The 72089-nt window shown below is 37.2% G+C and overlaps 4 protein-coding genes and 1 long non-coding RNA gene across 8 annotated transcripts; 1 reads left to right on the forward strand and 4 right to left on the reverse strand.

The window, feature by feature from the left end:
- The first annotated feature begins 13756 nt into the window (after positions 1 to 13756).
- On the forward strand, positions 13757 to 14305 carry LOC113294564. Its single transcript, XM_026542956.1, has one exon. It carries the CDS (start codon positions 13757 to 13759, stop codon positions 14303 to 14305), a length of 549 nt encoding a protein of 182 aa, XP_026398741.1.
- An 8229-nt stretch (positions 14306 to 22534) lies between these two features.
- Positions 22535 to 23229, reverse strand: LOC113297085 (photosystem I reaction center subunit V, chloroplastic-like). The gene has a single exon (XM_026545486.1). The coding sequence runs from the start codon at positions 23114 to 23116 to the stop codon at positions 22649 to 22651; it is 468 nt and encodes a 155-aa protein (XP_026401271.1). The 5' UTR covers positions 23117 to 23229; the 3' UTR covers positions 22535 to 22648.
- An 838-nt stretch (positions 23230 to 24067) lies between these two features.
- LOC113297086 (uncharacterized WD repeat-containing protein C2A9.03-like) lies at positions 24068 to 29263 on the reverse strand. The gene is made up of 10 exons (XM_026545487.1): positions 28943 to 29263; positions 28475 to 28624; positions 28215 to 28382; positions 28033 to 28119; positions 26239 to 26373; positions 26027 to 26137; positions 25861 to 25952; positions 25676 to 25781; positions 25318 to 25404; positions 24068 to 25159 (listed from the first exon to the last, which is right to left on the reverse strand). The coding sequence occupies exons 2-10, from the start codon at positions 28607 to 28609 to the stop codon at positions 24746 to 24748; spliced, it is 1335 nt and encodes a 444-aa protein (XP_026401272.1). The 5' UTR covers positions 28610 to 28624; positions 28943 to 29263; the 3' UTR covers positions 24068 to 24745.
- An 8670-nt stretch (positions 29264 to 37933) lies between these two features.
- LOC113294565 lies at positions 37934 to 39968 on the reverse strand. The gene is made up of 3 exons (XM_026542958.1): positions 39568 to 39968; positions 38279 to 39295; positions 37934 to 38165 (listed from the first exon to the last, which is right to left on the reverse strand). The coding sequence occupies exons 1-3, from the start codon at positions 39966 to 39968 to the stop codon at positions 37934 to 37936; spliced, it is 1650 nt and encodes a 549-aa protein (XP_026398743.1).
- Positions 39969 to 41548: 1580 nt separating this feature from the next.
- LOC113297087 lies at positions 41549 to 43980 on the reverse strand. Of its 4 annotated transcripts, none has more exons than XR_003333270.1 (5): positions 43859 to 43980; positions 43661 to 43721; positions 43307 to 43376; positions 42495 to 42530; positions 41549 to 41881 (listed from the first exon to the last, which is right to left on the reverse strand). It is a non-coding gene; the product is annotated as an uncharacterized LOC113297087 (long non-coding RNA). The 4 variants fall into 4 exon arrangements; XR_003333269.1 differs by having other exon boundaries at positions 42495 to 42567; XR_003333268.1 differs by having other exon boundaries at positions 43540 to 43721.
- Between the last annotated feature and the right edge of the window lie 28109 nt (positions 43981 to 72089).

Genomic DNA, 72089 nt, shown 5'->3' on the forward strand with positions numbered 1-72089 from the left:
GGAGGCAGTCAATGGTAACTACTGGAAAGTGGCCTGCGAGAATCAATTACTTATTTTATATTTTATTATTAGGTTGAATAATCAGTCATCATGGACTCGTAAGTTCATTAGAATACATTATAATAAATCAGGAGATAAACTAACTAGGCATGCAAGAGTTTTCAAGATTTCAAAAGTTTGAATTTTTCATCCACTAACCTTAATGATCGGATAATTTGTTGTTGCCTGCCATGGCACAAATTCTCGATTCAAAGTAATTTACGTAAATATTTTCTTTTGTTGTAGTGACATGTGTCTGACCACTACCTACATGTGTCATAGTGCATGCACATGCCACCCCCTTCATGCTTAACACCTGTTGTCTTTTCTCTTCTTATTATTACACATGTAATGGGAATAGCTACCATCTCTTACTTTCCTACATGTATTTAATGAGAAGCACAATGAATGGGAAAGATATCTGATTCTCTTCCTTTTTTGACTCCTTTATGTTTTACTCTTTTGTCTCCCCCATGCAACAAACTTAAATACGTAATCAGCACTTTGTTCTTTGTTTCCACTTGAGCATTAATCCTTCACAAACAAAAGTTGTTGGTTATACCATTAATATCAAGAAGGAATTTCGAAAAGAAAGTACTCCTCAAGCTTTCTTTCTATACTTTTCTTAAAATGAAATACTCATAATAGTAATTATTTTGATTTTGCATGCATCTCCTTCTTATTTTGATGTAAATGCATGTTTATATCTCCCTTCTTTATTTAGAGACTTTATTCTTTATTTAAAGATTTTAAATAGGGTTTTAAAATATGTGTCCTTGTTTGCAAAAAAAGAAGAGAAAAACGTATTTCTTTTATATGCATGCATGCTTGTCCTCTTAAAAGAGACATATTTGATTATTTGCCTTAAAGTAATGAATGTTTATACTTTTTACCATAATTAATTTATTCATATGATAAACAAAAGTATCCCTGATTTTCTTTGAATTTATACCATATAAAGATGTACCCATATTATAATATATTGTCTTTACCTTTTGAGAAACATGATGCATGTATGTTGGAATTTTTTTATGCAAAAAAAATAAAATAAAAAAGAGATAATATTAAGATTTAAGTTGCACTACTTTTTAACAAGTAGTGTACTACAAATTTTTAACACTAGATATTTAGTATGGGTATATATGCATGTTTATTTGTACACCATGATTATTATTAAATATTTATACAAAGTTTATACCATGATTATTTTATCTTTTTCAAATCATGATATTATCCTGATTGCAACTAAAGTCATATACTACTATATATATTTATTTTATTTTTCACACTTGTTGTTTGTATATCTTTTTGATTGTCATATACTTGCAAATGGATAAGAACTTGAATCTTTATGAAATATGTGCATATTAAATATATGCTTGTAATCTATTTTTTTTTTTATAAAACACCCCCATTTTCGGTTGATCGTTTTGTTAACCATAAAGAAATTTGGTTAATTGGTCATTTTTTGTTGACGGGTTATGACCATAAATTGGACTATGACATATCCGTATTACCTATATAACCATAAAGAAACTTGGTTTATATATGGCCATAAAGATATTTGGTCATAAGAAATGGTATCGAAATTTGTCATATTTATGGACTCAAAAGGATTTGAGCACCATATTAATGTCCTTTACTTTGTCTATGTAGATGGACCCAATTCGACCGGAATTTGAACTTTTGGACTCAGCAAGACTTGAGTACCACCGTTGGGTCGCTGATGTGGAAACTACCTTCGTTGCAAAGGATTTCACCTCCACTATCAAGCCATCTGCCGACGCTACTCCGGAAACTGAGAAAGACAAAGCTAATGTGATGAGTGCTAAAAAGTGCATATTTCTATATATTTTTCTTGGCATTTAACTCATCTTTTGTGCATTAATTCTACATTTTATCCCATATTCTGTGTTCTCGTTGTTTTCAAGAATAAATACTTTTCTTAATTAATTTTGCATTTTTAGGTACTAAATAAAGTCTGGTTATCTCACGGAGCGAAAAGAGCAAAGAAACGGCAAAGACTCTCGCTAGGAGGAAGGGAAGAATGATGTTTGCAAGAGCCGGATCAACGAGAAGTGGGCTTGAAGAGGAAGAATTGTTCTTAAAGAAGTGGGCTTGGCATACCCAAGGCCCAAAACCCTCACCCAAACCCATTTTCTATAACCAAAACCGCCTCCATTTTCAGCCGTCAGATCGAAGCATTTCAGCATCCTACGGTCGCTCCATCATCGCACATCAAACTCTGAAGCCTCCGCTTTACATCGCAGCGCCCATCTCCATCTTGGGTCGTCCGTTTTGCTACATCCCTTCATCCGACGTTCGCTCCACGCTTACCTCCGTATCGCCGTTGGATCCACCTACCATCTTCCCATCCATCGCTCCTTGTCGCAGATCATCAAACCCCGCTGCACCTGACCAACACCTAAACATCAAATATCTTCACCTTCAGCCAAACACTTCCTTTCCCCAAAACTATCGTTCTCCCCGACCATTGCAGAGCTCTGCAACTCCATCTCTTCACCCATCACCCTCTGCGCCTCCATCTCCATACCCTGTCCATCACCAAAAACCCCATAAACCCATTCCCTAGTTGCCTCTCTTTCTCGTTCTTAGCACCCACACACCCTAGGTGCTACAATCAAGAGAGAGATGAAACTAGGGTTTCATCACAGTTGAAGAGGAGACCCAAATCGAGGAGTTGATCGAGCAGACAATAGCAGAAGAGAGATGGGTTCGACAGAGGAGACAAATTCAGGGCATGGGTAAGTTGAGTAACCCAAAAAAATTGTCTACTGCTACTTTTTGTGTAACCCTAATTTTTCTTTTGGGTATAAATTGAAGAACTGTAACAACTTTGAGTCATCTCTGGGCTAGCCAGTGAACAATATTTGCAATCTATTTTCATTTTCCAAATTCCATTTTAGCTACAGTTGATTGTGTGCAACCTGTGTTCATGTTGTATTTTAATTTAGCTTATTTGATGAATGCTGTTGTTATACACATGTTTAGCATGAGCTAAACTGCATTAGGCTGAGGCTCAGTTGAAGCCTTATGCACTGTCAAATGACAAGTTGCTAGGATAGTTAACTCCATGCCCTGTTTTGCTTGAGCAATGGGAAGAGATTGATGCTCATAGTGCCTGTGATTGATTGTTCTGTCAAAAGACAGTCAATGCTAGGGGTAAACTAGTGAGCAAATTAGTTTTCCTCCCATTCTATATGTATGCATAGGATATTCAACTCAACCTAGAAATATGTTGTTTGATTAGGACACAAGGTGGATCCTAAGCCTTGGCTTAACCACAAATCCTTTACAGTCACTTAAATTCAGTTCTGTTTTGCTTCCTGTTCAGTTTATCTCCTTGCCTGTTTTGCCTGTTTTTCTTGCATTTTGAAGCTGTTGTGCACTGAAATCAGTGCACAAACTCCCCATGCCCTTGGCTTACAGCCTTGGTTCCCTGCTATTGTTACTTTATATCCTCTGCCATTTAATCTTTGATGTGCTGCCATTGTGTGTTAACTGCTTTGCTTTGTTAACTGTTTTAGTTCTTTGCATCTGCCACTGTTACCTCATTGCTATTCACTGCCTTCATCCATCACTGCTCACTGCCATAGTGCCTTGTCTCCATTGCTAGCTTAGGAAAACTTCTTGTATGCTCCTACTCCCTGTGGACTAACCCCTACTCATCCCTATACTATAAAACTTGACCTTGTATACTTGCAAGTTTTGTGTGCAACCCCATTTCCACACTAAGTTTTTGGCGCCGCTGCCGGGGAGCTGGCTGCCATATTTTTGAAGTTTTCATTGATGTTCTGTGGCCTTGTTGTGCTTGAAGCTGTTGTGGCCTTGCTGTGCTTGAAGTTGTCTGAGATCATTGCAATCTTGTTCACTTGCAGGTGCTGTTGGAGCTGGTGCTAGGAGAATCTGCCTGACCCTGGTGCAGCTTCTGTTGCTGGAGCTGTGCTGTATTTTTGTTGTTGCTGTTGCTGTACTGAGTTGCTGCTGCTGTTGCTGGAGCTGGTGAACCAAGCCTGTTGCTGCCAAGCCAAAGCAACTGGGCTGCCAACTGAAGCTGCTGGGCTCTGCCTTCTACTGGTGGGCTTGTACTTCTCTGAACTGGGCTTCACCAACTCCAACTGAGGTGGGCTTCGTTGCTGTTGCTGCTGCTGGGCTCTGTTCCACCTGTTGTTGCTGGGCTTGAGCGTGAGCTGCTTAGGACGATCCTAAAGCCCAACTGGGCTGTGCAACTAAAAGGGGATCAAAAGCCTATTTTTGGGCTTCCCTCCAAAAATCAAGTAAGCCTAACCCATGAGTTAACCCACTTGGGCCTCATTAAATTCAAATTCGGGCTTGTAATTAATTTAATTATTTATTTGGGATTGTAATAATTTTTATTTTCCTTTTTTTCTTTTTTTTTTTTATTTGGGATTGTAATTATTTTTTGTCTTTATTTTTCTTTTATTTTTTTTTTTTCTTTTTCATTTTCTTTTATGGGCTTGTCTTAATTATTATTATTGTTTTTATTTTCTTTTATGGGTTGTGCTAATTTATGCTAGGTTTAGTTCAAAAATTTTCCAAAGCCCAACTTTAAACCAAAAAACCAAAATCCCTTGTTAGTCCAACACCATTCAAAACCAAATCTTAGTAACCCTTGTGGGCCAAATTGTTTCCGATTGCTCTGTCTGACCAACATGTTAGTTGAGGTACCTACAAGGACATGATTGTGACCTATAGAGACCAAACAAACAGACTTGTTAGAATTAATCAAGAAGAACCTATCGAAATTCTGAGTTCTGAGGTAGACACCCAGATCAACCGAAACAATGGGAGAACCCCGTACCCTCAAGGATTATATGTACCCAACTAGAGCCAGTCAACCTTCTTGTATTGTGCTACCCGAGGCTAATGGCCATTATGAGCTGAAATCAAGCACAATACAGATGCTTCCTATTTTTAGAGGTATTGAGAATGAAAACCCGTACCACCACGTGAGAGAATTCGAGGAAATTTGTGGAACTCTGCGTTTCACTCAAATGTCCGACGAAACCCTAAAGTTAAGGCTCTTTCCTTTCTCCCTGAAAGATAAGGCAAAGGCCTGGCTTTATGCTTTACAGCCTCAATCCATCATGACATGGGATGACCTCATAAAGGAGTTTTTCAAAAAGTTTTTCCCAAATCACAAGACTGCGACAATTCGTCAAAGTCTAAATAGCTTTGTACAATTAGAGGGTGAGACCTTAGCTAGATACCTGGAGAGATTCAATGAATTATTGCTCCAATGTCCCCATCATGGTTTTGAAAAATGGAGACTTGTGCAAATTTTGTATGAAGGTCTAGATGTGTCCACCCGAACAACGGTTGAGTCAATGTGTAATGGTCTATTCGTAGACAAAACTGCTGATGCGTCTTGGGACTTCTTGATTGAAGTAGCTGAAAAGACGCAACAGTGGGAATCCATCCGTGAACCCAGAAAGACTACATCAGAAGCTAAGGCTTTTAGGATTGATTTCGAGGGAAGAGCAAACATGGCATCAATAGTTAGGAGATTAGAAGAGTTAGAACTACATAAAAATTCAAAACCTTCCACCACTACTCTCCGAGAACATGTCGCTTCATCTGTATGTGCCGCTTGTAACGATCCCAACCATCAATTCCAAAATTGCCCTGATTTGCTTGCAGTCCAGGAATCTAGGCTTGAACAGGCACATGCCATGTTTCAAAAACAAGAGCATAACCCCTATTCACAGACCTACAATCCAGGATGGAGAAACCACCCAAACTTTTCATGGTCCAAAGGACCCACTCAGGGAGGACCATATCAACCCAATCAGAGCTATCAAAACAATCAGGGATCTCAGAACAATCAAGGTTATCAATATCCAAGGAACCCTCAACAACAATCAAACTCTCAACAACAATCATATCCTCAACACAATACCGACAAGAGATTATCCACCCTAGAGGAGATGGTCCAGAGTCTGGTGCAAGGTCAGAAAAATCTTGATCAAAAGATGAGTCAAATGTGCGATTCCATGAGCGAGAGAGAAAAGGGTACACTTCCTAGCCAACCCCAACAAAATCCAAAGAGGATATTTCAAGCAGGCACATCATCTTGCAATGAAACCTCACCCGATCAAGTCCATGCCATTACCACCCTCCGAAGTGGTAAGTCATCGAGAACAACGTGGGCGAACCTAATGAATCTGATACAAATTCCACGCTGTCTCCACAACCCCAGAAAACCAAGAATCTGAGCAAGTTGGAAAGCTGACAATTCTACTGCTGTGAATGTCCCTTTGCCAACTCATTCTCCTGTTGCCCCATTTCCTCAAAGATTGATCTATCAACAGAAAAGTACCCATTATAATGAGATGTTAGATCTGTTCAAGAGAGTCAATATCAACATTCCTTTTCTTGAGCAATAGCAAATCCCTGCATATGCCAAATTCCTCAAAGACTTGTGTACTCAAAAGCGCAAGCTTAATGTGCACAAACGTGCTTTCTTAGCTGAACAGGTGAGTTCCATCATTTGAACAAAACTCCACCCAAGTTTAGGGATCCAGGATGTCCAACAATTTCTTGCACTATAGGAGAACACACGGTCGATAAAGCATTATTAGACCTAGGTGCAAGTGTTAACCTTCTGCCATATTCTGTTTATGAGCAGTTAGGTCTTGGGGAGTTGAAACCAACATCTATCACTCTCTCACAAATGGCAGACCGATCTGTCAAGATTCCTCGTGGAGTGGTCGAAGACGTTTTGATCAAGGTTGACAAATTCTATTTTCCCGTAGACTTCATTGTCTTAGACACTCAACCTGTACAAAACCCAGACTGTCACATTCCTGTCATCTTAGGACGTCCTTTCTTGGCTACGTCCAACGCGATCATTAATTGTCGTAATGGAGTGTTGAAACTGTCTTTTGGCAACATGACGGTAGAATTGAATGTGTTCGATATTAGTCAACAACCTGTGAATCTTGATGATGATGATGTGCATGAAGTTAATATGATTGAAGGATTAATACAAGATTCGTTGACTAACATTCTATCCGTCGACCCCTTTCAAGCATGTATGGAGAACTTTAACTCTGATTCCTATGATGATGCATACTGTAGTGACGTCCTATCTCTGCTCGAATCTGTACCTCAAATGGACGTCACTGAAAGAAATATGAAGTGGAACCACCCTTACTCTCTGATTCCAAGCTTTTCCATCCATTGTTGAGCCACCCAAGCTTGAATTGAAAACATTGCCTAGTACGTTGAAGTACGCATTCCTAGGTTCTTCTGATACTTTACCTGTCATTATTTCATCATGTTTAGACACGGAACAGGAAAGTAAGCTTTTAGAAGTACTTAAGGAACACAAAGAGGCCTTAGGATGGACCATCTCAGACCTCAAAGGAATAAGCCCCACCATTTGCATGCACCACATTAACTCGAAGAGAATGCCAAACCATCTAGGGAAATGCAAAGGAGACTTAATCCTAACATGAGAGATGTAGTCAAAGGAGAAATCCTGAAACTACTTGATGCGGGTATCATATACCCAATACCGATAGCAAATGGGTTAGTCCCATTCAAGTTGTGCCTAAGAAGTCAGGCATTACTGTAGTTCAGAACGACAAGAATGAGTTAGTCCCTTCACGTACAACCACAGGATGGCGAGTATGTATCGACTACAGAAAGTTGAACACAGTAACTAGGAAGGATCACTTCCCGCTCCCTTTCATAGACCAAATGCTAGAACGTGTGTCTGGACACAGTCACTACTGTTTTCTAGATGGCTTTTCCGGTTATAACCAAATTCACATTGCACCAGAAGATCAGGAAAAAACTACGTTCACGTGTCCCTTTGGGACATTTGCTTATAGACGCATGCCCTTTGGGTTGTGTAATGCACCTGCTACTTTTCAGCGATGCATGATGAGCATTTTTTCTGACATGATAGATAGTTTTCTCGAGATCTTCATGGATGATTTCTCCGTGTTCGGTTCTTCGTTTGATAAATGTTTAAGACATCTTACCCTTGTGCTGTCCAGATGTAAGAAAAGGAACCTTGTTCTAAATTGGGAAAAGTGCCATTTTATGGTGAATTCAGGAATAGTTCTAGGACACATCATCTCGGAAAAAGGCATTGAAGTAGATAAAGCTAAAGTAGACCTCATCCGACATTTACCAAAACCCCGCTCTGTGTGAGGGAAATTCGATCATTTTTAGGTCATGCTGGTTTTTACCGGCGATTCATCAAAGACTTTAGCAAAATCTCAAGACCTCTGTGTAGTCTACTCGCCAAAGATGTTACCTTCAATTTCGATGATGCTTGTGTGAAAGCTTGGGAGGAATTAAAAACTCTTCTCACGCCGCTCCTATAGTCCGACCACCCAACTGGGAACTACCGTTTGAACTCATGTGTGATGCCTCTGATTATGCTGTTGGTGCTGTTTTAGGACAGCGTGTTGATAGACTACCATACGTGATATACTACGCTAGCAAAACCCTTAATGATACTCAACTCAATTACACAACTACCGAGAAGGAATTGCTTGCTGTCGTTTTCGCATTAGACAAGTTTAGATCTTATCTCATAGGATCTAAGATCATCATATACACTGACCATGCGGCTTTGAAGTATCTTCTTTCCAAGAAGGATGCTAAAGCTCGCCTTATTCGATGGATACTCTTATTACAGGAATTCGATCTCGAAATCCGTGATAAGAAAGGTTGTGAGAATGTGGTTGCTGATCATTTGTCTAGATTAACCATTGAGTCTATTGATGAGTCCATGCTAATTAGAGAATCATTCCTGATGAACAACTGATGTCTGTGTCAACCTTCCTTGGTTTGCCGACATCGTTAACTACCTTGCTGCAGGTAGGATGCCCTCACGTTGGTCGAGACAAGACCGCTATAAGTTCTTGGCTGAAGTTAAACATTTCCTTTGGGATGACCCATATTTGTTTAAGTACTGCCCACCAAATCATTAGGAGATGTGTCCCCAACACTGAACAGAAAGATGTGATATCTTTCTGTCATGACCAAGCATGTGGAGGCCATTTCAGTGCCAAGAAAACCGCTGCAAAGATCTTGCAGTGTGGATTCTATTGGCCATCATTGTTCAAGGATTGCCATGATTATTGTGTTGCTTGTGAACGCTGTCAAAAGCTAGGAAGCATTTCGAGGAGAAACATGATGCCATTGAACCCCATTTTGATTGTGGAGATTTTTGATGTTTGGGGGATCGACTTCATGGGTCCATTCCCTATTTCTGACGGTAGATTGTACATCCTAGTCGCAGTTGATTACGTTTCTAAGTGGGTAGAAGCCATAGCAACCAGAACAAATGACCACAAGGTGGTACTTTCATTTCTAAAGGAAAACATATTTGCACGTTTTGGTACCCCTAGAGCTATCATCAGTGACGGCGGTTCACATTTTCGTAACAAGTACTTTGAGTCTTTAGTACGCAAGTATGGCATAACTCACAAGGTTGCTACTCCGTACCACCCTCAGACGAGTGGACAAGTAGAAGTTTCTAATAGGGAAATTAAGCACATTCTGGAAGACGTTAACCCGTCTAGGAAAGATTGGTCATTAGATTGAATGATGCTTTGTGGGCCTATAGAACAGCTTATAAGACACCAATTGGCATGTCCCCCTATCGTCTAGTGTATGGAAAGCGTGCCATCTACCTGTGGAATTAGAACATCGTGCCTACTGGGCAATCAAAGAGCTGAACTTCTCTCTGGACGAAGCTGGAATTCAAAGGAAACTTCAACTCAACGAGTTGGAAGAATTGAGAAATGAGGCTTATGATAGTGCCAAGTTATATAAGCAGAAGATGAAGATGTTTCATGATAAGCGTATTCTGCGCAAATCCTTCACTCCTGGTCAGAAAGTTTGCTGTATGACTCCCGATTACATCTTTTTCCGGAAAACTGCGTTCCAGATGGAAGGGTCCGTTCCTAGTACGCACAGTTTACCCTCATGGAGCTGTGGAGCTAGAGATGTCTCCAACAAGAACATTTTCAAAGTCAATGGGCAGAGATTGAAGCCATTCCTTGAACCATTCCCACCCGACATTGAAACAACCAACCTGGAGGACCCGGTCTATGTGGACTAAACTGGTCCACTCTTTCCCTAAATAACCAAAAAGTTTTCCAAATGTTTCCCTAAAAACCAAAATTTTTCTTTTTCCCATCAAAACCAAATGTTTTTCTCCCATAAAAACCAAAGTTTTCCAAATGTTTCCCTAAAAACCAAAATTTTTCTTTTTCCCATCAAAACCAAATGTCTCCCGACAAAACCAAATTTTTCCCAAAAAGTCCAATCCCATTAAAAACCAAATTTTCTTGTAGATAATGTGTTAGTTAAATATTTTTTTTTTATATTTTTGCTATCCATATGACTCGGCTGAATATGTTGGATTTTTTGCCTTGAATAACGGAGTTTAATATTGCTTTCGCCGAAATCGGGTATTCTCTCTCCTTTTACTCTACTCAGCATGTTCCTCTTCATATGTTGTATTATAATTTTGTTCATATTTTGAAACATTGAGGACAATGTTTAGTTTAGGTTTGGGGGTGAAAAGTAGATACGATAATATGCCATAATTGAAAACAAAACTCCATCTTTTTGAAAAAATTGAAAAATTCCAAAAAAAAAAAAAAAAAAAAAATTAAAAATCAAAAAAATTAAAAAATAAAAAATCATAAAAATGGAGCTCATTTACCTTGAAATGTTGACTCTTGTGCAAATATGTAATTATTAGGAGTCTTAGTCTAGATATTTAGGCACCCTGATTCTAGCACAATTCACAGTGATAAGAAATTTGCACGCGCACGATCTACCAATACATGTATGGCCTCGATCTTCAAGGTGTTTGATAGGAAGTCACGATTGCCAATCACTTTAGAATACTGAACGAAACTTGACTAGCTTGTTCTTTGGTTGGTTGGGATAGAAGGTGGAGGTTACATTAAGAAAGACAACCATCGAATTTAACTGGGTGCATCAAAAAGGGCTACCTCTTGCAAAGTGTCATGTAATTTTTGTTTCCTTTTGTATATGTATCAAATGTTTCCTTTCAAAAAAAAAAAAAAACGATGTTATTCAGAAATAAAAAATTAAAAAAAAAAAAAAATCAAGTATTTATCAATTCCATCATCTCTTGTTCCAAAAATAAAAAGAGAGTAGTCAATGTAAATAAGAGTCATGTAAATAGTCATTTTGTTGTTTCATTGTAATAAGCAAGGAGGGTGTATGCCATTGATGTACAACGCGAGTAATTGTGAAATACCTCCAACTCATTCACAATTCTCGTAAAGTCCGGACAGCTAGCTAGATTTCGACCTTGGTTCTTAGCCTGAGAAACTATCTCTTGGTGATTAGTAGTCATAACTTCAGATATTTCTTTACACATGTGTAGATACACTTTACACTCTTATCACATGTCTTTTTTTGTTATCAGTGCTAGGATTGTGCCTTCGATAGCTAGATTGACATCTCCATTTTGCTGTGAGCTTAACTGACTTGCACATGTCACATTTGATGGAATCTGAGCTTATATTTTGACCTAGAACTTTGTAGGTACGTTCTAAGCAAACCTTCACGAGACTTCAACTCGTCCACTAGGGACACTTAGTGGTTTAAAAGGCTTAGTGCATACGCTAAATGCATTCGAGAGACCAGCGACAGTGGTATAGGTAGGATTTCCTTAGTTTTGTTTTACTTGAGGACAAGTAAAATTCAGGTTTGGGGGTATTTGATGAGTGCTAAAAAGTGCATATTTCAATATATTTTTCTTGGCATTTAACTCATCTTTTGTGCATTAATTCTACATTTTATCCCATATTCTGTGTTCTCGTTGTTTTCAAGAATAAATACTTTTCTTAATTAATTTTGCATTTTTAGGTACTAAATAAAGTCTGGTTATCTCACGGAGCGAAAAGAGCAAAGAAACGGCAAAGACTCTCGCTAGGAGAAAGGGAAGAATGATGTTTGCAAGAGCCGGATCAACGAGAAGTGGGCTTGAAGAGGAAGAATTGTTCTTAAAGAAGTGGGATTGGCATACCCAAGGCCCAAAACCCTCACCCAAACCCATTTTCTATAACCAAAACCGCCTCCATTTTCAGCCGTCAGATCGAAGCATTTCAGCATCCTACGGTCGCTCCATCATCGCACATCAAACTCCGAAGCCTCCGCTTTACATCGCAGCGCCCATCTCCATCTTGGGTCGTCCGTTTTGCTACATCCCTTCATCCGACGGTCGCTCCACGCTTACCTCCGTATCTCCGTTGGATCCACCTACCATCTTCCCATCCATCGCTCCTTGTCGCAGATCATCAAACCCCGCTGCACCTGACCAACACCTAAACATCAAATATCTTCACCTTCAGCCAAACACTTCCTTTCCCCAAAACTATCGTTCTCCCCGACCATTGCAGAGCTCTGCAACTCCATCTCTTCACCCATCACCCTCTGCGCCTCCATCTCCATACCCTGTCCATCACCAAAAACCCCATAAACCCATTCCCTAGTTGCCTCTCTTTCTCGTTCTTAGCACCCACACACCCTAGGTGCTACAATCAAGAGAGAGATGAAACTAGGGTTTCATCACAGTTGAAGAGGAGACCCAAATCGAGGAGTTGATCGAGCAGACAATAGCAGAAGAGAGATGGGTTCGACAGAGGAGACAAATTCAGGGCATGGGTAAGTTGAGTAACCCAAAAAAATTGTCTACTGCTACTTTTTGTGTAACCCTAATTTTTCTTTTGGGTATAAATTGAAGAACTGTAACAACTTTGAGTCATCTCTGGGCTAGCCAGTGAACAATATTTGCAATCTATTTTCATTTTCCAAATCCCATTTTAGCTACAGTTGATTGTGTGCAACCTGTGTTCATGTTGTATTTTAATTTAGCTTATTTGATGAATGCTGTTGTTATACACATGTTTAGCATGAGCTAAACTGCATTAGGCTGAGGCTCAGTTGAATCCTTATGCACTGTCAAATGACAAGTTGCTAGGATAGTTAACTCCATGCCCTGTTTTTCTTGAGCAATGGGAAGAGATTGATGCTCATAGTGCCTGTGATTGATTGTTCTGTCAAAAGACAGTCAATGCTAGGGGCAAACTAGTGAGCAAATTAGTTTTCCTCCCATTCTAGATGTATGCATAGGATATTCAACTCAACCTAGAAATATGTTGTTTGATTAGGACACAAGGTGGATCCTAAGCCTTGGCTTAACCACAAATCCTTTACAGTCACTTAAATTCAGTTCTGTTTTGCTTCCTGTTCAGTTTATCTCCTTGCCTGTTTTGCCTGTTTTTCTTGCATTTTGAAGCTGTTGTGCACTGAAATCAGTGCACAAACTCCCCCTGCCCTTGGCTTACAGCCTTGGTTCCCTGCTATTGTTACTTTATATCCTCTGCCATTTAATCTTTGATGTGCTGCCATTGTGTGTTAACTGCTTTGCTTTGTTAACTGTTTTAGTTCTTTGCATCTGCCACTGTTACCTCATTGTTATTCACTACCTTCATCCATCACTGCTCACTGCCATAGTGCCTTGTCTCCATTGCTAGATTAGGAAAACTTCTTGTATGCTCCTACTCCCTGTGGACTAACCCCTACTCATCCCTATACTATAAAACTTGACCTTGTATACTTGCAAGTTTTGTGTGCAACCCCGTTTCCACACCATAATGCTCTCATGTTCCTCAAGAGGCATATCCATCCTAACCTGCGATGGGGTTATCATCACTTGAAGACACCAAAAGAACTATGGGATGCTCTCGATAGCCGGTTTGGTGACATTCATGATTCCTTAATACCACAATTGAACGTCTTGTGGAATGAAATCTGGTTTCCCGATTATGTAAAAGTGAATGATTTCCAAAAACACATGCTGCAAATTCAGGCACGTATGTACTTTTGTGGAAAGAAACTTACTGATGAGGAAATGATTCAGAAAACCCTATCGACCTTTCCTACCTCTTCCATGATACTAGCAAACCAGTATCGTTTAGAGGTAGATAACAAAAGAATCACCACATTCAGTAGGTTGATAAACTTACTGCAAGTGGCCGAAAGGCACAATGAGATTTTTGTCAACAACAATGCCATAGCTGTCGGGAAAAAGAAAGTTCCCGAAGCCAATCATGGAAAGGTCAACAAAGGGAAGGGCCCCAAAGGAAATAGGGCTCGACATTCTGATTCAGATCCGTATCCACGTGGAGATAACACCTCTCGTGGAAGATGACGTAAGGGACATAATTGAGGTCGAGGGATAAATGGTCATTCTAATGTTTGGCATAGAGAAGGAACTTCTGGCCATAGTGGTAGCGATCCTAAGTTCGAGAAAACCCCTATGAATCCCGCCACTAAAAAGGCTGCAGATGGAAGTGCGCCTTGTTTTAAGTGTGGATTCACCAGACATTGGTACAAGCTACGAGCTACAAAAAGTACCGGGAAGCTATCGAACAGGAGGCCAACTACACAGAAGAAAATATTGTTACCCCTAATGCTAACCTCACAATCTCAGATTTCCTGGGAAACGAGGACTTTTCCCCAACAATGGATGTGCCTGACTTTTCCTGGGCCTAAACCTTTAGTTTCTTGTTTCATGGCTTGCTAGACTCTGTTGTTTTAATAGGTTGTTATTTGCTTTGAAGTACTTTATGTTTTCTTAGTCTACCGTTTGTTTAATGGTTTGAGTAGGTGGTGTTGTTGCTAAACATGTTCTTAGCATCTTTATGTTATATGCATGGATTATCTATGAGTACTTATTTTCTATCATGTTATATAGAATTTTACTTAGTCTGTATATTGTTTAGCATGTATATTAGAATGGTAAGGATGTCATTCTAGTAGAACGGGTTTCTCTAAAGAAAATGAGATAAACTTTTCATCTTTATAACCTTCCTGCCTAATGTACTTGTAGGAATGTCTCAAGGAGAAATTGAATGTATAACTGATAGTGCTACCACCCACACTATCCTACGAAATAGAAAATTATTTGTTGATTTTACTCCTTATAATACATCTGTGACCACGATGATTGGATCATCACAAGTAATCATTGGGCGAGGTACTGCTCAATTTTTGTTGCCAAACGGCACAATGATTAAAGTCACAGAAGCTCTATATGCACCAAGAGCTAGCCGCACTTTGTTGAGTTTCAAGGATATCCGTGCAAATGGTTATCACTTGGAAACTCACTGTGAAAATGGAATTGAGTACATATACATAACCTCTAGTGAATGCGGAAGGAAGCGCATCTTAGAGAAATTAATGAGTCAATCTAGTGGATTGTACATCACCACTATTAGGATTATTGAATCCCATGTTGTTACCAACGATGAACTATTGTCCAGTGACTTATATAAGCTTTGGCACGATCGACTAGGGCACCCAGGTCGTGATATGATGATCCGTATTTTGAAGAACTCACACGGACATCCTTTCTTTCGAATAAAGAAGAAAATGGGACAAAATATTGTTACAATGCAGAGTAACAATGTGCATTCTAAAGTAAATGATGCAAATTTTATGCCTTCTAAAGTAAGAGAAGCGCAACCTTCGTCTTCCAATGTAATTGAAGAGCACCCCCAGTCTCATTCTTCTTCGTTGTCCTTATCGAAGGCACATCGCTCATTCTGCAAAGCTTGTTCGTTAGCAAAAACATGATCAAGACCATCCTATGCTAAAGATACCAAACAAAATATTCCATTTTTACAAAGAATACAAGGTGATATTTGTGGACCTATACATCCAGAATGCGGACCATTCAGGTATTTTATGGTTCTGGTTGATGCTTCGACCCGTTGGTCACATGTGGCATTGTTGTCCACAAGAAATGCTGCATTTTCAAAGCTCCTAGCACAAATTATACGACTAAGGGCCCACCACCCTGATCATCCAATCAAGTCTGTCAGACTTGATAATGCTGGAGAATTTACATCTAAATGATTTGATGATTTCTGTATGTCTAATGGAATTGACGTAGAGCATCCTGTACCCCATGTGCACACTCAAAATGGTCTCGCAGAAGCCACCATCAAAAGGTTACAGATGATAGATAGTGCATTGGTTATGAGTTCCAACCTGCCTATTACTGCCTGGGGATACGCCATATTGCATGCAACATTACTTATTCGCTTTAGACCCACTGATACCCAACCATTTTCTGCGTACCAGTTGGTAACCGGATATGAGCCTGATATTTCACATTTACGCATTTTTGGTTGTGTCGTATACGTGCCTATTACGCCCCCACAACGTACTAATATGGGTCCACAAAGACGAGTAGGTATTTATGTTGGATATGAATCTCCAACAATTATCCGCTACTTAGAACCTTTGACATGCGATCTCTTTACCGCTAGATTTGCGGATTGTCACTTTGATGAGACAACCTTCCTGTCGTTAGGGGGAGGTATGGAAAAGGACTTCCAAAGGGAACGACAGGAATTGTCGTGGTGTGTTCCCACATTGTCTCATCTTGATCCCCGCACTCCACAATGTGAAAGTGAAGTGAAAAGAATTATAGATCTTCAGAATGTGGCAAATTCAATTCCTGGTGCATTTACTGATATCGCTAAAGTGACGAGATCACATATACCAGCTGCAAACGTGCCTGCAAGGTTAGAAATTCCCGACAAGGGAAAAGGTACCATAAATATAGGTACCAAGGTTGCACTCGGTGGAAGTGTAGCTGAGGTTTTGGACCCCAAAAGGAAGAGGGGGAGACCACTTGGTTCGATCGATACTCAGCCAAGGAAGAAAAGGGCGAGTAAGGCACAAACTGATCCATATATCATCAATACAGATAATCTATCTCATGAGGTTATCTCTGATTACAGTTATGTCCATGAATCATTACTGGGGGACGCCCCGAAGTTTGAATTGATTCCAGAGAACAAAGAAATATCTATGGATTGTGAAAGTTCATACGTGTTGATGGAAAGATCCTCCACGCATATTGATGATATATTCGCATATACTGTTGCTCTAGAGATTATAGAGCACGATGATATCGAACCACGCTCTATTGCAGAATGCCAAAAGAGAGCAGATTGGACTCAATGGAGAGATGCAATCCGTGTTGAATTAAATTCACTGGCAAAAATACAGGTATTTGGTACTGTAGTGCTAACCCCACCAGGAGTAAAGCCTGTAGGACATAAATGGGTATTTGTCAGAAAGCGAAATGAGAAGAACGAAGTCATAAGATATAAGGCTCGCCTTGTGGCGCAAGGTTTCTCACAACGCCCTGGGATTGATTACGAAGAAACGTACTCTCCTGTAATGGACGTCATAACGTTCCATTACTTAGTCAGCTTAGTTGTTTCAGAAGGACTTGAAATGCAACTTATGGATGTGGTTACCGCATATCTCTATGGGGATCTTGATACAGAGATATTCATGAAAGTTCCAGATGGACTTCCATTTCCCAAATCAAGTAACTCTAAACCACGGAGTGCGTTTGCAATACAGTTGAAACACTCACTTTACGGATTAAATCAATCCGGACGGATGTGATATACCCGTCTAAGTGATTATTTGATTGGAAAGGGATATACAAATAATGAATTGTGCCCCTGCGTGTTCATAAAAAAAACAAGTTCCGGATTTGCAATTATAGATGTCTATGTCGACGACATGAACATAGTAGGTACTCTTGATGAAATAAGAGAAACCGCAAGTTATATGAAATCCGAATTTGAGATGAAAGATCTTGGGAAAACTCGGATGTGTCTAGGACTTGAAATAGATCATCGAGCCTGTGGAATATTAATCCGCCAGTCTGCATATGTCCAACAGATACTAAGGCAATTTAATATGGACAAAGTGCACCCTACTAGCACTCCCATGGTTGGTCGAACTTTAGATGTACATAAGGACCCATTTCGTCCAAAGGAAGATGGCGAAGATGTATTGGGAGCTGAATATCCCTATCTAAGTGCAATAGGTGCATTATTGTACTTAGCACAATGTACTCGACCAGATATCTCGTTCTCAGTGAAATTATTAGCTAGATATAGCTCAGCGCCAACGCAGCGTCATTGGAATGGTATAAAGAATATCTTTAGATACCTAAAGGGAACCATTGACTTGGGTTTGTTTTATCCCTACGAAGACGAAAGGAGAAATGCTAATGTAATTGACTCCTTACACCAAGACCCCAAATAATGTTTTGGTTGGTTTTGCTGATGTTGGGTACCTCTCAGACCCGCACAAAGGTCGATCACAAACTGGATATGTGTTCACTATCGGGAATACAACGATATCCTGGAGATCGACAAAGCAAACCCTTGTGGCTACCTCCACGAACCACTCTGAGATCATTGCCCTACATGAGGCGGTTCATGAGTGTATATGGTTAAGGTATATCATTACACATATTTGAGGGACATGTGGTTTGAGTTCTACTACTGAAGAGCCACCTTGCATTTACGAAGATAATGCAGCTTGCATCGAACAAATGAAGCAAGGGTATATCAAGGGTGATAATACGAAACATATATCACCGAAGTTCTTATACAATCAGCAACAACAATGTCTTCTAAACATTCAGGTCAGTAAAGTAAAATCTGACGAAAATGTGGCAGATTTATTTACTAAGTCATTACCTAAGGCCACATTTGAAAAAAATGTGAGAAGTATAGGACTAAAGAGACTGTCCGAACTTCCCATGACCCCATAGGACTAAAGGAACCGTCCACTCCCATGAATGTATTTGACTAAAGAAATTGTCCTGCATCAGGGGGAGCACCCGATGGTATGTTGAACTCTTTTCGTTCACCGAGGTCACTTTTTCCCACTGGGTTTTATTATCCGGAAAGGTTTTTAATGAGACAACAATAATACCATAATACAAATCATGGGAGATGTCGATATCAGGGGGAGCATATAACAATGTGATGTTGATGTAAAGGTGTGTTGCACTCTTTTCCTTCACCGAGGTTATTTTTCCCACAGGGTTTTATTATCCGGAAAGGTTTTTAATGAGACAACAATATCACTAGAAATATAACTTCTCGGTTGAGGTTATTCTTATCCTTGTACGTGTTCGGGTTTTTCTGCCAAATATTTTTCCTGACACATTTCTACAAAGAAGAAAAGTCTTGAAAGTTGACACCATTCTAAAATCTCAAATATCGTCTTTCTCCTTCGACCAGTTTTTACCTCGAAGAATTTTTCTGGCAAGGTTTTGACAACGCAATGAGTCTGTAATGGTGGTCATCCAAGGGGGAGTGTTTTAGTGACATGTGTCTGACCACTACCTACATGTGTCATAGTGCATGCACATGACCCCCTTCATGCTTAACACCTGTTGTCTTTTCTCTTCTTATTATTACACATGTAATGGGAATAATTACCCTCTCTTACTTTCCTACATGTATTTAATGAGAAGCACAATGAATGAGAAAGATATCTGATTCTCTTCCTCTTTTGATTCCTTTATGTTTTACTCTTTTGTCTCTCCCATGCAACAAACTTAAATATCTTTAACGAAATATATAATTTTGGGGCCCGTTAAGGGGTTTACCACTGGCGGACCCATCAAGGGGCTAAGTAAGGTTATAGCCCGGGTCAAATGCGTAGAAGAATAGCTTTATGTAGATCTCACTATTTTTTTAGCCCACTCATAATTTGACATGTGTCCAAAATTATAAAAACTTGTTATACTTTGGTCATAATCTACTATTTTTCTCTTCATATTTAGCAGAAAGTTTTCACTTATTCCCCTAAATCACTTGTATGCAATATTTTCCCCGTATAATTTATAACACCCTAAAAAATTTCCACGGCCCTCGTCTGCTTAGTAATGAATGATTTTTTAGGGACCATGGTTTTTTTGAGGGGACCATGGTTTTATTAGGTCACCTTCCCTATAGTGATAAGGGGTGTCCTAAAACGTTGAAATGACTAACCTACCCTTAACCTAATTTAATTTAAAACCAACCTAATAACCACCTATATATATATATAACCACCACCTCCTCCCACCACCACCGCCCACCACCGCCGATTACCACCACCACCACCTCCGATTATCACCACCACCAACCACCGATTACCACCACCACCTCCTCCCACCACCACCACCACGACTTATTTAAGAAATGTAACAACATCAATGCAATCACAATTAAATTCTGTTACATGATAATTTTATCGAGTATAAAAGACGCCAGCCGCAGCCTGATTCTGCCATGGGACCACTCCGGAGGTATTTTCCAACAAACCCTTCACTTTAATTTGATTTTGATTGCTTCAATCGAATAGAAATCATCAAAATAGGGTTTTAGTAGGAGTTACAAAGCCATGTTCGGTTAGGCCTATTTTCCAAAAAACCCTAGTTTACTAACCGAACTTCTTGAAAATGAAGAACATGAAGAACAGTTCGGTTCTATTGGATTTAAAACTAAGTCACCGAACTCTATGTTCGGTTGTTTCGCAAAAAAATTTAAAACTACAAAGTAACCGAACTCCACCCTTAGAACCGGAAAAAAAAAACAAATTCAGTCTAACCGAACTGTGTTGTTGTGGCCACTATGTTGAGTTCCAAAATAACCGAACTTAGCCAATAGAGTTCGGTTTTTCGCAAAATTTTTTAAAACTACAAAGTAACCGAACTTAGCCAATAGACGTTGGAACTTCACATTTTTTTTGTTTGTTAAGTTCGGTAACTTCACAATTTTATCGCAGAAACCGAACTCAAAGTTCGGTTGGTTAGCTGTTAGGTTCAAGTTTGCGAAAGAACCGAACTTTGTAAACTTATATACTCTTATATTACGTAAAGTTCAGTTAGATCAAAAGTGCATGCAGTTTGCGAACCAACCGAACTTTGTACACCAAAGTTCGGTTAGTTGAGAACCAACCGAACATAACGTTGTAACTCCTAGAAATTCTATTATTAGAGAGTTCGGTAACCTGCGTGTTTGGAACAAGTAACCGAACTACACTTTCAGATGAGTTCGGTTACTTGTTCATCTCACGGGGCAACCCAACTACAACTTCAGATGAGTTCGGTTACTTGTTCTTCATATAAGGTAACCGAACTGTTCAAAATCCAGTTCAAATCCGGATCATTTTGAAGATTAACAAATATTCTAGGAGAGGATGGAGATGAAGAATCAGATGAGTTTTCATCATTTGAATACTCAAACTTAGTGAATTGGAAAAAAATCTATTTTCCATGTTTTTCTCCTTCATCTTCTCTAACTCTACTCTCTCAATAATTCTACTCAACTAATAATAAACCCATCTTTTAATTTAATCTCACTAATTATTTTTAACTAAATCATTCACTAATCATCACCCAAAATTAATCAGGAGGGTAATTTAGGTATTAATATAAATATCTAGATAAGGGGTGACCTAGATTTACTTCTAATGTCTTTACCCAAAATAAAACCATGGTCCCCCAAAAAAACATGATCCCCAAAAAATCGTTCTTAGTAATTGCCTTACCTTATGAACTAGCCCTACCCAATGGATGATCTTGGGCCCGTCCCTGGTGGATACTTACCCATGATGCACGTCTGATACCCATGGTTTAGCTGGAAACAATGGTTGTTCTTGGCTACAATGTGACCACTAAACCAAGCAAAAGAGCACCTTAGTGCTTGCTCTAAACGACATTCCTAGCATCATTCCATACACCTCTTTGGAGGGATTATCATTGCATTCGTAGTAATTGGTTAATTTTCATTTAATTCATCGATATTTATTTTCTGACCAACACCTTGTTTGTTTGCAACTGTCTCGGCGTCTGTGTCTGAGTCAACTCATGACTCGTGTTGAGTCAGCAGTCATACTGTTTGTTTTCTACTTTGAGTCAGATCTGACTCGACCTCTGACTCAGACCTAACCTCTGACTCGGACCCGTTTGAATCAGATAATAAAATGCCCGTGACTCATGGAACCAAACTATTAACTCACATATTTTTGAGTTAGTTGAGTCAAATCTGACTCAAAACAAGCATATTGAGTCAGATCTGACTCAAATCAGGTGATTTCACTCAGATCCAGACGACTAAGATGAGTCAGTAGTAAACAAACAAAGTGTAACCGACTAATTGTCTCCAAATTGGTTTGTTTGTTCCTTCGGCTTAGTCAGTCGGGTTTTGTTATCTTGTGCACCAATGCACAAGATAACACCCAATCATTACATCGGGAAGGTGCAAAACCAATTAAAAAAATAAGAGAGATAGTGTGACTTGCATTGAAGATTGTAAAATTTCACTCTTGATAAATGCATGTTTAGTAAATCTATGTTAATTTTGCATTCTTCAATGTAAGTCACACCATCTCTCTTATTTTTTTAATTGATTTTGTACCTTCCCAATGCAATGATTGGGTGTTATCTTAGTGCATGGGTGCACAAGATAACAAAACCCCAGTCATTAACCTCGAATTTTATGGTTACCATTTGGAGAAAAATTACTCACAACTTCACATTCCCATAAGTAAAACAAAATGGCAAACACATAATCGAAGAAGAATACATTAATGAAAACTATTTGAAACACAATAATAAGAGTAAGGACTTCTCCAACTGTACAAAATAAGTAAATGACCGTTGGATTTCTTTTTAACCAAAAAACTTAGGGTCATAACCGTTGCTGGAGGTAGCTAAGATGTAGTAAGCTACAATATGCCCGATAGAACCCCAAGCAAGAACATCAACAATGTTGAAACCAACTGGATCATTTGATTTCAACAAACTAACATATTCTTTAGCTCTAGAGTCACCGGCTTCAAAATGAGTCATTCCATTTTGTTCTGGTACTTGCTTTGCAGAATTTTCACGTTGGAAGTTGAAGAAAACGAACCTACCCAAGAACAAAGATAAACCAGTACTCAAACTGATAACCAAAGATGGGCTCAACTCAGACTTGATTACACCAACTCTGGATGCGGGTTTCCTTGATTTGATGGAGATTCTGGCGCTGGAGATTTTTGTGGAGAATGAATCAGTGGGTTTGAATGGTCTAAGACCTTGGAATGACTGTGGAGTCTTTTGAATGGTTGCTGGAGTTGAGAATAAGGCTGAAGCCATTGTATTCTGATTAGTACTAGTTCTTCTCTCTAGCTGTTGATATTTTAAGTTAGGTTTTCTGAGGAAATGAATGGAAAATAAATGTATAGACTTGGTGGGAAGTGGAGATCGAAGAGAGCACACAAAGATGATGTTGTGAGGTAGAGAATGCAGGTTAAAAGATTTTGATTGGTTTTCAGTGGATGGTGTTTGGATAACAGATTTTGGGATTTGCTCACGTGGCAATTGTTTTCAAAATCAGAAAAATATACTCGGTTAACATGGAAAATAACAAAATGGTGCATTTCAGGGCCATCAGAAGGTTATGTGCTCGGAATGACTGATACCCACAAATTAAAGAGTAAGCAGAATGACCGATACCCACAAATTAAAGTAAAATTTATATGCATTTTATATCTTATTGTTCGGGCAAAATGACTTTTTGGATAAAAATCACCAAACCATGTTTTTACTATGGTCAAAAATCAACACAATTGCCAACATTTCCTACATTAATGTCACAAACCATAATCCCATCAGATTCACATTTTTCAGCTTCCGATTGTAAGAAAAAATACACTAATAGAATGGAAAATTATAAAGGACCCAGTGACCTGTGATTTGAGTCAAGAGATTCGCCAATATTGAAGTAAGAATATTAGGCACGCACAAGTTTTTCAACTTCATTTTTACAAGGCAACTTCGAGTTTTCATCAACATACGGTTCTGGAGCTTTTGGCACCCATCTCTTTACATTAATGTAATGGAGGTAGTATTAAGTATCAATGAGGTCAATATTAATAGGTTTACGTCTTTATCACTATAGGTTCAGATGCCCCAAATTACATCAGCTGCAGAGACAATTTCAGTGTTCATCCTTCCACTCTGTTTTCATTGTAGTACTCTAAACGCAAAACGGGAGCTAAAGGCTCCAGAAGTTCCAACTTCCAATAAACACAACCACGGTGAAGATGAAAAAAAGAACCCCATTTTGGCTCCTGTTGATTCTCAGCGACCTTGCTTCATTAATCAAGATTGTCTCTATACAACAAGTAATTGCCCATCCTAGTCATACTTTTACGGAACCGAATGTTCACGAACACAACAGAATTACTCGACATGATACACTTGTAAGACATCTGCTTAACATATAAAAATGGAATAAAACTGTGGTAGCATCACTTTTACGGTACCAAATGTTACATAACAAATAACCGGGAAAGAAGGAACATAACCACTGCATCCATGAGATATGGTACCCGAACAATCGCAAGCAAAACATTCAACAGAAAAAGTACATCACATTACACCAACAGCCGAAGCTAAACCATTCAGCATGGTCTCCCTGCACTGCAAGAAAACGAGCTGCTTTCTTCTTTGCTCAAACCTTTCTAGTTCTAATCTTCACCTCACCAATTTATATAGTTTCTCTGTACATAACCCCCCTCGCCATTTATACATCATTGTAGATAATAGTTACCGATGCACACACCCTTCTCCCTATGCTAATATCTGGCATTATTAAGACGTTGGAAAAACCAAGAAACAACCAGTACTAGTCCAGAAACATCTATCATCTATCATCTACTAGCTAACATAAGATGTGATTATCCCGTGCCAAGTATTTTGCCATTGGACTTGCAACATCGTTCATATTAAAGAGTCGAGATATGAATAATCACGGTACCGGCTGTATTCAAGAAGGCTACCATATGTGCGATCCCAGACGCCAATGAAGAGTGATTCAGTATCCGGGCTGAAGGATATTCCAGAAATTTCGCCAAAAAAGTCGATTTCCTGCTGCTTCTCATACCCATTTGAGACATCATACACATGCACAAAATCTGCAGGCTCTGCTGTTGCCATAAACTTCCCATCAGACGTGAAACGAATTGATCGAGCAGCTCCAAGGTTGCCTTTAAGGACGCAAACCGATTTGGAAAGGTTTCGGGTGTCCCACACACGACAAGTTTTATCTTGGTTTCCAGTGGCGAAGGTTCGACCATCTGGGTGCCATGCCGATGCAAATGAATAATCCAAGTGCCCACGAAGGTCACTAATAGTCTGCATAAGGGAATACAAACAAGGGACTTCTAAAATTCATTTTTTCTTGGAGATCGATTCCAGATCATGAAAAGCTGCAGGTCCATGCAGGAGTCTGAAGTTTATGATTATCATCCAAAAAACAAAACAAAAAAAAAAGTGGGAAGAGAGAATAAAACCTTTCCACTTCGAGAATCCACCAGTAAACCCTCTGGGTTGTCCCCAACAATGACAAGTTGCTTGCCATCTGGTCCTAGTGACGTATGCTGCAAGCAGATAAAACAGTCACCACTATATTAGCTCTGCATCGAAAGTTGTGTTGGCAATAGCCCTAAACACCAAAAAAAATAATTGGTGTTTCTGAAACATATGTTGAGTAATCCAGATAAAAAAAAATATTGCATTTGACAACTACGAAAACGTGGAGAATCAATTTAGCCCCAAAACCAAGTAAAAGAAATGAAAGAAACCTACTGCGGCACTACCAATCGTTCCCTGATCAAGATACAAAGGATGATAACAACTCAAACAACTTACATTTACTGGCCAAGGAAAGCGGAAATGCTTAGAAAGCTGGAATTTTTCCATATCAAAGTCTCTAACTCCACAGTCATTGTTTGAAGCTGTAAAGTGAACAGCACCACTAAACAAAAAAAATGTTCAAGTTAGCTCAAATGAAGAGGGAAGAGTCGCATAACAGTGGAGTGGAACAACCACCATACCTAGTACTATCATAAATCTCAACAGCATTAGTGATCGCGTTATCATCATAAGTTGTTCTGGAACAAAAGCTGACTCCTGGTCTATCTAAATACTGCAAACAACAAAGAAGGTTGTTTAGCTTTGTTCTTGTAATATTGATTAAAACAAATAAATAAATGAAGTTACCTTGCATATGAGTTCCCCTTGAAATCCCCCAGCCACCAGCAAATTATCTTTTACGGCCAACGTGCTAACTTGGGTCTGAGTAAATCCTTCTAACAAGCTTCCTGGATGTTTCTGTAGCAGAATGGACAAATGTAAGTACACTTCGCCAAGAAGGGATATTTTGAGAGAGTTCACAGGAATTAACTAAAAAAATATAAGGGTAAATAATGAACCTCGCATGGAACCACGTGTCCTGAAACGTCCAAGGCATCTGTTTTAGTGAGAGTTAAGGAAGACCAATGAATAACTTGAAAGTTTGACATAAGGTAAACATCGTGCTTCGATGTAGCCCAGACCAAATTCCTTAACTGCATGTACCAGTCAGGTTACAAAAGTTAGTTGCACAATATTCACATTTAAGCTGCAAGTGCTAAAAAGAGCAAAAGAAATTATTGCCTCCCCCGATATGATGGTGAAATGATCCCAGTAAACAACCCTAACAGAGAAGTGGCAATTTTATTGAAGACCAAAGAAGATTGATAATTATTAGCATTTAGAAGAGTCGCCCACAGCCATATGTATGTCTACCACAAGCGTCAGTAAACCAGATGAAAATGGAAGGGCCCCATATCTATCTGCAACCAATCCTAATCATGTAGCGTAAAGCCAACTCAAAAATTCAGCAACAAGTCTTAGTCCATGGCTAAGTAATGGTTTGACCTCAACTCAAACATCTGTTAATAATATTCAGGAGCTCTCCTTGCACGCTGTATAATAGTCATTTAAGATCGAGAGGACTAATGAGAAAAAAAAAACTTGATTTAAGCACTGAAAGAGAAGTATCTGGAGACGGAGGTCAATAACACTGACCCTATTTTTAAACTTTACAGAGTGTTAGCCTGCCAAGCATAACCCCAGTGTACATAAATATGAGTAGAAACTTCGAAGGCCGTAAATCGCTTTTCTCCATGCCACATGCACGTCTATTCAGCAATGTTTTAAGAAAGCCAACCTAGGGTAACACTTATACTCGAGATAAAGATAATGTAAAACAGAAGTGTGGATCTAAGGAAAGTATCACAAATCACAAATAAAAAAGAAAAGATCTCGTAGAATACATCTCTATCAACAAAAAACCATTCTATTAACTAAAATCAGAAAACCACTCCTGACACCTAACAGCTCACCAAACCATTCTATATGATTTATTTTTCATCGCATTTGTATTTGATCTACACTTTATCCAAATAAAAGAGAGATCTCAGGAGCAGCTAAAGCTCCAGACTTCGAGAACAAGAACAGCTGCTTGGTATACATGTTAGCCAAACATGTTACCTTCCTACTATCTTTCACAAATTTTGAAAACACCTAGCTTTTACCAATTCGAGATCTCCTTCAATTAGGTTGCAAGGGCCAGGCCTTCTATCTACAATCTTCTACTATTTGCGTTCATTTCTTAAAGCTCCTGCTTGGTATATCTGTTAGCCAAACATGACCGCTTCCTACCATCTTTTCTACAAATTACCTTTCATCCATTTGAATCACCAAGCTTTTACCATTTCGAGATATCATTCAATTAGGTTGCAAGGAACGGGCCATCAATTCATAATTTGCTACTATTTGCATATTGCATTCATTTCTTAAACTTCCTAAAGGAACGGGGCATCAATTTATAATTTATAACGGTACATCCGATTGACAAATTTTTTGGATTCACCTTCACTATGTAATTTCAGTATTGCACGAGATAAGGAGTCACACAATATGATGCAGCTTAATGTTTAATCAGAGATGCAAATCATTTTTAAGCATCCAAAAAATTCACGATTAAGCAATTAAGTGATTAATACAATTAATAAATCCTATTACTCAAGAGTTCTTGGCATTCACGAAATTGAAAGTTTAACTCAAGGAAAGCAGAAAGAGTGGTAATCTATAAAGAGAGTTTTGAAAACTTCACATACAATACAATACTATAGATAACACCTTCATAGCTAATTAATGTGTACAGTTGAAAATTTGCTGACCTGAAAATGAAGAATTGTTGATTTTACAGATCTTGTATTACGCCGGAACTCATAATACTTTGCATCTTTCTCTGTGGGTTTGCATTCCTAAACAACAGCAAATGGAAATAGCTATCACCATTTATGCTAGCATTGCTGGCTTTTTATCGCCACACAGAGAAGAAGAAAAATAACAAACTTACCTTTTCACAACCCTCTCCTGAATTCGGGATATTCTCATAATTTTTGTACTGTTCTAATCTAGTTTGTCTGTACTTCTCTCGAGTAATGCTTAATCTCTCCCAAGGAATTCCCTGGATATCTTTTCCTTTCCTTGCTTGGGCAGCCGAAGTATCCGTTATTTTATTAGTCTGCATAGAATCCGAATAAAATCATATATCAAGTAATTAAAGCCAATGCCGTAAATTCAACAAAACTAGAGAGTGAGTTAAAAAAAACAAACCAATTGGTCATCCTCATCCTCATCAGACTCGGAATCACCCAAACCTCTACCGTGGAATTCTTCATCCATGTCATCTTCTGCATCAGCCATTTCGTAATCATCTCCCACGTAGTCCATATCGTCGTACTGGGACATGTTATCCTCCACAACCTGCGAAAATCATCAAAACAAACTTCATAATTAACACGAATCAAGCCAATCGGAATCAAATTCAACTTCTGTAATCATGCGAAACAAAAATCAGATCTTTGAATTCTCGACCATAAATCAGTACCAAACACTTCAAAAGATAATTTAAAAAAATAAAACAATCATAATTGAACATAAACCCTAGCTAGGTTAAACAAAAACTAATTACATAAATAAAACCAACTTATTTAGCTATCAAAATCAAAACTAATTAATAAATCAAAAACACCACCGTCATAAACGAACAGTCAAGAAGAGATAAAAAGGAGAATCCCTGACCTTAGAAGAAATCAAAATTCAGTGATGGCGAGATTAAATAAGAGAAGATCTAAGAGTACAGATTTGAGATTTGATGATTTCAGAGACAAGATCTAATGAAAAAGAAAACCTAATTTATGAGCCAAACTGAACCTATGAGAGGGGAGAGACGGTGGTCATATACATCTAAATAAATTACGTCGTGGATTTTTTTTCTTTTTTTTCCCCTTTTTCTTCTCTGTGATTTTATTTTCTCCGACCAAAAAATTATTTAGGAAAATTTATATCGAAACAGTAAGGAAGGATAAAAATGATCGAGTAAGTTGACGATTAAACCCTTTCTATTTTTAGATAATACAAACGTAGCCTTCCTTTTTCTTTTCTTTTGCTGAAAAGAAAAGAAAACAAGTCAAACAGTATGGGATCAGTTCCCCTTTAGCAGATCACAAACTGGAAAAGTAGCGTCTCTGTTGATAAGTAAAATACATACAGCATCTCATCTTTAAATCTTTTTTAATCGATAAAAACAGGTAAAATTTTCAAAAGCGATGCACTGAAACAACTGCGAAATCAATCAACTGGCAGCCCAAGAAATGGTGGATATCTCTGGGAGGATGGTTTCTCGCTGAAAACAATGCCGTCACTTTTTCTGTCCATTTAATGTACTGTAATAAAGACCTTTTTGCAGTCTGGAAGCAAAGTCCATTTTGGACATGGACATCGAATACAGACTGCTGGTACATCTTACCATGGGTCACTCTGTCGACCCTGATAATTCTGTGCTGACGGATCAAATATCGTTTTATCAGAGAACGCCACGACCCAAAAAGTTTGTGGGATGAGAGAAGAAAGAGGATGAATAAAAGTTTGCCGGGCTTGGATTCCAACCAAGCACCCGTGGCCTAATGAATAAGACGTCTGACTTCTAATCAGGCGATTGTGGGTTCGAGTACCACCGGGTGTGTGCTTTGCTTCAATTTTTTTTTTAATACTAATTTTCTTTTAGAAGCAAAATTTTAGGCAGCATGCAAGTTGCTTGCAGCTTGCGGATCACGCCGTCATGGCTGAGCAATCGACTCAGATAGTGTCTAGCGATGCGATTTCGAGTATGACCAAGCAATATTTTGTTTTATATGTTGCATGATACAAGATATATAACATAAACTAGCATTACACCATTAGGTTAAGAAGAGAAGAAGAGATCGATGAATGTGCTTAAGATAGGTCTTGGCGATAGCAGGCCAAAGATGACCATTAGGTTCTTCGGTTAATTGGAAAAACAAGGATTAACAAGAAAAGATCTTTGATTACGATGAAAAGAAACACTCTCAAATAGACTGAGATCCAACTACGGGTCATTTCTTGGTGAACATAATTTGTCATCATTTCTTCGATTCCTGCATTTATGTGTCAGAATAAAGAGAGGTTCAGTAGTGAAATGAAAGAGACGAGAATCAATGGAAGTAGGGGTTAGTCGACTTCAAGGGTGGGTTTGAGGACTCACTCGTGACTACGAAGTGATGGCACATAATTGGATGATGTTATGCTTTGTAAACTCCCACTTACTTGTTAAAGTAAGGGAGGAACTCACTTTCTTGTCCTACAAGTAGGTCCGGAGATTCGAAAGAGCTCGACCGTAGAGGCCTCTCCTTTTAGTCGAGTAAGAGAAATCTACTTAACCCACCTAGATTGTTTACTTACTTGTTATACGTATAGATTCATCCCCTCTTCGAGCTTGAATTGCTCAAGCTTTTCCTTCATCTTCATATAAAAATAGAGTTTGAAGCACAAAAAAACAAACGAAAAGATAATACAAAAACAGAATTTGAAAGAAGGCCTAACTGGACCTCTTTACATATTGGCACACCCATCTGGTAACATATGTTCGTAATTGTGTCACACACTGAATTATGTCAAAATTTAAGTCATACTTCATGGGCGCAATGTAGAGCGTGGTCACCGAAAACGTCCATTTCCCTATCACAACTAAAACATGAGTCTCCTTACGTGAACATACGAATACCAAGTCTATAACATAAAATGGATCTAAACTGACGAGAGCCAATATTTTGGTTAAGCCCATCAATGGGAATGGCCATGAGGTAATCTTGCACATGGGGAAGCTTATTGCATTGTTGAAAAGTTGCATCACGTGCGGATGTCGGGTACATGGTAGGGATATTCTTCATTACAGCGTCGAAAGCAAGCTTTTGTCAAGCAAAAGCTTCCTACTAATCTTATTAAGAGGGTTTTCACACCACATATTCTTTCAAGCAAACTTGGGCCAACATGTCAGTTGGTTTATTACACACTCTATTTACAAAGGAAACCATACAAGAATGAACAGAAGATAACAAAGCTCTAATATGTGAAAAGATATTGATATCTTCTTTTCTACAAATGAAAACAACTACAACCACACCTTTATAATCAATTTGTACAAGTACTTTATTACATTTTAATTGTTGTGCCATTGCAAACTCTCCAAAACTGCTAAACTTGGTCAGTATTTAATGTTGTGGTTGAGATAACTTTAGCAGTTCATAACTCTCATGTCTCATTACGAATTACAATACCCAAACCACTGAAGTTATTACTAGTAAACATTGATGCATTAATAGTGATGGAAATCAAGCAAGGAGAAAAAAAGTCAAAATTTTCTCTTTTACTTGAATGTTCGGTTTTAGTTATGTTTTTAAAAAATCAAAATATTGTTAATTTAATCGCATTTAGTATCTTTGAGATTTATTTTAGCATTTTTACTTATCAATCTATATCTTTTCAATTTTGTATTGATAATCTGACTTTCTCTCCCTTATTACTATCCCTTCAATCCTTTGTTTCTTTTAATTTTTTAATCTTCTGATTTCTAGTCGTTGTTTTTTTTCTTACGGGTAGTTAATTTTTTGTTTGTTTGCAGCATTCCTTCTAACCATTTAAGCTTGTGATTACCAGTTGTTGAATTGTTTTAGCATATAGTTGTTATTGAAATTAATTTTTTTATTGCAATTATGTTATCCTAACAGTTGTGTTTTACGTTATATCTAGCTCTGTTAGCTTTAAAGATTAATTCGAGGTTGCTCTTTCTATTTGTTTAGTTCGGTTTTCTATTTTCTGAATCACAAGTTGTTTTTCTGTTAAAACCGTCATTATAAACCAATTCAATCCCTTATATATGACTCACTTGTTCAATCATGGTTGTCATTGAAAAGACGAGGGTACCCAAATACACCGCAATCTTTAAATTATCCACTTATAAGTCATTTTACTGAAAGTGATTGTCTATAGACAAAGTCGAGACAATACTGCAAATTGGTATTCACACTTTGTGTGATCTTTTATGGATACGAGATCGAGACAATACAACAATCAAAGTGTGATTACTTGATAATAGGTTCAGACCTAACCAAACTCTATATGATCACTATCAAGTAATACGGAGTATAGTTTATATATGGACTTCGTAGAATCGACATAACACTAATTGGTAGTTATTATTTAGTGTGTTGAATTCCCGTTGAATCCATACCTTCGAATTAGATTTAATTACATAGTTTAAGGGAGTAGACTTGCAAAACTTATTTCATAGTTGAAGAGGTGATTCAAAGGATATGTACTAGGATGGATCCTAAGGATATCTACTAGGATCGATCCTTATATAGCCAATATTGTATTTTCGATTTGTCCACTTTCTTAGGTTTTCCATAGATATCTGAATGTAGTTTGGTTAGAAAAAAAGTTCAAAAAATGTCGACATAGTTATTGAACATGTACTAAACTCTTATTACATAATATTCAAGTGTTTTCCTTGATACTCGAGACATGATCCTGAAACCAACATATTTTATATCTTTTTAGATATTGAATTTATGTGCTTACCATATCATAGAGGTTTGCAAATATATAGATATTATATTAGTAAAATATATGTATGTATGTTATTTAATGTTAATTGTTAAGTAAGAGTGGTTTCGGTAAATTGGTTGGAATATATTTGGAATTTGTCAAAATCGAAAATATACATTTACTGCATATCTTAACGATTTTACGATTTGGTAACTCCTTGTTGTCCAAACAAGCCTTGGTCCTAACACTATAAATAATGCAGCTTGTATTCTTACAAATTCATCCCTCGACACACAAACTTAAGTGATTATGTGGGAAGCCTACTCGTCGATAGAGGAGAATAATCTAATTAGGTGAAATCTCTTGTGTGGCCTTCTTTTAAAGTCTTTTTTGAGATCAAGAAGCTTTTAGTCATACTGTTGGTGGGAAACTATATCGTATTTAATTTTTGATTAATTGATTTTTTTTCTTGTATCCATGCATTTTGGGAAATCCTTGATGAACTAAACCGTTGTTATTGTTTATAGATGTAGTCTGGAAATATGTTTTTTAATTGAAGTATTCATTCTCAAATGTTCATAATCTTTTTAGTATCGTTTATATTGTACCATAAATAACATCGTGTATGATTGATTGTTTGTTTATGTCGCGAATTAAATGAGTATGCATTCATAATTTTTTAACAATGGGATGTTGTCATTTATGTGTATAAGAGTAACCTATGTTAAATCCTTATGGCTCTTGCGCCGGATTGTTTAGTATAACATCAACCCAAAAACAACATTGCTTCGTTGGATTAAACTTGAGTGGCTCTTACACCGAGTTATTTAGTAAAAGGATTCAAAGTGCGGCTCCTTCGCCTTTGATAATAATATAAGTTTTTCCAGAGTGAGCCTGTAATATGATGCTTTAGATTTACTAATATTAAGAGAAAATGGGTTTTGAGTATGATTCGATTGGTAACATGTTGGGCGATGGAAGATATACCTTTAATCAATACTCTTTACCTTTGATAGTTCATAGGAAAACGGGGGTCTAACAAACACCCAATATTTCGCTTAGCAATCTGTATGGACTAACTCCAATATACTTTCAAGAGAATCAAATAGACAGTCAGATTCAATCTTAAGAAAAGTATATCAAAGAGTTATATCTCAATTTCCAAATTCAATCTGCAATCAAACAAATAGGAATTTACTGCCCGGTTGAATATAAAAAATAACTTGGACAGTATCAAAAACCAATATCCAAGTGTCAATCAATTTAATCAACAACCAAAGGTTGGTTCACAATTGATTGAACTTACGCATAACCTGTGATATTTAAATTATATAAATAAATATAATGCGAAAAATAAATAACACAGACACCAGAAGTTTTGTTAACGAGGAAATCGCAAATGCAGAAAAACCCCGGAACCTAACTAGTCCAGATTTGAATACCATATTGTATTAAGCCGCTACAGACACTAGCCTACTCCAAGTTAACTTCGGACAAGAATGTATTTGAGCCCTAACCACACTGATCAAGGTACAGTTACGCTCCTTACGTCTCTGAATCACAGCAGGACTCTACGCACTTGATTCCCTTAGCTGATCCCCCCTACAACTAAGACTTGCTACGACCCAAAGTCGAAGACTTGATAAACCAATTTGTCTCACACAAAAAAGTCTACTGAATAGATAAATCTGTCTCCCACGGATAAACCTATGAGTTTTGTTTCGTCTTTTGATAGATCAATGTGAACAAGAACCAATTGATATACCGGACTTATATTCCCGAAGAACAGCCTAGAAATATCAATCACCTCACAATAATCTTAATCGTATGGTAGCGAAACAAGATATTGTGGAATCACAAACGATGAGACGAAGATGTTTGTGACTACTTTTTATCTTGCCTATCAGAAATTAAATCTCGAGCAAATCTTATAGAAGATAGTACTCAATCACGATAGAAAACAGCAAGATCAGAACACGTAACTACAGAGAAAATAATTGGGTCTGCCTTCATAATCCCAATGAAGTCTTCACGTCGTTAACCTACAGGGTTTTAGAAAAACCTAAGGTTAAAGGAGAATCGACTCTAGTCGCAACTAATATCACACAGGAGGTGTGGGGATTAGGTTTCCCACTTGATAGAGTTCTCCTTTATATAGTCTTCAAATCAGGGTTTGCAATCAATGTTACCTTGGTAACAAAGCATTCAATATTCACCGTTAGATGAAAACCTGATTAGACTCAAGTTAGTATCTTTCAACCGTTAGATCGAACTTAGCTTGTTACACACAAATGAAAAGTGACTTCATTTGGATATGAGTAACCGTACCTAAACGTGTAAACCTTTGTTGGCTCAACAATAGTTAACCGAAGTTAGCCATATGAACACTTTCATAACCTCATTCATCTTAACCATAACTAGTTCAAATGACTCAAATGAAACTAGTTCTAGAGTTGTTCAATTGTTTATATTCTTATAGAAGTATACAAGACACAATTGAAGCAAAATCGATTTTGATTCTGTCATGAACAGACTTACAGATTCAATTACTAGCAGTAACTTACTCTCTTAACTTAAGGAAGAGCCTGATATTTCTTGATTAATTCCAACTTAGAGTTCTTACACAAATACCTGGCCAATAAATAGCCGCAATACCAAAAAATTCACCCATTGGGTGGTAACAGAACTACTAAGTCACCCATTGGGTGGTAACAGACAAATCAGGTGCCCTAATAAAAGAAATAAGCTAAATGGGTAAAACTAATGTTAATGGGTCTATAAGGTCTACGGGCCCATAAAAGAATTCATTACTAATGACCCATTCAGTTACATGACAATACCACCCCCCCACCCCCCACCCCCCTCTCTTTGGCACATCCTTGTCCTCCAGGATGAAATCATGGAAGTGAGAATGAATGTGACTTGCTTCCTCGCAAGTTGCATCTTCTGGCGGAGAGCTAGCCCATTGAACAAGCACCTGCAACACAGTGGTGTCCCCTCTGAGAATGTGTCTGGAGTCCAATACAGCTACTAGTAGTACTATGAAAGCACCAGAAGAATCCACCAATGGCAAGTTGGTAGCTGGAGTGAGATGTTGGCCAATCTTCTTCTTCAATTGGGAGACATGGAAGACAGGGTGTATCCTAGAACCCACTGGCGGTCGAAGTTTATAAGCTACAACACCAATTTTCTCCAAAATTTCAAAAGGGCCAAAATATCTTGCAGAAAGTTTAAAATTAGTCCTCAAAGCCACATATGATTGTGTATGGATGTAACTTCAAGAACACTCCCCAACTAAGAAAGACCTGTCAGTTATATGAGCATCTGCAAACTGTTTCATTCTGTGTTGAGCCTTTTCAGGTCTTTCTTCAAAAGTTTAAGCATGTTATCCCTAGCTTGCAGGTAGTCTTGCACAGCAGCAACTGAAGTAGTAGCTTGCACAAGGAATGCCAAGTGTGGTGGAGTATAACCATATAAAGCCTGGAAAGGAGTCATCTTGAGGCTTGTGTGATAGTTGGTGTTAAACCACCACTCAGCCAATGCCAATTAATCCATAGTTTAGGAGGAAAACTAGTCATGCATCTCAAATATTGTTCCAAACATGCATTGGTTCTCTTAGTCTGACCATATGTTTGAGGATGGTAAGAGGTGCTAAGGTTCAACTGAGTTCCTAGTGACTTAAACAAGTGCTGCCAAAAGGTGCTGAGAAATACCTTATCCCTGTCTGAGACTATAGAAGTTGGCATGCCATGTAGTTTGAATATGTGGCGCATAAATTCCTTGGCTACAAAGATGGCATTGAATGGATGAATTAATGCAATGAAGTGGTTGTACTTGGTCAGCCTGTAAACCACCGCCAAGATGACATTCTTCCTAAAAGACATGGGCAGGCCTTCAATGAAGTCCATAGAAATATGCTGCCATGTTGTATCTGGAACAGGGAGAGGTTGGAGTAGTCCAGCAGGAGAAGAAAGTTCATTCCTGTTGCATTGGTAGATATCACACTCAGCTACAAACTGGAAAATGTCTTCTTTCATCTTGGGACAATAAAAGTAGGATTTAGCTCTGTTGTAAGTGCCCAGCATGCCAGAATGACCTTCAACAGCTGAGGAGTGTACATAGTGCATAATCTGGTTCCTAATATGGCTGCTTGAACCAACATATAATCTTGTCTTATACCTCATAATTCCTTGCTTCAAACAATAAAGGGAATCAAATAGAGAAATAAGTAATAGCGACAGAAGCTATTGAGCATGGGCATCTTCAATGTAGCTAGAGATAATATCTTGAGTCCATTGTGGTTGAGCTACTGATAAGAAGTGACAAGCTGGGTCAGAGTGAGGAATTCTGGACAATGCATCAGCTGCTTTATTTTCCAAACCCTTATTGTATTTAATCACATAGTTCAAGCCCAATAATTTCATGAGTCACTTGTGCTGCAAAACAGTAGCAATTATTTGTTCCATTAAGTATTTAAGACTCTGATGGTCAGTGTGGATAATGAACTGATGTTGAGATAAATAATGCTTCCATTTTTGAACAGCCATGACAATGGCTAGTAACCCTTTTTTCATATGTAGATAAAGCCAGAGCTTGAGGGCCTACCGGTTTACTGTAAAATGCGATTGGATTGTCTTCTTGCATTAAAACTGCACCCACACCTGTAGAACATGCATAAGTTTCCAAAACATTTGGAAAAATCTGGCAAGGCCAACACTATAGCAGTGGTCATTGCAGATTTAAGAGCCAAGAAGGCTTGTAGTGTTGATAGTGACCATGAAAAAGAATCTTTCTTAAGCATATCAGTTAAAGGCTTGCTGATATTACCATAGCCTTTAATAAACCTCCTATAGTATCCAGTTAATCCCAAAAAAAACCTTAGTTGTTTAAGAGTAGTTGGTTGGGGCCAATTCTGCATGGCTACAATCTTGTAAGGGTCAGCAGCAACACCCTCAGAAGTGATCAAGTGTCCCAAATAAGAGAGTCTTGGTTGAGCAAAGTAACATTTGTTCTTGTTGGCAAAGAGAGAATGGTGTCTTAAAAATGTTAGGGCCTGTGAAATACGGACAACATGCTCTTCAATGGACTTACTATAAACCATGATATCATAAAAAAAACAAGGATGAACTTCCTTAAAAATGGTTTGAAAATAGTGTTCATCAAAGACTAAAAAGTGGCAGGAGCATTGGTTAAACCAAATGGCGTAACCTTGAATTCATAATGTCCTTGATGGGTTCTGAAAGCAGTTTTATGAATGTCAGTTATATCCATCAAGATTTGATAATAACCAGATTTCAAGTCAATTTTAGAAAAAATGATTGCACCATTTAACTCATCTAACAGATCATCTATCAAAGGAATAGGGAACTTATCTTTGATTGTCATGTCATTTACTTTCCTGTAATCAACGCAAAACCTCCATGAGCCATCTTTTTTCTTGATTAATAAAATAGGTGATGCAAAAAGGATGTGACTCTCTTGTATAAAGCTTGCATCCAACAGCTCTTGTACCAACTGCTCCACCACTGTCTTTTGCAAGTGAGGACATCTATATGGTCTTTGAGAGGTTCAGAATTGGGCTTTAATGGTATTTTGTGATCTAATACCCTTTGTGGTGGTAAAGATGTAGGGGAATAAAAAACATCTGAGAAAGACTCTACAACAGTAGCAATGCCAGGATGAATTAATTCAAGAGGTACAGCTGATATAGAAAAGAATTGACCAATAAATGCAGGGGTGTTGTCCTTGAGAAACTGCAAAAAATTATTACCACTAATCATATTGCAAGTGGGTAAAGAAGAACTCCCCTGAAGAGTTATGTGTTGGCCCTGATAAAAGAAGGAAATCCCGAGCTCAGCTAAATTGAATATAATATCACCAAGCTGATTCAGCCAATCGACTCCAAAAACCATGTCGCAGCCTCCAAGTGGTAAAATGCGTAAATCACTGACAAAGTCGTATCCCTGCATATTCCAGGCTAGATTAGGACAAAAATATTTGTTGATGGTAGTATCACCATTAGCCACCGTCACCAGCATGTGACCAGTAGGGGAAACTGGCAGTTGTTGTTGCTCAGCCAACTCGGCATCCACAAAACTCTGGGTACTACCAGTATCGATCAAAATGAAGATATCTCGAGACTGTAAATGACCAGGCACTATAATTGTATTATGCGTAACCAACCCTGTTAAAGCATGGAGCGAAATCTCCATAGGAGAATCCAAAGACGATGATGGTGGAGAAGCATTATCATCTTCAAGCTCCTCTACCGATGATGGAGAACTATTATCTTTCGAAGCAACTAACATAAACAATTTCTGAGTCTTGCAAATGTGGACATGTTTATAAAATTCATCGCAGTTGTAACATAATACTTTCTCTTTTCTAACCTTCATTTGAGCTGGGGTAAGTCGTTTAATAGGAGGAAGTGAGTTTTCTAATTTAGTGGGTGTTGGTGGAAGGGTAACAAATGGTTTAGAATTGGAGAAAGGTGGTTTTGGAGGGGTAGTAAGTGGAGACAGAACATGCCTGGTAGAATGGGAAGTTGAGGAATAAGTTGTATTGGAAGGTTGAAATGATTTAGAAAATGGTCGAGAACGAGTAGATTGAAATTCGACTGAAGCCTATTGCATTCTAGCCAAATAAAAGGCACCTGTATCTGTAGAGGGTTTAAACATTTGAATAGGTTGTCTAATTTCATATTTGAGGCTACTGATAAAACTCATGGTGAAATAATCTTCAGATAAACTTGGATTATGAGATTTCATTAAACCTGCAATGATTCATATCTATCAAAATACTCTTCTACAGTTGTGAGCTGAGATAATTTGTTAAAACTTCCTACATAGTTATCAGAAGCTATGTCTTCAAAATGAAAACAAATATCAGAAGCAAATCGAGACCATTCTAATATAGGTTTACCTTCTTGATAGTCTAAAAACCATGAATCAGCTCTACCATCAAGGTGAATTGAGGCTAAATCAACTTTATGAGTATCAACAACCATATTCAACTGAAAATATCTTTCACATTTACGAATCCAACCCCTTGGGTTATTGCCATCAAATCGAGGAAAATCAATCTTAGAATGTCGAGAGAATTTACCAGATTGAGAAATCAGAGCAGTAAGCTCAGGAGGAACTGCCTCAGCACCGGATGAATCTGCTATGGTCTCAGAAATTGGATTGGTGGGAATACCCATTCTTTGACACAACAAAATGATAGTGGATAGGGATTCCTTAAACATGAATCATATCAGCAGATAGAGAACGAAACTCAGAAGTGAGGGTCTTAACCGATTCTTCCAATGTTGATCTGAATGAGCTTGCAACTGAGTTGCGGCTTCTTTTACCGTAGTAATCTTCTCTCCTCCTCCGGTCATCACTAAGGTAATCAGGATCGTTAATGGCTGATACCAATTCTCATGAACAGACTTACAGATTCAATTACTAGCAGTAACCTACTCTCCTAACTTAAGGAAGAGCCATATATTTCTTGATTAATTTCAACTTAGAGTTCTTACACAAATATCTGGCCAATAAATAGCTGCAATACCAAATAATTCACCCATTGGGTGGTAACAGAACTACTAAGTCACCCATTGGGTGGTAACAGACAAATCAGGTGCCCTAATAAAAGAAATAAACTAAATGGGTAAAAGTAATGTTAATGGGTTTATAAGGTCTACAGGCCCATAACAAAATTCACCATTAATGACCCATTCAGTTACATGACAATAACCCCCCCCCCCCCCCCCCGGCACATCCTTATATTATATAACAAAATATAATACGGAAAAGAAATAACACAGACACCAGAATTTTGTTAATGAGGAAACCGCAAATGCAGAAAAACCCCGAGAGCTAGTCCAGATTGAACACCACACTGTATTAAGTCGCTACAGACTCTATCATACTACCAATTAACTTCGGACTGGACTGTAGTTGAACCCTAATCAATCTCACACTGATTCAAGGTACGGTTGCGTTCCTTACGCCTCTGATCCCAGCAGGATAATACGCACTTGATTCCCTTAGTTGATCTCACCCACAACCAAGAGTTGCTACGACCCAAAGTCGAAGACTTGATAAACAAATCTGTCTCACACAGAAAAGTCTATAGATTGAATAAATCTATCTCCCACAGAAATACCCAAGAGTTTTTGTTCCGTATTTTGATAAATCAAGGTGAACATGAACCAATTGATAAACCAGACTTATATCCCCAAGAACAACCTAGTATTATCAATCACCTCACAATAATCTTAATCAACCAGCGAAACAAGATATTGTGGAATCACAAACGATGAAATAAAGATGTTTGTGATTACTTTTATCTTGCCTATCGAAGAAATTATTCTCGAGCCAATTATTTCAATTTTAGTCAATACGATAGAATCAGGCAAGATCAGAACACGCAACTACCACTACAAAATTAATCATCTTTAGCCATGATATATGTCCGTGGCTATAGCCCAAAAATCCGTGGCAAGAGATAAATTTCCACGACAACTCTGTCGTAACAAATTGTCCAGTGGCTAATAGTTTTTTCCACGACTCTAGCCACGGTTTTCGCTGCATGGCTATTGGTTCCAGATTATTTGCCACGCATTAGCTGTGGCTAGTTAGGAGATTCATATTCACACGTTTTCATCAATTAACCACGTAAATATACGTGTCTATTGGTTCAACTAGTTTCTACGGTACTCTTAACATAAGTCTATTTGTTCTCTTTATTTTAACTAGTTTCAAATGGAGCTAAAAGACAGTTTAGAACTACAAGAAATTCCAAAACACCATTCATTCAAACAAATATTTATAAGGTCATAATTCATACATCCAAACAACAGGAAAAGCTAAATAAAAATAAAAATGTAAGTCTAATGTTGACTTGTTGAGTTCGCATCGAAAAATCTAATTTTACATTAAAACATAAAATTAAAATGAGTAAACCAATGGATGATGTAGCATTCCTTCTCTTCTAATGTCCATCAACAAGTATCTTCCGACATAGAATTCACTTCCAATGCCAATGATGTAGCATTCCTTCGCTTCCAATGTCCATCAACAAGTATCTTCTGACACAGAATTCACTTCCAACGCCATTTAGCAAAACCTACAGCATAAAATACATACAGTTACACATCAATGTAAACTCAACACAAACACAAGATACACATAAACCTTATCTCTTCAACACTGCCAAGAAACCATGCACATATTGGTGTACATACGAAGTTCACCACGTAGATGATCAAGTCTAAAACTTTATAATAATGGTTGACGAGGTAAATAATAGCTACAGAGTTATTTTTAACTATTGCAATGACATTCTATAACAATAATATATTATTAGATGAAAACCAAGTAGAAGAGGCATCAGAAATGAAGCTCCAATTTGGGTAATTGACCCTTTTGGTAGCCATATGTGAAAAATATTCTGTTTCATTGAATTCACATCCTGCAACTCTTAGGATGACCTCTTTCTGTATTGTAATACAGATTCCATAACTTTAATCCTACACCAAATATACATATGTGATCGGTTCATATTATGCATTAACTAATAACCAACAACTGAGGTGTTTTCTATAAGTTAAGCCCTGTCAATAGTTATATTTGTGTTTCAGATGTAATAAACAATAGCTAAGTGTGTAATAAATATGGATCCATAAAATAAATACAAGAGTAATATGCACTTTGAATCCATGAAGTCCACCACAGCATACCTTAATAATTTGTGAAAGCACAGCCTGCACTACATGCTGAAAACGAAAATCCAGAAGGAGATAAGTGATGTCACTGGAAAAATAACAACTCCAATGTAATGAATAGAGTGACAGGAAATTTAAGAAAACCAAATATACAATCGAATTACGAGAGACTGAAATGGATACAAAATTTAACCCTTTCCTTCAACAAAATCTTGGGTGCCATTGTTTACCACTTCACATCCAATAGCTTTGGAAAAATTTAGACAACATATATGATTTTTATTCCTTCCCAACGGTGTGGTACCATTTTAGCATCGATTCATCGATAGTCCCAGGGATTTCCACATTGATAATTTAACCACGCTAAAAAGTATTAGACCATTGAACACTACTAATTTCATTGGCACGAAAAAAATATATATCTCTAAATTTTAGCATATGAAATGGCTAGATAGAAAAAGAATATCATAAAAAATCTCCATCTTTTCGAAAAGATCATAAGTCAAAGATCTACAGGAAGGCAATTCTCTATAAATATATCTTAGACGAGGTAACTGTTGATATGAGCAACATAGATGACTTTTCAAATTCACCAAGTGTATACAATAACCTCCTAGCCATCCTAGAGAAAGGTAGATAAGTTCTTTACACACCAACACCTGCCCTAGTATTTGTATCGGCTAGCTTGCATTTTCAAATACACCTAAAAAATGATGATTAACCAATTTTAATTTCATTTACTAAAAGAGAAAATTTTGAAAAAAAGAAAAGAATAATTCATCAGCAACCTCATAGTAGAACCTTTAAACCTCCGTGGATATACATACCAGTCTCGTTTTGGAATCCTCGAATCTCAATTTCTACCTGATGTTCACCTTGTACCAAACTAATATCTACCTGTAAATTAAAGGTAAAACTTAGATGGCTACAAACTAAGCAAATCGATTGAATTGGAATCTCAATAAAAAATCAGTACAAAATAGAAATCCCAATAAATGAGTTCCTCCGAAAAATTGATGATTGAATTCAATTAAACCACGAGGAATTTCAATTTTATCACCTTTGGAAAGATTTCAAAATCAACTTCTTCATTCAATCTCCCATTAGATTCACCCAAAAACGAGGTTATCTTCATCAATAAGATTTTCACAAACAGTTTCGACACCAGTAAATTTTCTAACCTTGCATTTCCCTGATCTCTTACAGCAAATGAAGAAATTATTTGATTTCTTTACCTCGAACCTGTACGAATATCAAAGACACAGTTTAAATTGAAGAAGATAAACTAAAATACTGCTACAAAACCCTAAGTTCAGAAAATCAAAACAAAGAACTAAAATCTACACAAACCCTAACTTAATTGTAAGATTTCCTTTTACCTGTAGAGATATTTGACTCTTTTTATCTGAGACATGGTCGAAGAACAAGAGGAAGAAAAGAGTTGAGAGGAACTGCAGAGTGGGGAGTTACAATGGGTTGTTCGTAATTTATGGAAAACGTGGGTTGTTCGTGTGAACTTGGATTAGCTACGACGATACCTTTCATGCCGTAACAAAATGTCCATAATACCCACGGACCCACTTGGTCGTGACTAGAGGCCATTCAATAGATTCATCCCTTATAAAACTGGACTCGTGGGAAATTATCACTAGGTCGTGGCAAATGAGATATCTATTTTCCACGAGTACCAATTAGGTGTGGCAATATGTGATCAATAGCCATGGATCCTTAAATTTGTGGCAATAGGGTCGTGGCAAAAACTCAGTAATTTTGTAGTGTACAAATAAAGTAGTTGGGTCTGGCTTCACAATCCCAATGAAGTTTTTGAAGTCGTTAACCTACATGGTCTCGATAGAAACCTAAGGTTAAAGGAGAATCGACTCTAGTTATGCAACCAGTAAACACATGAGGTGTGGGGTTTAGGTTTCCCAGTTGCTAGAGTTCTCCTTTATATAGTTTTCAAATCAGGGTTCGCAATCCAAGTTACCTTGGTAACAAAGCATTCAATATTCACTGTTAGATGAAAAACCTGATTCAAGCAAGCTAATATCTTTCAACCGTTAGATCGAACTTAGCTTGTTACACACAAATGAAATGTACCCCTCATTTAGGTTTATGTAATCGTACCTAAACGTGTACACCATGTTGGTTCACTAATAAGTGCATAATTCACATGATTTTAGTGATTATTCCATGTTTTTTTAGTTAGATTTCTTGCATATTATCCTTGTATTACTCTTGTTTTCCATTTTATTTGTTTATTTAGGTGAATCATGCAAAGTCAATGGAAAAGGCTGCAAAAGAGATATAAAGTGAAGTTCTCCAAAGATCCAAGTGTTTAAAGCCAAAAGAAGTTATGAAGAGAACGGCGAAAGAATGAGGTCATTCCGAGTTCGGACGAAGAAGTTACAACCAAAACAGTCGAGACGTAAAACTGCAATCTACAGCACCACTTTCGGCATTGCTAAAGCAATACCAAAAGTGACCATATTTCGGGCAGAGAAGGTGCATTTTCGACCCCAACTTTCGGCATTGCTTTGGGGTATTCGACAATGCCGACTGAGACAAACCTATGGGGTCCCTTTTGACGTATTTTGACTTCCAAATCAAGGAAACTTGGTCCCGGATGGATTCTAATACCTAGATCTCATGAAAACTATATAAGAGGACTTCCACAACAATTAGAGGGGATCTCTACATATCACATCTCATATTATACTTTCGTTTTTCGTTAAAAACCTAGGGTTTACCCCTTTGGGAGAAACCGGGTAATTGTGTAATCATGAGTTGCTAAACCTTTGTTGATTAAGGATGAATTCAATATTCTAGACCTGAAGTCTGATTTGTTAATACAAGTTTGTTTGAAGTTTTAATTATCATCGATCGTCTTTTCAATATCTAGGGTTTATGAATGATTCTTATATTGGTTTGGGTGCACAAATAGATTAGTCTATTGATTATTCTATTGCTAGTAGAAGTTATGAGATAAGTAATCGTCGATTGACTCTCTACACAAGTAGAAATCGTGAGACCTTGCGTAGGTATTCCGTGGAGCAACTGCGAGTGAAGACATCAGCAAGTGGACCTTGATCTAAGAGTTCAACTACTGGGATCAACCTAAATTCACAAAGCTTAAAGCATTCGGTTGGATTACACCTTGAGTGATCTACTACTTGGTGGTTCGTTGAATAGAATCTGGTAGTCGAGAACTTCCATATCCAGTGATAGAAGGAGTTTTGGGGATAACACTGATCTAGCTGTTATTCTACGGTTGGTGATGAATGATTCTGATAGAAGATAGATAAGTATACTGATCCGATTAACGCTTGGTAACGGCGAAGGATTCCTTGATTATCTCTTTCATCTTATTCTCGTTTTATTCTTTTTATTTACTTTAAACCGAAACCCCTTTGTGTTTTCCTTTCTTTTTCTAATATAAATAACCTATCAATTACACAGCTCTCTGTGGGAACGATCTCTTACTACCGCTATATTACCAGTTAATTAGTGGGAAATATCTTGATTAATTTGTTGTGGTTACGACACGCATCATTCACAAATAGTTAACTGAGGTTAGCTATATGATTACTCTCATATCAACCTTATTCATCTTAACGTGTCCAACTCAGCATCTTCATCACGACTCGAAAACTTCGTCACTTCCAAGTACTCCACGATTCTAAACGTGCCCAACTCAGCATCATAGTTGTTGAAGATCCGTACCGATAACAATGAGAAAACAAATGCTCTCAATCATTGTTATACAGTGTCATAGTATTACTCCCTACGTTTCTAAAAAATAGGCAGGTTTCCTTTTTTGGATATGTCAAACAAATAGGCTTGTTTTCATATGTGGAAAGTTAAATGTTATGATTTTACTACTATACCCATAGAGGGACCACTTCTCTCTCTCCATTTTCTCTCCTAATACAAAAAGGGGACCACTTCTCTCTCCTCTTTCTCTAATAACAAATAAGTGGGGACCAAATGATAGATTAGGAAAAAACATGGAAAAGTGGCTCCAATGATTAGTTTTCTTAATTTTTGTGAAAACCAAACAAGCCTATATTTTAGAAACGGATGGAGTATTATACAACATCAAAGTTAAATTGTATCACAACTTTGACAATAATACTATGGTGATATGTATCACTCCCCCTTAGTCAATACTTCATCTCAACATGAAAACCACTCCCCCTTACATAATGATCCGTAAACCATATGTATTTGTAGTATGAAACTACACATTAATTCTCCCCATTTTTGTCAATATAAATTGGCAAAGGTACGAAAACTAGTGGGATCCTCATGAAATTTTCATAGAGATACTTCATGACCAAAAGAGAATAGCATACCACCTAATTTAGATGCAATCATAAAGCCGAATCTAAATGCATTCATCAAGGAGTTTATAAAGATACAAGATAACCCCTACAATATTCCACAACCGCACTCCCCACAAAGATTTGGCAATTAAGCACAAGTTCAAAAAGAACTCTCCCCCATAAAATGTCATTCCCAAAAGAACAACAAAGGCAACCTTGCTTTTACAAGAAAAGAAGGATTTCTAAAGAACACTAGGATACTTGACAAAAACACATCTACTAGAAACAAATGCAAACATGAAGCAACACCTCTCCGGGAATTCCAAACTCAATTGCCCAACAGAATGAGATAAAAGCAGGGGCAAGAGTTATAAAGAACTAATGAACTAGAACAACACCAATAGACTGCCGTAGGTGTTGAAATGTGGCAGTGTCTAATGGTTTGGCGAGAATATCATCCAACTGTTATTCAGAAGGCACAAATTTCATAGTAATGATACCATTTTCATAAAGATCTCAAATAAAATGGTACCTTATGTCTATGTGCTTAGTCCTTAAGTGCTCAACAGAATTCTCAGTGATGCGAATCGCACTTGAGTTATCACAAACGATCTTCATTATTCCGGAATCAATTCCATAATCATCAAGTATTTGTTTCATCCATAGGAGTTGAGTACAACATGAACCGGCAGCAATGTATTCTGCTTCACATGTTGAGATAGATTGTGAATTTTGTTTCTTGTTATGCCAAGCTACAAGATTCATACCTACATAGTAGAACCCCCCTGATATACTTTTTTTGTCTTCCATACATCATGCCCAATCAACATCTGAATAGGCAGTAAGGTCAGTGTTAGTATCAAAAGTGTAGGAAAGACCATACCCGACAGTGTGATTAATATAGGGTATGATCCTCTTTGTGGCGACAAGATGAGATTCCTTCGGATTTTCCTGAAACCTAGCACAACAACCAACACTAAAATCAATGTCAGGTCTTGTGGTAGTGAGATACAATAGACTTCCAATGATAGATCGGTAAATTTTTTGATCCATATTTACACCTTTCTCATCTCTATGTAGTTTACCCGTGGTAGGCATAGGAGTAAGTTTTGAAGTTGACTTATCAAGACTGAATCTTGAAACAAGATTTTTTTGCATATTTCTCTTGAGATAAGTAAATTCCATCCTTGTGTTGTTGAATTTGTACACCCAAAAAGAATTTTAATTCACCAACATTACTCATCTCAAACTCCTTGCCAAGAGAGACTTGAAAATCTTTTGCAAGTTTCTCCGATGTTGATCCATAGATGATATCATCTACATAAACTTGAGCAATTACAACATCTTTCCCACACCATTTTGTAAACAATGTTTTATCAGCTCCACCTCTTGAAAAACCTTTCCTAAGAAGGGAAGTACTTAGTTTTTCAAACCAGGCACGAGGTGCTTATTTTAACCCGTACAATGCCTTGTTGAGCTTAAGGACATGATCGGGAAAATCAGGTTTTTCAAATCCCTTAGGTTGAGCGACATAGAATTCTTCCTTTAAGTTTCCATTTAGGAAAGCAGATTTAATGCCCATTTGAAACAGCTTAACCTTAAGAAAAAAGCATGAGCTAATAATAATCGAATGGACTCAAGGCGTGCCACAGGAGCAAAGGTTTCGTCAAAGTCGATTCCTTCAATCTGTGAATATCCCTGAGCGACAAGTCTATCTTTGTTTCTGACAATGGTGCCAAATTCATCAGACTTGTTCTTAAATATCCATTTGGTACAAACAATATTTATATTGGGGGGACAAGCTAAGAGTTTCCATATATCTTGTCTTTGGAATTGATTTAACTCTTCATGCATTGCATTTAACCAAAAGGGATCATTAAGAGATCCATTATACTCCTAAGCTCCACTTATGATAGGTAACAACCAAAATTGCAAATATTTTGAAGTTGACCTCTCGTCTTAGCAGTAGAATCCCTATCTCCAATGATATTGTTAGTATCATGATTCCTTTGAACCCAAAGATGTCGTGGAGTGACACATTATTGTTCAAAAGGAATATCCTGACTAGAGATTTTCTCCTCATCACTAGAGACATCAGGATCAACAACTGGTGGAACAACTTCTTCTGATTCCCACGTTTCTTTGATTTTCTCAATTGTCTCGATTGGAGGAAATTCAGCAGGAGAGTCATCATGATAGAAATTACTTAGATCATCAATGATAACATTTGCATATTCCATCATGATTGGGTTCTGAGATTAAAGACTCGGAAACCACGATTGTCAGATACATAGCCAAGAAAAATACCCTCATCGCTTTTCGAATCAAACTTCCCTTTCTTTTCATGATCCTTTAAAATTTAGCACTTACTTCTGGATACTCTGAGATAGTGTAAGTTGGGTTTCTTACCGTACCACAACTCATAGGGGGTGTTTAAGGTCTTTGACCGTAAGTAAACACGATTGATCAAATAGCAAGCCGTAAAAACAGCCTCACCCCGAAACCTTAACGGTAAGTTTTTGTTATGGAGAATTACCCTTGCCATTTCCTGAATGTTTTTATTCTTCCTTTCTGCAACTCCATTTGCTTGCGGAGTGATAGGTGGAGAGTATTGTTGAATAATTCCGAGAAAGTCACAGTATTCAAATACTTTGGTGTCTTTGAATTTTGTGCCACGATCACTCCTAATTTTCTTTAGTTTGCGACCTTGTTCATTATGGATTCTATTAACAATAATCTTGAACTCACTGAGTGTTTCATTCTTGTGAGCCAAAAACCACCCAGGTGAATCTGGTGTAATCATCCACCATAACCAAAGCATGCTTCTTCCCAGCCACTGTAGATTGTTGAATTGTGCCGAAAAGATCCATATGATATGAGTTAAATCAAGTGGAGATTTGGTGAGAATATTTCGAGATGATTTGCGTGGAACTTTCGTTTGTTTACCCTTTTGACAGGCACCACGTACACCTTTAACCTTAGCATTGATTTTCGGAACGCCTCTAACAGGTTCGTTGTTAATGATATTAGTTAGAAGACGATAATTGATGTGACCAAACCGCTCATGCCAAAGGTGTGTAGATTCTATCTTAGTCAAATTGCGACAATTACTGAACTGAGTATCTAGAAGATAAAAATTATTTTTGCCATGTGATCCTTGAAAAATCACTTTTCCAGATTTGTCTATAATGTCACATCCTTTGTCATTGAATACAACTTTATGGCCTTTGTCACAGATTTGACTAATAGAAAGAAGATTAACAGTCATATCTTTAACGTATACGACGTCATGAATTTTAGGAACGCCAGGCAACTTGATCGTCCCCTTCTTGCTTATGTAGCAGAAACTTCCATCTCCAAAAGTTACTGGTCCACCATCAAAATCGCTTGAGTTGATAAACCATGAGAGATCTCCAGTCATGTGTCTGCTACACCCACTATCAAGGAACCATTGAAAGGGTGATGTTGACTTCATAGCAAAAGCTCCTATACTATCACTGCTAACCACTTTAGGCTTTCTTGTTAGTATTGAATGTCTTTTAAGGGATGAAAAAAGTTGAATAGCTTTCTTATGATGTTCACCAACAACCTTTAGTCTTCTCTTGAAAGAAAAACACACATGCTGACAGTGATTATGAGAACCACCAAAACAAGCATGTACCAACATCATAAACCTTGTTCGAAGAGTTCTGAGCACTGTCAGGTTTCACAAAGCCTAGACCTTGCTTATCACCTGACTTACGGAAATTCTTCAAAGAAGAATTAGAGACGTCATTTAAAACCTTTGAAAAAGACTTTACAGACTTCAAATCCTTAAGCTTTGCAATTTCTGCAGCAAGATCAGAATTGATCTGGATTTGTTTATCCAACTTTTTCTGGAGGTCAACAACCTCTTCAGAGCGCTCTCGAGGTTTAGGTTTTCAGATATAAACTTCGCAATGAGAACCATCAATTTCCCGTATGCATCGAAGTTTTTAGAGACACAAGAAATTGATGAGTTTTTTTAAGTCAGGATTCTCAACCTTGTCGATGGTTTCTATAACACTCTCGATGTTGAGTTTATCCATTTCCGGTGAAGCATTTTCAGAGACAATATTATCCATCATCAGGTCGCTACAAACACAGACTTATGAGGTCTTTAATATGTTTGCCTGCTCAGATACCAATTAAAAAGGGGGTCTAACAACCACACCCAACAATTCGTTTGGAAATTTGAGAGGACTTAATCCAATATACTTTCTAGAGAATCAAATAGACAGTCAGACTCAATCTAGAAAAAAGTATATCAAAGAGCTTAATATCTCTCACTCTTAATTCCATCCGCAATCAACAAATAGAAATCTGCGAGCCCGATTGAATATAACAGAAGTTACATGAACGGTACCAAAGACCAATGTTCAAGTGTAAATCAATGTAAATCAACAACCAAAGGTTGGATATTCTAATTGATTGATCTTAACGCACAACTGTGATATTTCAATTATATAACAAAATATAATGCGGAAAAGAAATAACACAGACACCAGAATTTTGTTAACGAGGAAACCGCAAATGCAGAAAAACCCCGGTACCTAGTCCAGATTGAATACCACACTGTATTAAGCCGTTACAAACTCTAGCTTACTACCAATTAACTTCGGATTGGACTGTATTTGAACCCTAATCAATATCACACTGATTCAAGGTACAGTTGCGTTCCTTAAGTCTCTGATCCCAGCAGGATACTACACACTTGATTCCCTTAATTGATCTCACCCACAACCAAGAGTTTCTACGACCCAAAGTCGGAGACTTGATAAACAAATCTGTCTCACACAGAAAAGTCTATGGATTGAATAAATCTGTCTCCCACAAAAATACCCAAGAATGTTTGTTCCGTCTTTTGATAAATCAAGGTGAACATGAACCAATTGATAAACCAGACTTGTCAAGATCTTCATCTGGTGAATCAATCTCAGAAGGATCATCTTTAGAGATGCCAACACTTTTACTTTTATCAAGTAATTTAATGTTCTTTTGTTCTTTGAAAGCAATATCCTTTCCAGATTTGGATACATCATGATCAAAGATCTTTAACTTCCCAGCGAGAGTATTTTTGGAAAGCACATCAAGGTTATTTCCTTCAACGATGGCATGTTTCTTAGAATCATATCTAGATGACAATGATCTGAGAATTTTCATCACAATGTCCTTTTCAGGAATAGTCTTACCTAACGCAAAAGATGCATTAACAATTTCAGATACTTTGTGATTATACTCATCAAATGAATCTTCATCTGCCATACGAAGGTTTTCCCAATCAGAATTTATGTTTTGAAGCTTAGCTTCTTTTTCACAGGTATTCCTGATAGACAAATTTTTGTGTCCGAATTGTCCTCAGTGTCTCTATTGTTAGTGCTTGATTTTGTACTTATTATGGTGCTTTTATGTTTGTGTAGGTGTTTTTGGAGAAATACACTGGTGTGGAAAAAGTTGCTCAAAAAAGTGCTATTTGGACCCCCGGAGAAAAGTATTAAAGGCACACTCACTTTGGATAAGGGCACCCAGGCACCCCAGCTGTTAAAGGTGCCCCTGTTTTAGATCGGGGCACTTCATCCTCTCCATTTCAAATTCTGGAATTTGGCGGTAATTTTTGTTCTTCACCAGCAGAGATTAGGGTTCGTGTTTTAGAAGAGTTTTAAGTAGACTCAATGGCTGAAACTGCATGGTTCGACTTGATTGATCTTAACAGGCATGGTACGATCAATGTTTTGGGTTAGAATTGGATGGAATCTCATATTACGCAATTCAGGGAGTTACGTAAGAAAACCCGATATGGCTGTTTTGGTTTTGGACGTTTTCTAGGGAGATTAAATCACTACAATCACTTGGATAGGGCCTGTTACACTCGAACGGGACTGCTATGTCCATCGGAACCAGTAAAATTGGGCTACATCATCGAAAAGAAGAAATCATGGAGTTCGTTTACGGAGGAGATAGTCAAGGGATTACAACGAGTTTAGACATGTGCTTCACGTGTTTGGGTGGAATCTGGTCGATGGAGAAGCGTGAAGAAGTTAAACATGGATAGTATGCACGTAACTGACTACTGCAGATACGTGCAGGAGACTAAAAAGGAAAGAAAATATATTTTCTTTACTGCCGAGTGATGACAGGATTTCTTGGAGTTATTACTGTGATTTTGAGGCCCCGTCGACTATATATAGAGTGTTGAGGAGTTGTAGGACGGCTAAGGAGAGTTAGGGGACGAAAAAGGGTGAGAAATCAAAGTTGTTGAGCTTGTCTCTGCTGCTGCCATTGAAGAAGAGAATGAAGAACTTTAAACCAACTAGGCCTGTCCTTCTTAACCGTCACATTTTGTATCTTTAAACGATAGTTCTTCTCCGACCCCAAGAAGCAATAGTTCTTTGTAACAGTTGTGACAGTGAGTCTGTAACAGTCTGTCGGCGTTGCAAACTCGCTGCTTTTTATCCTTTTCACCTTTGTAACACCTTTTTGAGCTATGAATCCATATTTTGATTGTGTTTCCAACCTAATGAGCTAAAACCCAACATTGGGACAATAGAGGAAGCTGGATTTCACCATTGGGGTAACTAAATTGATTGTTTATTCACTATTTGCTTTGATTTTTAATGAATTATGTTTTTTATTAATTACTCGTGACTTTGTTTGATGGAGCATGCTTAGTTCTAGGTAATTTTGATGCGCCATGCTTATGACCTACGCGTAATATTTTATGAAATCTACTTTGGCAATGAATAGAGTTGGTATTTCCTTTGTGTTGAGCTATAAATGTCTACAATTAATTTCTGAACCCCATGAACATGAAAAACAGTGAAATCCTGAGTCCCAATAAATTCTTCATCCCGTGACATTTTTTGTATATAGTTTTCTTTTATTTTAATTTATTAATTCTTAAAATCAATCTCATCAAGTCTGAGTGAACGACAACCTTCTTACCACTATATAAAATTCGATCAATTTTTGGCGCCGCCGACGCGGACTTGTGTATAGATTTGTTTTTAGTTTTATTTTTATTATTTTTGTTCTTTTTACGCCTTTTGGTATTTCTTGTATGTTTTCAGATTTTCAATTGAGCTAAAGAAAAAGGGAGAAAGTGCTGAAAACAAAAGCGAAGCCAAAGAAGGAAAGAAAAGAGGAATCCAAAAGGAGTGAAGAAGGAGATTTTTGTATATAGATATTTTATTTTTAGAAACTGTAAATAGGGAATTATTTTTTGTAATTTTTTTTTTTGGACCTTTTGAACTTTATTTTTGGACATTGGACATTATTATTTTTAAAAACCCTACGAAAGGGTTCATTTAAATAAAACTGCTGCAGGGAAGGACGACGGTTATGATACCGTCTCGACCCCTCGGGTTCGTACACTGACATCGGAGTCGGTGGCCTGAGTCGACTTCAGCGGTTCATCCCCCGTATGGTACGGGAGGTAAGGTTTTCTGAACACCTGTGAATCCCCTGTCAGTGGGTTTATTTTTAGAATGTCAAACTTGTACAATAGACAATACAACGAATATCCAACTGAACAAAATGGACATTACTACTTTGACCATAGTGTGAATAGTGGTTGGGAACATCCACCTTTTGAAGGTTATGGCTCATACCATGATGATCCTAATTACTATTCGCACACCCACATGTCATACGAGCAAAACAATCCTCCTATTTTTCTAGAAGAGTCTCTCAACAGTTTCAATGAGTCAACACAGAAGTTTCACTTATTTATGAAAGAGAATTATAATATTCCGCTTCCAGAAGAGTCCGTAGAGCAGCAGTCAACTAATATGTCTCTAGAAGAGTCCCCCAAGCAATTTAATGAGAGTACAAATAGGATTGTGGAATTTTTTTCTCAAGATAGTCTTAACTTCCAATATAGTGTTCCCAATACCACCCTTGAAAATAAGGATAATTTTTATTCACATAATCAAGATGTCGAGGTTAGAATTGGTAACACTACTTGTTTAGATAAGGTTCAACCATTTTCATATTATTATAATGATTATGATGAGGATAATGTTGATGAAGAATCATACATATGTAGGCATAATGATCAGGAAATTGTTACTCCACTTGAGCTTCATAATGATAGCACTATTTCTGGTTCAAATTCCGATAATTTTAATAATTATTCACCTATTCAAAAGGACGAGGATTTGATTAGAAATATCCCTGTTTTAGACGATGTAGTATTTCCTTTTCACGAAGCCAACGAAGGTTTAGAGGAACGAGTTTATTTTGAGTCTAACGACTTAGAAACAATAGTCTTAGACAAAGAAAGTGTACTTGTAGAGATGGGTGAGGATCAACCTGACTTAGAAGAATCAATTGACCATTTCCAGGTATTTGATGACCTATAAATTAGGGAAGTTGTGACTAGTCTTCCTAGAGACACTGAAACTCTAAGTTTGGGGGTGATTATCATTTTCCATGTGCTTTAACTCTTAGGAAGGTCCCTCACTTGGGACTTGACATATGTGCCTCAACCATTTTACAAGACTATCTTTATACACGTTTCCCTGAACCTAATGATGTCCAGAAAGAAGTTCAGTTGTTAGAAACCCATCCTCTGGTTGATGTGGTTAACCCAGGCTACGATACCTTGATTGACTTTGTTTTCCCACCAAAATCTTTTTCTCTAATTGTGGGAACTTATGAAATTCAAATGTGTCAGATATTAAGTTTCGAGACTAAATCTAATTACTTTAAGAGATTAGGGTCGACATATTTGTTTAAGGAAGACCACCACTCTCTTTGTGGTCAGTTGTGTAAGTCAAATTTGTTTGACTTTAAGGATCCACAATTATTTAGGTTATTATAATGTGCTTCTAAGTTTTTATTTGAGTTTTTCCAGACTCTAGAACCTGAACATTCGTATCTAACTTTTGAGGAAATGCAACCCATGAAAATATGTTATCTTGAACCAGTTATAGAACCTGAACCTGAGCCTGAACCACAACTAGATGTAGTTGTCTTAAACAGGAAACTAGACAAGGGTGTGCTTTATTTGCTAATTTTCTTGGGATGTTGCAGATTCCTTTTACTCGTGATAGCCCTATTTGGTTTTGGTGATCCGCAGTTATTCCGGCTATTACTTTATGATTCTATGAGGTGATTAATTCCTTATGATGTTTGGCTGAAGACTTAAAACTTATCACTTCTTGGGAGGTAACCCATGCTCATGCAACACGGTAATATCTTTCCTTAACTCGTTTGCTTCAAGTGGTAACAATTTCTCCTTGTTCATATTTTTAATTTTATCTTTAGAACATTGAGGGCAATGTTTTAAGTTTGGGGGTATGGGATAAATTTTTTAGTTGCAGTATAAATGAATAAACTCCAGAGTCTAGAAATTTATGTTTATTAAGGTTGGCACTAACCAATCTAAGTGGATGGGAACATCTTGGTTGTAGGAGTTGAGGAACCAATCTGATTAGATGGAAACATCTAAAGAGTCTATTCATAAAAGCACAAAGCTCAGGTGTTAGAATTAAAAAAAAAAACATGGTAGTTTCGCCATATCTCGTTGAATCCTAATCCTTCGGTTTTTATTTTTTTTAAGTGATTTGGTGGGGCACATGATTCAAGTTGTTACCATTACTAGGGTGAAATAGAGTGATTGAGATACCAAAAAAAAAAAAGAAAAAAGAGAGAAAATAAATAATAATAATAAAAATAATATATATATATATACCAGACCATCAGACCAACCGGAATAAATTCAATAAAGTCGACCACTGGTGCCCTTGCATATGCCAGTTGTGTTGACCTAAAGTTAGGTTTATCGACCACTGGTCCCCTTGTATATGCCAGTTATGTTGATATTAGTCAGACCGGTATCTCAGTCCATTAGGATAAGTTCATCTTGGCAGAGGCCTTCAGACAAATATGGGAAACACCGTTCACTGTAAACCATCCATTTTTTTCTCTTTATCCATATTCTTAATCTTTCCATGTGATTGGTTGACTCCGGTTATGATGTCCAGAAACTATCTGAGTAGAGCTCTGTCACCTTATATGAATTTTAGTATGCTTGAGTGCAAACTCGTGTACAATAATTGGAATTTCGCATCAGGGTACTTCCTCCTGTAGTCAATGAGAGTATGCCAACCAAGGATATTCTTTAGTGCCTTCCAAGGTTTTGCGTAGATAGCTGAGGTCTGGAGTAAAGATTTTGTGGGTGCACCTCTGGTAAACCCTTCGGAGACAACATTCCGCCGCTAGGACCACCTAGCGGTTTAACGGCTTGTTGCACGTGCTAAGTGTAGTCATTTTTATTTTTCTAGATTAGATTTGCTCGAGGACTAGCAAATAATAAGTTTGGGGGTATTTGATAGACACATTTTTGTGTCTGAACTGTCCTCAGTGTCTCTATTGTTAGTGCTTGATTTTGTACTTATTATGGTGTTTTTATGTTTGTGTAGGTGTTTTTGGAGAAATACACTTGTGTGAAAAAAGTTGCTCAAAAAAGTGCTATTTGGACCCCCGGAGAAAAAAAATACTAAAGGCACACTCAATTTAGATAAGGGCACCCCAGCTGTTAAAGGCGCCCTGTTTTGGATCGGGGCACTTCATCCTTTCCATTTCAAATTCTGGAATTTGGTGGTAATTTTTGTTCTTCACCAGCAGAGATTAGGGTTCGTGTTTTAGAAGAGTTTTAAGTAGACTCAATGGCTGAAACTGCATGGTTCGACTTGATTGATCTTAACAGGCATGGTACGATCAATGTTTTGGGTTAAAATTGGTTGGAATCTCATATTACACAATTCAGGGAGTTACGTATTTAAAAAAAAACCGATATGGTTGTTTTGGTTTTGGACGACTTCTAGGGAGATTAAATCACTACAATCAGTTGGATAGGGCTTGTTACACTCGAACATGACTGGTATGTCCATCAGAAGCGGTAAAATTGGGCTACATCATCGAAGAGAAGAAATCAGGGAGTTCGTGTATGGAGGAGATAGTCAAGGGATTACAGCGAGTTTAGACATGTGCTGCACGTGTTTGGGTGGAATCTGGTCGATGGAGAAGCGTGAAGAAGTTAAACATGGATAGTATGCACGTAATTGACTACTGCAGATACGTGCAGGAGACTAAAAAGGAAAGAAAATATATTTTCTTTACTGTCGAGTGATGACAGGATTTCTTGGAGTTATTACTGTGATTTTCAGGCCATGTCAACTATATATAGAGTGTTGAGGAGTTGTAGGACGGCTAAGGAGAGTTAGGGGACGAAAAAGGGTGAGAAATCAAAGTTGCAGAGCTTGTCTCTGCTACTGCCATTGAAGAAGAGAACGAAGAACTTTAAACCAACTAGGACTGTCCTTCTTAACCGTCACATTTTGTATCTTTAAACGATAGTTCTTCTCCGACCCCAAGAAGCAATAGTTCTTTGTAACAGTTGTGACAGTGAGTCTGCAACAGTCTATCGGCGTTGCAAACTCGCTGCTTTTTATCCTTTTCACCTTTGTAACACCTTTTTGAGCTATGAATCCATATTTTGAGTGTGTTTCCAACCTAATGAGCTAAAACCCAACATTGGGACAACAGAGGAAGCTGGATTTCACCATTGGGATAACTAAATTGATTGTTTATTCACTATTTGCTTTGATTTTTAATGAATTATGTTTTCTATTAATTACTCGTGACTTTGTTTGATGGAGCATGCTTAGTTCTAGGTAATTTTGATGCGCCATGCTTGTGACCTACGCGTAATATTTTATGAAATCTACTTTGGCAATGAATAGAGTTGGTATTTCCTTTGTGTTGAGCTATAAATGTCTACAATTAATTTCTGAACCCCATGAACATGAAAAACAGTGAAATCCTGAGTCCCAATAAATTCTTCATCCCGTGACATTTTTTGTATATAGTTTTCTTTTATTTTAATTTATTAATTCTTAAAATCAATCTCATCAAGTCTGAGTGAACGACAACCTTCTTACCACTATATAAAATTCGATCAATTTTTGGCGCCGCCGACGCGGACTTGTGTATAGATTTGTTTTTAGTTTTATTTTTATTATTTTTGTTCTTTTTACGCCTTTTGGTATTTCTTGTATGTTTTCAGATTTTCAATTGAGCTAAAGAAAAAGGGAGAAAGTGCTGAAAACAAAAGCGAAGCCAAAGAAGGAAAGAAAAGAGGAATCCAAAAGGAGTGAAGAAGGAGATTTTTGTATATAGATATTTTATTTTTAGAAACTGTAAATAGGGAATTATTTTTTGTAATTTTTTTTTTGGACCTTTTGAACTTTATTTTTGGACATTGGACATTATTATTTTTAAAAACCCTACGAAAGGGTTCATTTAAATAAAACTGCTGCAGGGAAGGACGACGGTTATGATACCGTCTCGACCCCTCGGGTTCGTACACTGACATCGGAGTCGGTGGCCTGAGTCGACTTCAGCGGTTCATCCCCCGTATGGTACGGGAGGTAAGGTTTTCTGAACACCCGTGAATCCCCTGTCAGTGGGTTTATTTTTAGAATGTCAAACTTGTACAATAGACAATACAACGAATATCCAACTGAACAAAATGGACATTACTACTTTGACCATAGTGTGAATAGTGGTTGGGAACATCCACCTTTTAAAGGTTATGGCTCATACCATGATGATCCTAATTACTATTCGCACACCCACAGGTCATACGAGCAAAAAAATCCTCCTATTTTTCTAGAAGAGTCTCTCAAGAGTTTCAATGAGTCCACACAGAAGTTTCACTTATTTATGAAAGAGAATTATAATATTCCGCTTCCAGAAGAGTCCGTAGAGCAGCAGTCAACTAAGATGTCTCTAGAAGAGTCCCTCAAGCAATTTAATGAGAGTACAAATAGGATTGTGGAAATTTTTTCTCAAGATAGTCTTAACTTCCAATATAGTGTTCCCAATACCACCCTTGAAAATAAGGATAGTTTTTATTCACATAATCAAGATGTCGAGGTTAGAATTGGTAACACTACTTGTTTAGATAAGGTTCAACCATTTTCATATTATTATAATGATTATGATGAGGATAGTGTTGATGAAGAATCATACATATGTAGGCATAGTGATCAGGAAATTGTTACTCCACTTGAGCTTCATAATGATAGCACTATTTCTGGTTCAAATTCCGATAATTTTAATTCCGAACAGGTACGCATACCACCAAACTCAGTAAAGTCCCGGAACTTGAACCTCACGCCACGCGTACCGGTATGCGTACTTAGTTCCCAGACCTCTACTAAACCAATTAGTACGCATACGGGTATGCATACCACGGTTCTCGGACTTGGATTACACATATGCAAGTACGCATACTGTGCTTATTCCAATTGTTCTAAACTCTTATTTCAACTATTGAAACATTCTTGGAAGACGACAATAGTTGTCTCACACAAACTATTAGCTTCAAAGCAATTTTCAAGTGATCGAATGATCAATACGAAACATTCTGAGTCTACATTAAATGACTGTCTCACACAAATCATGTAAGATATTACCAGGCGATTTTCACATGATCATCTTTTAACTTTCGTCAAGAATATGAGATGAACTTGGTTAAAGCGAAAGCTTACCAACACACAACTCAACTCGAAATATCAAATGTGCATAATTGAAGTCTATATAGATATACGACTTTTGTCTCAAATAGGAGATATAGTAGATAGACTTTTGAGTGATAGATGAGTTCAAGTCTCCACATACCTTTTGTTGATGAAGTTCCACAATCTCCCCTTAGTAGTTCTTCGTCTTCAATCGATGAACGCCGCGAAGTCTATTGCTCAACTACACTTTCTATCATAATCTGAGACTTAGCTATAAGTAGACTAGAAATCAAGACTTATAGTTTTGGAAATTAAACTTGACAAACAAGCTTGATATAGCAACGTTTTCGAGTTCGACCTAGCAGTGCTCTACCATTTCATATCAATTTACTTGCTTTAGTTGTAATAATCAATCAAAATCCCCATGTTTCCCTAAGTTTTAATACCCTGATTCAGCAGGTAGGGTTCGCTGATTGGATTATAGTTAATGATTTTCTTTCTTTCCTAACACTGAGGCCTGATGGGTACAGCTGATTGGGTTGTGTGAAAAACTTCTCAGTTAAGTGTTTTTGGTCAGTAGTAATCCAGGGATGGGTGATCTTCTGGGAAGCTGTTGTTGGATGACCGCAATAGTGTCGTTAAAAATCCCACACTGTTGGATAAACACGGTGGATAAGTGGGAAAGAAATTTTTGATTGTTGGGATACAACTAGGGACAGGTCGCTTGTACATGAACGAGAGAGTATATGGGGCGGTTATGCCAAATATTGGTCTCACAAGAGGCAATGAGCGTCTACATTATACCAAGGCCTTTTCGGAACAATTAGCTCCAGAGTTGGCATAAAAAATCTGCAGTTAAATGTGCTCGGGCGGGAGTAATCCAGGGACCGCTGACCTCCCGGGAAGTTGTTGCTGGATGAACGCAACGAAGCCCGTTGAAAACCCCACACTGTCGGAAAACTGCAGTGACTCAGTGGGGAAAATATCGGTGGGGGTCGGATCATTACATTAGTAATCAAAAGTAATTGACAGTCACCTTTCTCTACGTGGAAACGAACTTGTTCTTTCTACTTTACTTTAATCTATATTAGTGAAGTAAGAACTCGAATCAATATTACTTGGTTGACAACCGACCACCTTCTCTTCAACGCAAAATAACCATCTCACTAACCTTTATTGATGTAGTAGCTAACCTCATGGTACACGTGTTAGCATATTCCACCAAATTTTTTTCCCCTTCACTTCACTTAATGCACAGAAGACCTCATTAATTCTTCAAGAAAAAAATTTGCTTTCCCATTCTAAACAATTTTTGTGAATGACGGTGATACAAAAAAGGGTATTATGATTAGAATTCATAAAGCATTGCTCGGTTGAATGCAACAAACGTTGGTATGTCAAGTCTGCTTTTCAAATTTAGTTCCAAAATTCGAAGTCGCTTGATTTGATTACTAGAGTCAACTTGGTTAGATCAGACTAAAAACATAGAAATGTTGAAAGTTTCTCTTGTTACTCACGAAGAACCTGAAGATGTATCGACAATAACGAAGATGTAATTCTTCATTTAGAGGTTAGTAACAATAAACTTGATTTTTTTCACTTTTATCATATGTGTGTTTATCAGTTCCTAATATGATGACTCTGGATAAGATTGAGCTTTTAACTGCTGATTTTGAAGATTTCAATCTCAAAAATGTATCCTCCATGATCAGATCTATCAAAATCAGTGGAAAAAATTTTAGCATAAAAGAAATTTTCAAGTCTAGATCTAAAAATCTTCTAGATTCCTAATATTTTCTTGTTTAAAACTTTACTTGATTCATGACCTTTTAAGAGCAGAAATCTCAGATTTAGATAGGACATATATTTTGATGAAATCGAAATACAATTACAGTGATGAATAATCGTCTTCAGACGCATAAAATTAAATCTAACTATAGCATGATGATATGATGTATGTTTACTCAGATATACGTTCTTGATCTAGAATCGCATGTTTACAAGTTGTTTAAGCTGCAAAACTCAATTATTGTTAAGTTTTCACCAGAAAAATATTTGATGATAAACTCTTCTGAATATAATAAGCATGAAACGTATGATAGTTGTTAATTTCAGTCAATATAAATTCTAGATTTACTTAAATTTTGAGATCCTTCTATTCAAAGAATGAGAAGATATGCTAATTAGCTTTCTAATCACAAATTTTAGTAGTTGATTTATGATAATGACTCTACTACATAACAGTTAAGCAATGCTTAATTAATGATTACCAAGTCATGAAATAAACCGAATCAGAAAAAAAAAATTGCCGCTAAAATAAAAGGCAGTGATCTTTCAAAAATCAGATCTAGTCAATGATTTTCACCTTGATTAAAAATGCTCAATTCACAAATATTCATTTTACCTTATCCGTGATTGTGGAACCATGGAATGCCAACAAAGACGTTTACCACTTAGAATTGGTATAACCTCACCGTTGCGACGAACACCGGTGGATCACCCCCTGACGTGCCAACTATGAGCTTGATACCCTCAGGCACACTAATACAAGCTGGGAACACATCAACAACTACACCAGCAACAATAGTTATTCCATCAACAATCACAACTTCAACAGTTGTGGCAAGTGGTTAACCCCAAGTTGTTCTAATAGCTATAGATGTAATACCTGAGCAACACAGGAGGCCACCAAGACTACCAACTCTTACAAAAACTCATGTAGTACAAATTTCAGGTGACATGCTCCAAGACACTGAAGTCAATTAGTAACTTAGCTGAAAAAAGTAATCAACTAACATCTCCCCCAACTCAGCATATTACCACACCAGTTGCACAACTACAGAGTGCGTTGCTGGAATAACCTGACTTACATCTAAACATACCACCTCTGCCAGCTCAGTCATCTATGTTGAACCAATTGCCAAGTCAACAACATGGGGATCCGAGGCAAGAGCTTAGAAATTATAGATCGTTATTTAATCAACTGCAAAATCTGAGAAACATAATTTATGAACCCTCACAAGCAGTCACAGTCGACTTGGTCCATGAGTCTATAGATTCAAAGATTGACAAAATTATGAAAGCTTAAGAGGAAAGGATAAAATTCATGGTTAGCAAACCAAAATCCTACCCAACATACATATTCAGGGAAAGTACATTATCACAGGAGATCCATGATTGTCGATTACCAGAAAAGTTTTGTTTGTCGACTTTTAGAGGTTTCGAGGGAGATTCAGACCCGAATAAACATATATTTCATTTCGAGCAACTGATGGCTTTATACATGGACGATACCTGGATAATGGAAAGATTTTTTCCAAGCAGTCTACAAGAAGACGCTCTGATATGGTTCAGATGTCTCCCTTCGAATTCAATCAAAATACTTGAGGAGTTAAAATCATTGTTTAACTACTCCTGCAACATCAAACAAGGAGATGTTGTAAATGATATTTCCAAAATCAGTCAAGGAAGTGATGAAAATTTCATCGAGTTTCTAAAATGATTCAAGGTAGCATCATCCCCAGTTGATGAAGCGCATGAAAAAGTTTTATGCAGATTATTCAGAAATGCTCTTCTTCAAGGAGAAATTCTGGATTACTTCGTAGGTCATATTCTCGCGTCTTTAGACGAAGTCTATACCAGAGCTGGGAAGTTCGTCATAAAAGAAAAAGACAACTTGATATTTCCTAGATCATGCCATAAAGTATACTCAGCTGGGAACATCTCATAAGAAAATAAAGCTCTCTCATCTAAGTCGTCAAACCAGCAGTCATAGAAGAAAAACTTCAGAGAAGAGTCTAAGCTAAAATGAAAACAATAGTAAAAAAACTTCTTAAAGATAAATGCCACACCCGAGGTAATACGTCAATACATGAAAGATAAGACATTATTTTTGCAACCAAGAAAGTTGATGGTAGATGGGAAAGTAAAATCTTATTGGTCTTATCATGAAACAAAAAAATATCTCACTAACAACTGCAAAAAATTAATTAGATACACAGAAACCATCACACAAGAAGGACGTCTGAGAGAGTTCATACTCCAAGAGCAAGGAAATACTGGAAAGTCCCCAGCAATGCAAGTCAAAAGGTGAATAAATATGATACACTCAACACCCAGAACTGAGACAGAAGTACCATCCGACCCTAAAGACATAAAACATAATTATCTGGAGGTAAACGTCACCGGTCTTCATCCAAGCTGTGAAAGATTTTTTTTACCACTAGATGACATACGATTCACCAAGAAGGATCTAGCTAGGGTCACTTTTCCGCATTCTGATGCACCGGTGGTCGAGCTCATCATAGACAACTGGGATTGTCGTAAGATCCTGATTGATCATAGATCCACATGTGACATCATTTATCTCCAAGCAGCAGTGCAAATGAAGCTGACGTGAGATGTCGTTCTAAAAAGTAACGACTTTGCTGTTGTGGGCTTCAATGGCTCAAAGACATACCCAATAAGAGAGTTAACTCTTACAGTCGAAGCTGGCCCAATCAAAACCAATGTGGCTTTCCTGGTTCTCAATACCAAGTTACCATACAATGTTATTCTGGGAAGAGATTGGATCCACCCTATGCAGGCCGTACCCTCACCATACCATCAGAAGATAAAGTTTATGACAAACAAAGGCGAGTACGTCGTCAAAGGCAACCAAGTTGTGTCAAAACAGTTAGTTGTTCTTTTCCTCATCTAGCAGCAAGACCCGCATAGAGGATTTACCTGCCAGGGAAAATGTTAAAGCTCCTAAAAGCCGAAGTAGAACTCAATTACCCGGCAGCCAATTAACAGTACAACCAACAGATTTTGACAGTGAAGCCTGAAGCACAGAAGGATCTTGTCAGTTTGCCATATAGAGAATTAAAAGATGAAGTATTTGAACTACTGGAAGAAGCAAACCTGGGTTCATATGACGAACTAAAAATAACCTATCTGGGAAAAGATCTCGTGGCTGAAGAAAATAGGGGTTTACAACAATTCTTAAAAGAAAATATAGACCTCTTTTCCTAGAAAATGTCAGACATGTGGATATTGATCCAAGTATCGCCTGCCATTTAGTGAACATCAGTCCAGACATCAAGCCAGTGAAACGAAAGAAAAGAAAAATCAAGGATAAGTTGTATGACGTGGTACAAGCATACATTCAAAGAATGCTAGAAGCAAAGGTCATAAGAGAATGAAAATATCCAGAATGGATTTCGAATATTGTGTCCGTAATGAAAAAGAAAGGTAAAGTAAGAATCTGTATGAACTGTACAAACTTGAATAAAGCATGCCCCAAACAACTTCCCTATATGGATAGAATGGTGGAAGCTATCTTACGGTATGGAAGATTATCTTTCATGGATGGATATTCACGGTATAATCAGATACCAATTAATCGAAAGGATGAGAAGCATACTTCCTTCATCACAAATAATGGACTATATCGTTTTAAGACAATGGCATTTGATCTAAAGAATACAGGATCAACTTATCAGAGGCTGGTTAACATCATGTTTAAATACCTTATCGGTCACGAACTTAAACTATGTACCAAGTTACATCCTGTTGAAGTAATTATTTGGCTATTATTGTTTTTGTAGAACTGCAAAAGGTTTCTCTGTATAGGTTGATATCGAAAATATTGTGGTTTACTTGGTACCCTCATTATTTTAAGTATGAACTAAATTTAAAATCAAATAGACAAAATGATCATAAAAAACAGGAGCATTTGATCAGATACCATTTTGATGTGTTTTTCCAAATTTCGATATTTCTTGGACCTAAAGAAGCTGCTACATTAGTAGAGTGTAAGAAAGTGGATGTACAGGTAACAAAATTTTTCAACATTTTTTCAAACATTACCTTAATGCTCACACAAGTGGGAACTCGACATAAATGAATTTGATGCAACTACAAGTCACGTAATAATGATTTGAAATGCGTCAAGCTGCGATAACAACAAAACCAAGCACCAATTGACGTTGATACCAAAAAAGATGAGGAGGAAGATAACAACATGATTCAAAAGTCACTGACTAATTCTAGTTACAAGTACTGGTTAGTTAGTTTTTATTGATTGTAATGGTTTGTTTTTATGTAAACTGAAAACTGTTCCTATTTGGTTGAATTTGGGGAATGTTCCACTTTATATGTGGAATACTAAGGGTCTAAGTATCATAGCTAGAAATGTGAGAGTTTCTATTATGACGGGTAAACATACCCTGCATATGACTAGAATGAGACTTGGAAGAGTTTTTTTTTGAAGTTAACTTGGACTGTGACTTTCCTTCTACCATTCCACTTTTGATTGATGGAAAGGAAACTATTGCCATTCAGGTGGAATATACATGGAAACCACCTAAATGTATGGAGTGTCAGGTCTTTGATCACTTTACTGTGAAATGCCCAAAGAAACATATTCAACCTATCAAAGTGGTTGAAAAGTGGGTACCTAAGAAGAGTATTGTATGTGTGGATGTGGATGGATGGATTACTAAAACAAATAAGAGAGGTAGAGATCCAAAGGAAACTGTCTCCTTTACTCACGAAGAGGATGTAGGGAATCTTAAGAAGGAGAATATAAATACCGATGTTATGGATGCTGGTACAAATAGTATTTTTGTTAATTTGGACAGTAATTTGCTCAAGGGTGCACCTGTTGTTCAGGTGAAAGAACAAACTAAGATTTTGGCTAATAACAAGTTTATAATTCTATATAAACTCATTGAGATGAGTCAGGTAATTGGTAAAGACAAGAACAAGGAGAATTAAATCTTGTTTCTGCAAATTCTCATGATAGTGGAGTGCAAACTGGGGAGAAAGGTCATGTTCATAACAAGGATTTTCTTATCAATTTGGCCACCTCCAATCTCCTTTCAAAGTTTGATGATTCCAAGAAATCGACTAGAGGTACCTCATTTTCTTCTAATTTAAATAATGTTTAAAGTAGGTAGTTAGAAAATTAGAGGTCTAAATGATCCTCTTAAGAAGTATGAAATAAAGAGTATAATTAGGAATAATCCCATTTCTTTGATTGAGATTCTTGAAACTCATGTTCAAGAAATTAATAAATATAAAATTAGGAATAATATAAATCCTTCTTGGAACTTCTTAGATAATGATAGTGTTTCCAGTGGTGCAGTATATGGGTTGGTTGGGACCCAAATGTGGTGAATATTTCCTTACTTCATATTTCTTCTCAAGCTATTTTCCTACAGGTCTCCACTTTTGTTAATTTGAATTTTGTGGTGATCTTTGTGTATGGTGATAATTATTACCTTACTAGAAACTATCTTTGGTATTCTCTAGTGGCCTTTGCTAGTGTTAATACTAAACCTTAAATGGTTTTAGGGGATTTTAATTTTATTCTGCATCCTTTTAAAAAAGTGGGAGGAGCTGAGATTTTACCCATCACTATATTGTCTTTTCAGATTGTACTCAGCTTGCTCACTTGTTTGATCTTCAATCTTTAGGTTGTTTTTATACTTGGAACAACTATCAACTTGAGGGTAGTATTAATCGATAAAAACTTGATAGAGTGCTTGTTACTTTAGATTGGATCAATCATTTTATCTTGTCTACTGCTAAATTTCTGCCTCCTGGTATTTCTAACCATTCCCCATGTATTGTTTCTATATTTAAAAAAAAGTGACATGGCCCCCCTCCATTTAGGTTCTATAATTATCTGTCTGAAGAGCCTGATTTATTAAATATTTTCAAATTTGTTTGGGATACTTATGTTAGAGGTAATCCTATATTTAGATTGGTTTATAAATTTAAGTTAGTTTAGCATGAGTTAATCAAGTGAAAGAAAATTCGTTTCAAGAATATCTCTGATTTCGTGCTGAAAGCAAAAGATGATATGGAAAGTGCTCAATTTTTACTTTAGGAGAATCCTTTAGATCATGAGCTTGATAAAAGGGAGAGAGAGTATGTTCATGAATATGCTAAACTTGTTAAGTATGTTGAGTCTGAGGCTAAGCAAAAGTCTAGGATTTCTTGACTCAACTTTGGAGATTTTAATACTTCCTTTTTCATAATTCCTTGAAGGAACGTAGATCTAGAAATAACAATTTATTGATGCATACTGATGATGGGAGTAAACTGGAGGAGGATTTGGATGTTGCTAATGAATGTATTAGATTTTATTATTTTTTATTCAACTCCAATGGTGATGATGATTTTGATGAAGAGTGTTTTAAGGGGGTGGATTTTAATAACTGTATTCAATATTGTGATTGCCCTGACTTAATCAAACTTGTTATTAGAGAAGAAGTTGTTATTGCTTTAGCTTCTATTAGTTCTAGTAAAGCTCCAGGCCCAAATGGTTTTTCTAGTCATTTCTTTAAGACTTGTTGGGAGGTTATTGGGGATGATTTTGTTGCAGCTGTGCAATTTTTTTCCATAGTTCTAAGCTTTTGAAAGAAGTGAACAATACTTTTGTTACTAAAAAGAAGAATCCCACTTACGTTGCTGATTACAGACGTATTTCTTGTTGTAATGTGGTTTAAAAATGTATTACTAAAATTATATATTTAAGAATGAAGGTGATTCTTCGAGGTTTGATCATCCCAAATCAATCTGCTTTTATTTCTGGTAGGACTATTCAAGATAATATCATGCTAGCTCATGAGCTTATTAGGAATTATCATAGATCAAATGGTACTGCTAGGTGTGCTCTGAAGATTGACCTAAAGATTGCTTATGATACGGTATCCTGGAAAGTTGTTCTGTTTGTGTTGAAGAAGATGGGGTTTCTTGATTTTTTTATTGGCTGGATTACTCAATGTATTACTACTGCTGAATTCTTCATTCTTATTAATGGTTCCCCTTATGTGGTCATTTTTCTGCTAAGAGAGGATTGAGACAAGGATGCCCTTTCACCCCTTATTTGTTTGTCATTGTTATGGAAATTCTTAGTACCACTATGATGCAACAAGTTTATTTGAAGAAGTATGAGTTTCATCCAAGGTGCAAACTTGCTAGTTTAACTCATCTTTGTTTTGCTAATGATGTGTTAGTTTTTTTTCCCCAAAGGTGATGTTGTTGCTGCTTCTCGCTTAAAGACTACTAAAGATTTTTTTAGTAAGTGCTCCGGTCTTCAAATGAACCCACAAAAGACAACTCTTTTTTATTATGCAGTTGATAATGATACTTTGAACCAGATTATTCAAGTTTTGATTGCTCCATTGGTGATTTTCCTATAAGATACTTGAGTGTTCCCTTACTTTCTTATAAACTTTCTTATAGAGATTACATGCCACTTCTTGAAAAGATAGCTGCTAGAATTCATTCTTAAAAAACTAAAAATTTATCTTTTGCTGGTAGACTTCTTCTAATCAAGTATGTTCTTAATGGCATTGTGTAATTTTGGCTATCATGTTTTGTGCTTCCTAAGAAGGCAATAAAGGAAATAACTTATAAATTAAAAAGGTTATTATGGAGTGGTGATGATATGGGTAGGAAATTTTGTCCTGTGAGATGGGACTATTTGTGTCATTCTTTAGATGAGGGAGGATTGAATATCAGGGGGTTTAGAGATTACTAATATAGCTGCAAATCTGAGACATATTTGGACCCTGATAGCAGATGAAGATACAATTTGGATTGTCTGGGTAAAAGTGAACTTGATAAAAGGACAAGACTTTTGGAGTCTTAAAGTGCCTCATGACTCTTCAATGTGTTAGAAAAGAATTTTAGAACAAATAGACCTTGCTAAACAATTTCTGGGGGTGGTTCTTCCACAAAATTTATAAATGATAATTGACATCCTAAAAGGAGATTCGTTGATTGGGTTGATTTTGATAATGTTTCTGCTATTGGTGCTACTACCTATTCAGTTGTGGCTGATTTTATTTCTAATAGTAGTTGGAATTCACCCGATTTGATGGATGAGAATTCTAAGGAAACTATTTCCCAACTTACCTTTGTTGAGTTAAATGATAGTGAGAGAGATCTTATAGTTTGGACTCTTTCTTCCTCTGGTAAGTCCACTCTGAAGGATACTTACAATGCTTTATTTACTCATAATCTTGAGGTTAATTGGTATTCCTTAATTTGGTTTACTCGGCATATTCCTAGGAAGTCTTTTATAGCCTGGCTTGTTGTCAAAAAGAGACTAAAGACCAGAAGGAAATTACTTACTTGGGGAGTTATACAAGATACCTCTTGTATTCTGTGCAGTGGTCAGATTGATGATGAAGACCATCTTTTTCATGCCTGCATTTTTTTTATGGCAGTATGGAAGAGTATTATTTGAAAACTAAGGTTTACCAGAGAAATGAAGTTGAACTGGGATGCTAAAATTGAATGGTGTGTCAATAATTTTAAAGTTAATGCTTGCCACAATTAAGAAGCTTGCTTTCTCTGATTTTATTTATCATATATGGAGGGAAAGAAATGGCAGAATTTTTAGATCTCAATTTAACTCCGAAGAAAATATGAGTCTCCTTATTTATGAAAATGTCAGATATAAAATGGTTGTTGGTGATCATAAAGTGGGCAATAGGTGGAAAATGAATTGTAAATTTCTTCCTGCTGAGGTAATTCAGTGTTCTTGGCTCCCCCTGCATTTGATGAGGTTATAATTAATACATATGGGTCTCTAAAGGAGTTTGGTGGTTTGGTGCCATTATAAGAGATCATATTGGTGATCTGATTGATGTTGCTTATGGAAGTTGTCCCCCTGTATATGTTCTAACTCATGATATGCAAGGTGCATAAATGGATCTTCAGTTAGCTGTTGGGGAAAATTGTGAAAGAGTGCATATCGCAACTGACTCTATGTCTATGTACAAAATCTTGTCAAATTTAAATGCTAACCCTCCTTGGAAGGTTCTTCAAATTTGGAGAAGGATTAAGAAGCTTAGACCGAGATTTCAACACTGGAGACTTTCTCATTGTTGCAGAGAAACTAATAGAGCAGCTGGATTACTTTGCATGATGGCAGGCTCTGAGCATTTGAGAAGATGCCAAGATTGAAGACTTCTCTCCTATTTCAAGGAGATTTTACGACAGATAAAAATTTAGTTTTTTTTGTTAGGAGATGCAAACTTCGTGTTAGCTAATGAGTTTCTTTTACATAATAACCTCAAAAATACCAGATTGATACTCTTTGAGTTACAAACACACCATCCATATTATTTGGGCCAAATAAAAACCGTATCCAATGAAAATGGAACAAAAACCCCATTTCAATTCAAAATAATTAAATTTTAACTGATTTTCTTTTTTCCCAATTTACCCTGACCCTGTATCTACACGATCTTATAATGGAAATTTTGGCGGAAACTTACGGAGATCGGATTTACATAGAAGATTCGAGATATTCTCCACCGGAATCTTCCTGTATTTAGATTTTAGGGTTCCTATATATCATATTCACAATAATTTCATCGATTTTTTCGATTCACAAACCATACTTATCTCTTTCTACGATTCAATTTCATATTTGATCATCTCAGAAACGAATTTTCATAGTTCTTGTTCGCTTCAGTTTAGTTGAATTACAGAGGATATCGTGGAATTCAATCTTAGATCGAGATTGATTTGTATTGTTGAAGAAATTAAAGAGATTCTGTTTTCCATTCTCGTCATCTTTTCATCTTAATTTGAAGAAAATAAGAGAACATTTATTCATCAGAAACGCAAATTCGAATTGTCATGTTAAGTCGATCATCTTCAGATTGAGTAATAGAACCATATTCATCAGAAAGGCAAATTCGATTTCAGGTATTTTTGCAGATTTTTTT

Source organism: Papaver somniferum, chromosome 7 (assembly GCF_003573695.1).
Source record: "Papaver somniferum cultivar HN1 chromosome 7, ASM357369v1, whole genome shotgun sequence".
NCBI lineage: Eukaryota > Viridiplantae > Streptophyta > Magnoliopsida > Ranunculales > Papaveraceae > Papaver > Papaver somniferum.

Bases quoted from the DNA above. Each gene is read 5' to 3' on its own strand.
- LOC113294564 (XM_026542956.1), top strand. From the start codon at position 13,757: ATGTTCCTCAAGAGGCATATCCATCCTAACCTGCGATGGGGTTATCAT.
- LOC113297085 (XM_026545486.1), bottom strand. From the start codon at position 23,116: ATGGCTTCAGCCTTATTCTCAACTCCAGCAACCATTCAAAAGACTCCA.
- LOC113297086 (XM_026545487.1), bottom strand. From the start codon at position 28,609: ATGTCCCAGTACGACGATATGGACTACGTGGGAGATGATTACGAAATG. The intron at 28,383-28,474 runs GTTTGTTTTTTT...GATTCTATGCAG, and splicing joins AGGATGAGGATGACCAATTG to ACTAATAAAATAACGGATAC. The intron at 25,782-25,860 runs GTATGGTGGTTG...TTTTTTGTTTAG, and splicing joins GAGATTTATGATAGTACTAG to TGGTGCTGTTCACTTTACAG.
- LOC113294565 (XM_026542958.1), bottom strand. From the start codon at position 39,968: ATGGGTATTCCCACCAATCCAATTTCTGAGACCATAGCAGATTCATCC. The intron at 39,296-39,567 runs GTATTTTGATAG...CCATTCTACCAG, and splicing joins CAGCTCACAACTGTAGAAGA to GCATGTTCTGTCTCCACTTA. The intron at 38,166-38,278 runs GTACAAGAGCTG...CGTTGATTACAG, and splicing joins AGACAGTGGTGGAGCAGTTG to GAAAGTAAATGACATGACAA.